Source organism: Apium graveolens, chromosome 5, assembly GCF_009905375.1.
Source record: "Apium graveolens cultivar Ventura chromosome 5, ASM990537v1, whole genome shotgun sequence".
Classification (NCBI taxonomy): Eukaryota; Viridiplantae; Streptophyta; class Magnoliopsida; order Apiales; family Apiaceae; genus Apium; species Apium graveolens.
In genome coordinates, this window is record NC_133651.1 from 211,671,684 (window position 1) to 211,743,772 (window position 72,089).

General features: G+C 35.6%; 1 protein-coding gene and 1 pseudogene across 4 annotated transcripts; both read right to left on the reverse strand.

Moving 5' to 3' along the window:
- Positions 1-9,708: 9,708 nt before the first annotated feature.
- Positions 9,709-14,613, reverse strand: LOC141724775 (O-fucosyltransferase 6-like). 4 transcript variants are annotated; one of them, XR_012576897.1, is made up of 8 exons: positions 14,446-14,605; positions 12,815-12,893; positions 12,485-12,554; positions 12,156-12,252; positions 11,979-12,055; positions 10,574-10,652; positions 10,029-10,455; positions 9,709-9,932 (listed from the first exon to the last, which is right to left on the reverse strand). XR_012576897.1 is itself a non-coding variant. In XM_074527035.1 (7 exons), the coding sequence occupies exons 2-6, from the start codon at positions 12,463-12,465 to the stop codon at positions 10,427-10,429; spliced, it is 264 nt and encodes an 87-aa protein (XP_074383136.1). In that variant the 5' UTR covers positions 12,466-12,554; positions 12,815-14,613; the 3' UTR covers positions 9,709-9,932; positions 10,029-10,426. The 4 variants fall into 4 exon arrangements, 3 of the variants coding, with proteins under 3 accessions (XP_074383136.1, XP_074383135.1, XP_074383137.1); XM_074527035.1 differs by having other exon boundaries at positions 10,595-10,652; positions 12,463-12,554; positions 12,815-14,613; XM_074527034.1 differs by having other exon boundaries at positions 10,595-10,652; positions 12,815-14,609.
- A 1,350-nt stretch (positions 14,614-15,963) lies between these two features.
- Positions 15,964-47,693, reverse strand: LOC141660652 (zinc protease PQQL-like; annotated as a pseudogene).
- Between the last annotated feature and the right edge of the window lie 24,396 nt (positions 47,694-72,089).

A 72,089-nucleotide genomic window follows, 5' to 3' on the forward strand; every position in this document is an offset into this window, starting at 1 on the left:
AAATAATTAATAATTTCATAAATTATTATAAAATCATCTAACATTCCAAAAATTACCAGAAAAATACCTTAATTATCTATATTTTATTCTGGACATATTAAAATTAACATACTCACATTTTATTACATACAAACATCCAAATATTATTATCAAACACCAGATAATTCACCAAAAATTCATATAATATTCACATAATAATCATATATTGATATAAATAATTATACGATATTTCCCAAATGTTACAGGACATGTGGAACACGTTGTGTACTTGTTGCAAATTAGGAGGCAAGGCGAGCTCGTAAGCTAGAGGTACTATCCTCCTCAAAATTTCAAAGGGTCCTATAAATCTGGGACTCAGCTTCCCTTTCTTTCCAAATCTCATCACTCCTTTCCACGGAGATACCTTCAATAACACAAAATCTCCTACTTCATATTCTATATCCTTTCTGGTCTGGTCGGCGTACTTCTTTTGTCTGTCCTGGGCTGCTACCAGTCTCTTCCTGATGAGTCCTACCATTTCTTTGGTCTGCTGGACTAACTCTGGTCCTAATATCTTGTGTTCTCCAACTTCATCCTAACACAGGGGAGAGCGACATCTTCTCCCGTAAAGAGCTTCATACGGGGGCATTTCTATGCTAGCGTGATAGCTATTGTTGTAAGAAAATTCGATCAGGGGTACGTGATCATCCCAATTTCCTTTGAAATCGACGGCACACACTCGCAACATATCTTCTAGGGTCTGTATAGTCCTTTCGCTTTGTCCATCAGTCCGGGGGTGGTAAGCAATACTCATGTTTAGTCTGGTGCCTACACATTCCTGGAAGCTTCTCCAAAATCGAGAATTAAACCTCGGGTCTCTATCTGACACTATGGCTACAGGAACGCCGTGTCTTACTACAATTTCCTTCAAGTAAATATCTACCAACTTGTCTACGGTGTACCTTTCGTTGCCCGTCACAAAATCCATGGCTATGTGTTCCCATTTCTATTCCGGAATTTCTAGGGGTCGTAACAGTCCACTAGGTCGCTGGTGTTCCGCCTTCACTCTCTGGCTTGTCAAGGACTTGCTGACCCACTCTGCTACTTCTCTCTTCATGTTAGGCCACCAATAATATTCCTTAAGGTCACGGTACATTTTCGTACTTCCTGGGTGGATTGAATATCTAGAGTTGTGCCCTTCATGCAACAGCTCGTCCTTTAATTCTTGCACATTCGGAATCCAAATCCGGGATGCATACCTCATGATCCCTTTCTCATCCTTCTCGCATCTCACTTCTTCACCGGTCAATATCCCTTTTTCCTCACTCATCTTCTTTTCCTGACATACTCGTATCTTTTCAGTCAGTTCTGGTACTAGCTTAATCTCAAATAATCCTTCCGTTCCCTTACCGGTTACTCTCATGTCAATTTCCATCTTCTCAAATTCCTTAATTAATTCCTCCGATGTCATTATCATCTTGAGTCTTTCCTTCCTACTAAGGGCGTCGGCCACCACATTGGCTTTACCCGGGTGGTACAAAATTTCACAGTCGTAGTCTTTTATCAACTCTAACCATCTCCTCTGTCTCATGTTCAGTTCCTTCTGAGTAAAAATATATTTGAGGCTTTTATGGTCAGTGTAGATCTCGCATTTCTCACCGTATAGGTAGTGTCTCCAAATTTTTAGGGCAAATACTATGGATGCTAATTCTAGATCATGCGTAGGGTATCCGCTCTCATATTCCTTCAATTGCCGAGAGACATACGCTATAACTTTGCCGTGCTGCATTAGTACACATCCTAATCCTTTAAGCGATGCATCGCTGTATATCACAAACTCTCCCTTTCTATCGGGAAGAGCGAGCACTGGTGCTGACACCAGCCTCCTTTTCAGTTCTTGGAAACTCTCCTCACATTTTTCTGTCCATACGAACTTTTCTGCCTTCCGGGTAAGTCTAGTCAGTGGACCGGCTATCTTAGCAAAGTCTTGCACGAATCTTCGGTAATATCTTGCTAAACCCACGAAACTCCTAACCTCTGTTGGGGTAGTTGGTCTTTCCCAATTGGATACCGCCTCTATCTTGGCAGGGTTAACTAAAACTCCTTTGCTACTCACCACATGTCCTAAAAACTGAACTTCTCTCAACCAAAATTCGTACTTCGAGAACTTGGCATACAATTTCTCATTCCTCAAGATTTCTAAGACTATCCTCAATTGTTCAGCATGTTCTTGCTCTGTCTTTGAGTAGATCAGAATATCATCGATAAAAACTATCACGCATATATCCAGGTACTTTTTGAACACTCTGTTCATCAAATTCATAAAGGCTGCGGGTGCATTGGTTAACCCAAACGACATGACTAAGAACTCATAGTGTCCATACCTAGTGCGAAAAGCAGTCTTCGGTATATCTTCCGGTTTGATTTTCAACTGGTGATATCCTGTTCTTAAATCTATTTTGGAAAAATGTACAGCTCATTTGAGTTGGTCGAATAGATCATCAATTCTGGGAAGAGGGTACCTATTCTTAATAGTCAGTTTATTTAGCTCTCGATAGTCTATACATAATCTCATGCTGCCGTCCTTTTTCTTGACGAATAGTACTGGCGCTCCCCATGGCGACACACTGGGCCTTATTATTCCATTATCTAATATTTCTTGCAGTTGAGAAGCTAGTTCTTTCATCTCAACTGGGGCTAATCTATATGAGGCCTTGGATACTGGTGCCGTCCCTGGCGCTAACTCTATAGCGAACTCTATTTCTCGGTCAGGTGGTAATCCTGGTAAGTTTTCTGGAAATATATCCTCGAATTCGTTTACTATGGGTATGTCCTGTATATTGGGGACCTCCTTCTTGGTATCTATCACATAAGCCAAATAGGCCTCGTTACCTTTCCTTAACAATCTCTTTGCTTGAAGCATGGTCAGAAATTTTTGGTTATGTCGTTGACCTTTAAACACTACTTCTCTTTCATTCTGCACTCTTATCTTAACTTTCTTCTGTTCACAATCTATTTGCACTCCGTTACTGGATAACCAATCCATTCCTAAGATCACATCAAATTCTCCTAATACGAATGGTATTAGATCGACCTCGAAGATCTTCCCTTCTAATTTCAGCTTGCACTTAGGGTATACTTGATTTACAGGGATTATTTCTTTGTTTGCTATTTCCACTCATAATACCTCACATAAGGGTATAGCATTAAGTTTTAACTTTCTAGCAAAATCTTGAGATATAAAAGACTTGGTTGCTCCAGAATCAAATAGGACATTTGCATGTTCGAAATTTAACAAAAGGGTACCTGCTATCACGTCAGTGTTTCAGACAGCATCCTGAATAGTCATGTTGAAGGTCCTAGCGGCTGGAGGTCGGTTGGATGCAGCCTTGCTCATTCCTGAGGATGGGGGCTTCAACATTGGGAAATCCCTCTTCATGTGTCCTGCCTTTCCACATTGGAAACACGTTACTTTGGGCCAGGTGCAGTTGTTGGCAAGGTGCCCGATTTGGTCACACAGGTAACATCTCAGAGGGGCTCTTGTCTGGGTACACACTCCAAGGTGCCTCTTCTTACAGGTTTGACACTCTGGTATTGGGGCACGTGGTTGGCTATGGAATGTTGCCCTAGATTGTTCGCCGCCCTGGCCAACGCTCTCACTCGGGGCCTTTCTGAATTCGGGGCCTCGTGCAGGTTGGGACACCGCTCCCCTGTCGAACCTGCTTGGAAGGCTCCTGCTCCCGGTTCCTATTCCTTGGCTTCCTATCTTCCTCTTCCTATTCTCCTTTTCTTTCACAATCTGCTCACTGCCAGCTTCAACAATCGAGGCTTTCTATACTAAGGTGGCATAGTCTGTCAGCTCCAACACTGCTACTCGGTTCTGTATCCATTGTTTCAGACCTAGCTGAAACCTTCGCGCTTTCTTTTCTTCGGTATTCACAAACTCAGGCACAAATCTAGACAACTCAGTAAATTTGGCCTTATATTCTCCCACAGTCATCTTATCATATTTCAACTCTAGAAACCTAATCTCCATCTGGGTTTCCATGAACCTAGGAAAGTACTTGCCTAAGAACAATCGGGTAAATCTATCCCATAGGATCACAACATCAGATTCTAGGTTTCGTTTGGACTCCCACCAATAGTTAGCTTCTCCTTTCAGCATGTAAGAAGCGAAAATGGTCTTATATTGTTCCTCAACACCTAGTATCTCGAAGGATTTTTCTATTTCTTTGAGCCAGGCCCGTGCTTCAACGGGGTCGGCAGATCCTAGAAACTCTGGGGGTTTGAGGGATTTGAAGGTTCTAAAGGCAGTAGCTGCAGTCTGTTGGGCAGCATGGGGCTGTGGTGGAATAGGCTGTTGATTCAGATTTTCTCTTAGCAGTTCCATAAATTCATTCATGGGGTTCCCTCCCTGTTGGGTATCCTCAGCCTCTTCTTCTATATATTCTTCCTCATCATATTCATTATAGTCTAGGTCTTCTTCACTTTCCTCATTTACTACTGGGTCACCTCGTTGTTGGTTAACAGACTCTGCGGGTTGTGCCCTGGTTCCTTTCTACGGGGTGGCATTATTCTGATAAAGAAAATTGGTCACATGATTATAACAGTTGGGTTATTTTATTTATATATAAGCATGTCATTCATTATTTAACAGGTTTTATAAAGTGCAGTAATATAGACATCATTTCTTAATAACTGCTTAGATATATATATTCATAAGATCTCCCATCTATATCTTGGGGATGAAACAACTAGCCGAGCTCATACATGCCTGATTACAATCTATCACTACTAGTTCTAAATATTGAAATGAAAATACATAAGCTGTGTACCCTGAAAGGCTAGGAACGCTATTTACTACTAGCAATCCTATCAAAATTGGTGACAAGTCACTCAGCCTTCTTCATGGTCTACATTTAGTCACTAATCTCTCAGTCACTATCACTGGGAGTGAGGTTACGCACCCTCCTCATCGCTCCTGCAATCATCATCTCTGCATCCACTACCGGGATGTATCCTCCCACTGACGTCATCCTCATCTGAACCCTGGTACGGAGCTCGATCCCATCGATCTCTCTGCGGGCTATGGCTGGGGAAGCAGCTCTGAAATCTCTTGGGTATCCTAGTCGGGTGGCTCTCTCAGCTGTCAGTGCCTGGCGTAACTCAGCAATGCGAGCAGATGCCGCAGTGATCTCAGCGTTAAGCTGACCCACTATCCAGTCGTGTACGGCTACATGCATGGTCGCCGGTGGTGGTAGAGGTGAATCTGGGTCGCTAGAGGATATGTCATGGACCTCATGGAACTGTGCGCGTATCGCCTCGTCATCATCATCATCATCAGTATATGACATAGGGATCTAGATCCCTGGGGGTGGTGTAGGAGAGCGAATAGCCTGGTGTGGGTACATCTCTACATCTCTCCATACTACGCCATTAGCTTCGGGGACAGGATGCTCAGTCTCCTCCTCTAGGACATCCTCAGTAGGGTCATCGTCTGAATCATCAATGGGTGGGCTCTCTGGCTCGGGAATAGGGTCACACTCAGGAATCATGACATCATCAACAGGTTCAACCTCCCTCCTAGGCTCCACTGGTACCTGACACAATAGGCAAGGTATTACTAACTTAGAGTTGGAATTCCCTTGAGGGTAAAATAGTCAAGACTACCCGTGTAGCCTGACGACGAACTCGACTTGAGCTCTAATTGATTATTTTATTATTCTTAGGTCTACGCATTTTATATCCTATCATTTCCAAGATTTGATAACCTAAGGCTCTGATACCATTTCTGTGGTGCCCCAAAACCCGGGGTCAGGAGTATCGGAAGCCATGTCATCTAAACTCACACAACTCACACTACAATATGTAAATACTCACGCTTCACGACTCCACACTTAACACACACACACTTACAGATTATTGTCTTGGAACGAACCATCATTACTAGAGAAATTTTATTACAACCCAAATATAATTAGTCTTACCGGGGAGTGACCTTTAGGTAAGGTTAGTCCGCCGGCCAAATATACATTTCTTATTTCTTATCTTACATAAACCATACTTATAAATAAGCCGAACTATAAACAACTGAAAACTAATCCAGCTTATTCTGACTACCTGAGGTACAACACCAAACAATTTACAGAACAGCTGGCCATTTCCTACCCGTTTCCTGGCTGTGGTTCTCATGGCAGGCATCTTGATTCACTGTTGTGTTGTGTCAATTTAAGAAAACAAGTGTGAGCTATAATGCCCAGCTTAATAATGTACAGTATAAAAATGAATGTATGATAACATCATATATTATATATATGTTTTATTCGAAAATAGTTTGTCCTTGGTGTCACGCACCTTCTTACGAAAACAATTCTTTAAGGGGTTTTTATAACCTGCGAATACCTTAGTAGTAATCCCAGCACCAAGGCTTGGGTTACGGTATTGCATCTCAATTCCAATTGGAAGAATTTGGACATTCACTGGAGCCACCGCATACGATGATCAGTTGTACTACGGAAATAGTAACCTTTTCTACTAGTAAAAGGACGAAACCGTCATCTCTCGGGTATCACCCTTGCCGCATTCGGGCTACGTGTCCCATTTTCGGGTATGCACATACTTCACAAGTTCCTGAGTACACTGAGTACCTTCGCTCGCGGTACCTTTGGTAGCCCATCTAGCACACATAGTACCAGAGTCAGCCCCTCCCTTGTCCTTTAAAAGAATTCTATCAATCTTGAGAACTCGAACCACATCGAAGTTCCCCAAGCGTTTTGCTTGTTGATAGAAATAGTTTATCTCTTTAAGATATAAGTGTATATATATGTATATACGTACTTCCGAGAATTTCGGAGGAAGTACTAAGGATGTGAGTTGACCATTGTCAACAGATAATTAATAAGGGGAAAAGTTTCTTCTCGAAACTATATTCAATATAATAATAAGTCGGGATAATATTCACCGACTATCTGAAATTATTTGAATAATACTTCTAAATCAGAAAGTATGTTTTATATCAGGATCTATGCTCTTTAAATCAATAACAATCCTTTAATAGATAATAATTAATTAAATAATAGTCTATAATTAATTAAATGATAATTGATATTAATCATACCTCGAATGAGTTTACTCTCTAAAAGATTTATTTAAATAATATTCCTCAACTAGTTTGTGTTTACATAATTAATAATCTATAATGATTAATCGGGTTTGAATAAATAAACGTTGAAGTATACTACTCCTATAATAAGGGAATACGTATATAATATTTATTATCCAAATCAATAAAATATAGTTGAGGGAATATGCTCGTTGGGAAATTGTTTTAAAAGTTCGAGGTATTTTAATGTTTCGCAAATGGACGATGAGTCCCTTTAAAACGTACTATTATGGACTTATACCCGTCCTATAATATCTCCGGAATAATTTCCGGGTTTTATCTTAAATCCCGACCGACCCTCGGTCTTATATAATATGTCACGTTTAAAGCGAAATAACATTTCATGATATATACTTATCGTACAACATCGCTACATAATACGAAAATTCAACAACTACGTATCATGGCAAACATGATATTTAAGCGATGATAGTAAAACAATCCTTTCACAACACAACAGTAAAAATGGAGTTGGGTTTGTAAACTTTCCTGGGTATCTCGAGGTGGAGGATGCTCTAGGTTCCGCTCGGAAATCTATAACCATAAACATATTTCATTTCGTTAGGTTCCGTCCTAATTTATGGTAACTCGCACTCATGTGCTACTCATTATACCCCTCTCAACTCATACTACCCTTAACATTTCTTTTAAGTCATAACCACTTTATGGTCACTTCATTTTCCTAAGTATCTTGAGTTCATTCTCATTATCGTTGTCGGCTCCGCTTAAAGATTCTTACGGTTTCTACTCGCGCGGTCTCGGCTCCGATATTTTTATTAAAATGAGAAATCATTATTTGTATTTGAAATTTTTATGACAGTTAGTAAACTCAATATGTTACTCTTTGTAAAAATTTCATGATTTATGAAAACTTTTAAGTCTATCCTTTATATTGGGAATCACTTTTGCTAAAACGACCATAACTTTTGATCCGTAAATCGGAATCAAGTGATTCAAGCGCCTAAACGATCCTTATAACATTGTATATCCTAAACGAAGGTTATTTTCCAAGAATCTACAGTTTACAACTTCGGGACTTTCTGCAGAAACTTAAAGTTACGGTTTGTTGGTTTTAACGAAGTTACGTTTACGATCGGGGTTTCGTTTACGCCTTAACTATCAACACAACCACCAACAATCATCATATCATCATCAACACACAAACTCCTCTCAAGAACATCATGTTCTTGAGGCAACAACAACCAACCTTAAATCTACTTAACTTAATCATCAAGATTTCATCAATAACACTTAGTAAGCTAGGTTTACTAACACCTACCAAATGGATCTTAAAAATGAACCTTAAATAAAGTTAGGCAAAAGATTTTTACCTTTCTTGAAAGCTTGAGATGTGTTCTTGAGGATGGTGGAGGCTTGGAAGTGCTTGGTATGATTTTTAGAACCTAAAACCACCATTGAAATCAAGAAACCAAAGAGAGGTTACTATTCACACTATTCACTAGTGAGTTTCTTGAATTTATTCCACCCATCAAACCTTGATAAAAAGAGATGAAAGGTTTTTATTACCTTAGTTTAGTTGCTAGGAGGCTTGGAAATTAATTGGGTGATTTTACAAGAACTAGAGCTTGGAGTTTTGAATTTCTATTTCCCTTTTTTTCTTCAAATTGCCTGAATGGAAGCTTTGTGGGGGGGGTATTTATACTACTTGGTTGCTTCTCTTGGATGATTTCTAGGTTGCTTCTTGGAAGGTGACTTGATATCTTTGCAACTTGATTTTATTCTTCCTAGGATAGCATTCTAGGTTTATTCTTTGTTGCCAAATCCATGAACATATCTTTGTAGCTTGCTAGCATACAAGCTAAACTACAAGGTTAGCTCTTTAGCACACTATTTGCTAGCTAGCTTGGTCATCCTATGGTTAGCTCACTATTTGATGAAGTAACCATGGTTACTTCCTTACCATGATTTAGTTAGTGCGTTACGTTTAATTAATCGTTTACGCATTCGCTCGGTTACTTAAACGTTCTCCGTAATACTTACTCGTAAGTGGTTCGTAATGAAATTCCTTTCGTATTTATTCCTTATATTTTTATTTATCCTGCTTGAATATAAATCTGTAGGATTTTAGTCTTGTAATTATATTGTGATTCCCGTAATCCTCGATAAGTCATAATTACGGTCGTTTTTCAAAGTTCGTTTTCTTCGAAAACTAATAGCGTTTACATACATTCATTTGGTACGTATAGTCCACTACTACATATTTGGACTTACATAGCATTTCTTTTTGCACCAGTGCTATGCAAGTACATGTGTCTTATATAGCACTTCTTATTATGCTATGCAACCACCGGAACTTAAATACCATTTTTAAAAATGCTATGTAAGGAAGTGATACATAAGTGCTAACACTTCAATAACACTTGTATAAGTACTATGCAAGCATTATCTTTATTTTACTACTTCAACAGCTGTTTACTGGATAAAGAAATTAATTTTTTTTCTGATTTCATTTTCATCAACAATAATTTCATAATTTAATAAAAAATAATATTTTTTTATAAAGATTCAATATGAAAGATAAATGCTCAAATAAAAAATGAAAGTACTAGCCTGAAAGCAATTTAGAAATTACTGCAACATAGCTGATAATAAATCATTCCTTACATTGCATCCTTGTGCATACTAGTCTAAAATTTCTCATAATTATGAAAGAATGGAAAAGAATAAAATTATTGCTCTGCTGGCAACATCATGTCTATAAAGTTATCTATCATGAGAGTACACCAGGCGCCCTTCAACAACACTGCATTTTTAACCCATCATCTTTATCCTACAAAATAACAATTGTTCACATCATTACAGATGAATCAATTGACTCACAGAAGTTACTAAATAAAGTATATATACATATGATATATCTATGTACCTTTATTAAGGGGGTTGCGCGTGTGTGCTTTAAAGCCTTGCAGAGGTGAAGTGCAGTAGCAAAGCCAGCCCAATCGGAGCCAACAACAAATTTTGGCTTCTTCGTTGATCATATTAGCCATATTACCATTATTGTTGGTAACAAATACATTGCTTTCATCACATACTATATTATCCAGTACAGCCATGCGAAAAGAAAACCGCGAAAATGGTTCTAACCCTTCTTTGCTGGCTATGGTTTCCTTCGAATGAAAATTTGGAAAGAGTACCTTCAGGGGAGCCAATGTCTCTTCTCCTCGATATAATTCGCCTAAAGCCACATACAAATGAACATCTTTACTGTAACTCAGTGCTGTCAACATTAGACCTACTTCTTCAGGAGTAAGTGGGCATTTCCCTTTACTTCTTGACATATCTGGGTCGCTCATCTGTAAATCAAAGAAGAGATTATTATCCGATTATCATGAACCATTTAGCCTACTTAAAATAGACTTGTGGGAAACCTTAAGAGTTTTAGGTTATACTAATCAAACAAAATCTGGAAACCTTATGTGCAGTGTTTTCCACCTTCTACGTAATTTGCCCAATTCATTTTTCTCCTTTTCTCCTCCACCATAGTAGCAACCTGAGAATGCAAGCATATCAGGTTCAAACTTGATACACGAAACATACTATTGCATGAATATATCAAAATGATCAATGTAGTTGTGTTTCCATCCACAAAAGTCATTCCAATTTACTCTTTGATTTAGTCAGTCAAACTAATTTATTAAGAATCTGAAGTCTTTTCTTTACAGTTTGCCTATTAAGTTAATATTAGCAACAACTCCTCTAGAGAAGTAACATCAGCTACGATGACATGTGATAATCTTATCATTAAAATCCAGCTCAAAAACATATATAAACATGAACAATGAAATGCCAGCATCAATGCACAATCCAGATCAAGGCACAACCATCATTAACTTGTACCAATAGTGCACGGTTCGTGTTAGTCCATTACAGGGCCACCCAAATTTCTGGACAGGTTACTTAGGTTCTAGCAAAGTCTAAAACAGTATATAAAGTCCAATACACCCTTTACCATTCTATTCAAACACATATACAAATGCACATTTTAGCCATGGATCAAGTTTCAATTATTTATTTATCTGCAGATCATGCATTTATGTGACAATCTTATCGTTAAAATCCAGCTCAAAAACATATATAAACATGAACAATGAAATGCCAGCATAAATACATCATACAAATTTTACAATGCACAATCCAGATCAAGGCACAACCATCATTAACTTGTACCAATAGTGCACGGTTCTTGTTAGTACATTACAGGGCCACCCAAATTTCTGGACAGGTTACTTAGGTTCTAGCAAAGTCTAAAACAGTATATAAAGTCCAATACACCCTTTACCATTCTATTTAAACACATATACAAATGCACATTTTAGCCATGGATCAAGTTTCAATTATTTATTTATCTGCAGATCATGCATTTATGTGTTCAGATTAGCTAGAATAGGCAACGACCAACATTCTGAAGTACATGTAGAACCTCTATAATTAAGATAGTTAAGTGGAACTTAAAATTTATTATACAGATCAGAAATTTGATAGATACTTGGAAGAGGGAAGATTGTCAATAAATTAAACGTCAGAAAGGGTGTGTTTGACTATATGATCAACCCTAGGAAGCTGGGATTCATGTGTCAAATACTCGGACACTCCAATCCACGTACTAAGTACAGAGATACTTGCACAATCATGAATCAAATAATTTTTTCAAATGTCCTCGAAATTGGTCTGAAGTAGCTATTACACAGAACCGAAGTATTGACATTAATTATCCTAAAGCAAATTGTTTTAAAGTACCTAAGATAGATTAAAGATGCAAGAAGGAGCACAATCTACATGACACATTATTGCATCAATTTAAATGATGAAGCTTTACCCCAGTTCTTTGTTGGTTTAAACCACCACTGGTTGCAATGCACAAGTACCGATTCTCCTGTGTGATTTCTTCAGCTTCTGTTAATTGAATAGCAGAAACAACTTAAACTTAATTAACAATCACGAAATCGAAAATGTATGTGTTAGGTGTATGTATGTGTGGCGAGTATAAACTTACTTGCAAAGTCATTGCTGGCCTTGCAGCATCCATAAAAGTATTTGGACCACGATCTCGAAATATCACCTTTATCAGTTATTGCATTGCCAACATAATCCTTAAAAACATTAATAAAAAAAGATACAATCAAACCTCATTTCACGACATTTGAAATTTATAGAGTGAAAGGACTACAAAAAAATAATTGTATCAAAATATATCCTCAGTAACAATAACTTGGCACAGGGTCTCATTCATAACTTACACTTATTAGTAAGAATTCCTAAATTGGTATTTTAATTAGTTTGGATGACAGAAACGTACACACCATTCTGATAAAGGATGTTTACCATTCCATGTCCTTGTCAGTGCTCCTTGAATTCACTATTCGGAATAACATTGACATGCTTCATTTCTTACCTGCAATCACAGGCATAACAGATGTGCAGTGATTAAATATCACTAACAAAAATCCCTCAGATTTATAAATTTTAATAACAATATATGCATCATTAACCCCTGACTTTCTTTTTTTTCTAAATATATACATTCTCTAAATATAATATAGCCTTTGTTTGTTCCAACTGAAATATAAAAATATAAAAAAATCAGGCATTTCCCTCAATTCTAAGTTCGTATAAAAACTAAGTTATATCTAACAAAGAAGAAATATTTATTACACTGGATGGAAATCTAAGCTCCTTGCAGAATAATGATGACCATTAGCACTATTAGGCTTCACCGTAGATGCCAGCGCTACTATAAAGATAAATGAAATGATGTCATGGAATAATAAAAGAGAGAAAATGCTATCAAGGTGAAATATGAAAATGTAAAACTTAGGTATGACACTGTAGTAAACTTAAATGAACATGAAAATGTACAAGCCTTTGTCAAAGCGACAAATATATCTCAATTGGTATATATAGACTATAGCATGTATTACTATGATTTTCAGAATTATAAAAACATACCTTTACCAATATCGGTTGTCCATGCTTTAAACTACTACTACTGTGTACTTACATCGTGTTTAGAGCTTTCGAGAGTATCTTGTTCTCTGATAGAGACTACAAGGCTACCAAAATCGCACCAGCTTTCAACTTCCCAGTATTTAAGCTACAAATATAAACTAGACTATACTTTGAAATTCAAAAAAAAATGATCTTTGAGATTTCTTAGTGGGGTTCCCAAACTGGAAAGAATTATGGTAAACACATATTATACTTATATAAATGATGAGTACAACTTGCTATTTTTGTGACAGGACTGGAAAATCAGAGAAGATCTTCACTTAAATTATAGGTAAATTTTAGAGGGTGTTTTTTTATCAGAAGGTCCTCCCCTCTTCAAGTATTACTCAACCACACCTTTGCCACCCTCTTGGGGCGTCAAATTTCCAAAATCTTAAAATACAAGACTTCTGATCATTTCTTTGCAGAAACGATTACCCTCTCTTGTGCTTTTTTTAAAACTCTAAAGAAGATAGAGAAAGGACCGACACCAATAACATCTATAGATTATCAATCAAACTCAATATTAACCAAATAAATTTACTAAAATTTTGAAACTTATATTCTGATTTTTCCAAAGAAGATAAGAAAAACTAAGGTGACTGACCACATTGATCAAGACCGGACCAAATTTAGAATATCTCTCAATTGCAAACTCTTACAAAGTAAATAAGTCGTTATGGTAAATATAAATTATACTTATGTGTGAAACCTCTATTTTTCAATCATATCTTTTCACATCTAGAAATATTGATGTGAATAGCATAACTAATTCCAAGTATCATGGAATCCAGGAAGACACAGTGACTATAATCAGAAAAATGGTCAGGATTAGCTCTCTGTTATGGGATAAGATCAATTCTATAAATATAAGGATGTGCATATTATCGCAACTGAGATAATATAGTTATGCCAGGTATATAAGTTGGGTTGCTCATATCAGCATCAAGCACCTTCATTTGGTCTAATTATGAAAAACTAAATTAAACACAAAAGATAAACCTCTAACTAAGTATGCCTGATTGAGTACTAAAACAGGGAAAACAAGTGTAGAATAACCCCTAATTAAAACCTCTAAAATTAAAAATCCATCAAGTTAAAAAAAACCTAATCAAAAACCATAAATTAGAAAACCCATAATTTGAATACTCACGAATTGATATGAATGTGATACGAAGGCAGGATACTCACAAATCGTATAAAATTAACATGATGGTCAGTATTGGCTCTATGAAATTCGTTTGATTAATTTGTTCGAATCAAAGGCAGAGCTATTGATAAAGACCCAGACACCATACCTCAGAGAAGATCCAGAAAAAACTTTCCGATGGAGGTTCAAAGTGCTTGCTCATTTGCCCAGACTGGTTCTATAAATTGCCTCGATCAGTGCGGTGACGGACGGATGCATTTTGTCGCAGAAATAAATTACTCCTATGATAACTTACAATATGTTTACTTAAATAGCTCTTCTATAACCGTTAACTAGGTATTTAAAAATAAAATTAATTTACTTAGAATACACTATCATATATAACACTTGCCCAAACGCTATACAACTTAAAACTTACATAGCACTTGCCAAATAAACGCTATGTTATTATTAATTTTTAATTTATATATATTTTTAATTTTACTTGGTATGACCTTGCATAGCATTTTTTTGAAAAATGTTATGTAAGTTGCTTTCTTGCATAGCACATAAAAAAAGAGTTATTCAAGTAGTGTATACTAAGTTCAAATTTGTAGTAGTGGTCGTAATATCAATTCCGAAACTCATTTTCTCATGCCCTATATAGTGTGGGCTCAAAAGTTTTTCCCGTCTGTCAGTGTTACTATTCATTAAACGTTTTACAAGATCTCAAAAATTCGAGTTATTACACATTCGATTTGCGCATCGTGATTTTACAACCAATCCATCCCTAATATAACTTCGAACTCCCCTAACTTAAAAGGTATTAAGTCAGCCGAAAAGTCGACTCCTAACTTAAAAGGTATTAAGTCAGCCGAAAAGTGTCGACCTTCTATAACCAACTCGCAATTGGGACAAATTCTATTGGCAATAACTCTTTTTTGATTTGCTACTTCTATAATCAAATTGGGTTCAAGAGGGTACGCAATGCACTTTAATCTATCAATAACACTTTCAGCAATAAAAGATCTAGTAGCTCCAGAATCGATTAACACTTTGACTTCTACTAAGTTTATAAAAAGTGTACTTGCTACCACGTCCATATTCTGCACTGCATCTTTCATAGTCATGTTGAATGTTCTTGCCCTTGGCTGAGCTGATGTGCTGCTAAGGGTGGTGGTCCAGCAATCCTAAGCATACTTTCCTTCTGAAAAGGCTCCTTACAGTTCCTTTCCATATGACCCACCTTTCCATACTTGAAACATATCATCTATGGTTTTCATGTACCGCTTGGGCATTCCGTTGAGTAGTGTCCTATCTGATTGCACTTAAAAAAGGTCACATTCAGCTAATTGCACCTCCCCGGATGTCGCTTTCCATAATTCTTGCACTCCTGAATCTCGGGTCTATTGTCCTTTACTGGTTATCCCATCTTCTGGAAACGATTCTTATGATTTCCGTTCCCGGGCTTAAACTTCTGAAACTTCTGGTTCTGATTTCCGGCATTCTTCCCAAACTTAGAACTTTCGTGGTCATGTTCACATTCCTCAAACTTCCTCTTCTTTCCTTCACTTTCCCTCTTAGTTGCTTCTCTTTCTCCTTCTATAATCATCGATTTCTGAACTAACGCGACATAATTCCTTATTTCAAGAAGAGCCACCTGACTTCAAATCCCTGGTTTCAATCCTTACTGGAATCTTTTGGCTTTCTTTGCTTCGGTATTCACATACTCGGGCGCAAATCTTGCCACTTCCGAAAACTTCACTTCATATTCTGCCACTGTCATGTCTTCTTGTCTAAGATTCAGAAACCTCATTTCCAACTGGTCTTGCATATAACTTGGAAAATACTTCCCTAAAAACATCTCTGTAAACTTCTCCCAGGTTATAAATTTTCCTTCAAGCAACACCTTAAAGGATTCCCACCAATAACTAGCCTCATCCTTAAGATAATAACTCGCGTACTGCGCCTTCTTGTCATTCTTAACTTCTGCTAACTCAAAATCCTTCTCTATTTCTCTCAACCAAGACTGAGCTTTAATCGGATCTGGAATCCTACAAACTCTGTGGGATGTACAGACTGAAATTGCTTGAAATTACCAACTTTAGGGGCTGAGGGCTGTTGTAAAAGTTTAAAGAGTCGGTTCATCATATGAGTATCTTGGTTTTGTTCTTAATTTTGGGTTTGAGTTTCTTCTTCTTGGCAATTTGGTGAAGTGGCCATTTCTTACAAACCTGATTGAGGAATTATTTAGCAATACGATAGCATGACATACATATCAATAGAAACTTTTTAGAAATAGCTTTGCGGGTTTTAAGTTTTACCCAATTGTGCATGCAATCCTATTACTACATAATTCGCTCATCAGTTAGGGTTCTCAAATGATATAATGTATGTTTTCACAGGATGTTAAGTACGGTTGCTTGGAAACATGGTATGCAGAATAGTTTATGATAATTCCAAGGTCCACAATATAAAACAAGATGCATGATTTATTTAACGATTCAAGGGACATAGATAAAAGGTTCAAGTACAACAAGTGCTGATATAAGGTATAATAAAACAGGGTTAAACAGAGGAAAAACTGGAAAATATCCCCCTATCTACCCCTAACTTCTACCTAACTGCTACTACTGCAATCAACACTAGTTCTGAAATACAATACAACATGAAAAGAAAAGGGATCCCGGCATCTGACCAAGTATCCCAAAGCTTACCAGCGCTGAAAAGAAACCATAACAACCACGGGCTCCACCAAATGTCCCGTCTGAAGTCACAACCTCACTAACTATCAAAAATCTCCCTTAATACTGTCAGAATCCATCGAATGATCTTATGCACCCTCCGGGCCTCAGCATCAGCATCACTGGAAGATGGTCCCTCATCCAATCTCCTCCAGAAAACCTGCTCCACAATCTGAATACGAACTCTCCACTCATCCTCTAGTACCGACGTCTGCTTCCTAGACTCACAAGCTAGTCTATCCACCAAAGCTCCCAACTCAGGAATACGGGAGTAAACAAAATCTCGATCCTGGGCCAACTTGCCACCAACACTAACAGGCACAAGCACAGGCATAACATACTCTCGCTTATGGGCTGGGGTCTCTGGATCTGGTCTCAGGGGATGAACATGTATAGGAGCCTCACTCCTCTCAGATGGGTCCTCCTCAGGGTCTGAACTAACATACAAGGTCTCCACTGAAGGGGGTGGAATAGAGTCCACTGGGGAACCAGGAAAACTATGCTTAGAGTCTGAATCGCTATCACTACTAAGGTCCTGAGATAAAATAAAAACAACATCCAAGATATAGCATTAGGTTTAAATGAGACTTCAAATGACTCCACACCATAACTCTAATTGCTACCTTGACCTAATCACTTTACTTAGACTGTCAGGAATATGTTATGCATTTGATAATAACCTAAACAAAACAGTAACTAGATTTTAGTTAAATGATTTTGTAGCTTTCAACGGATGATCATTTCAACATCCATTGAAAGAGTAGCTTATGTAATAATAAGATTAGTAGCACATTTCTGCATACTTAAATGACTTAGTGAACTAGATGTTGTAGAATGTTTAAGTCATGTTGACTACTAGATTGATATGTAAGATAGGATGATTAATTGTAAATATTAGATTCCTTGTAATCTTGTATAAATGAAATAGAGTTAACTGCCAAGAAGACAGTCTCAATAGATGATTCACAAAGCTTCAGCGGATGATCAACTTAAGTCTCGACGGATGATCAAATAGAGTTTCAACGGATGGTCAATCTGAGTTTCAACGGATGATCAATCTGATTTTCAACGGATGATCAAATTCAAAAGAATAGTTGATAGTGACTTGACAGTCACATGCATTGATTGTATGCAAATGGAGTGTGGTAGCCTAATTCAAATTTTAGAGAACAAAGAAGCATTTCCATTTCCATGCTAAACTGAAGATATTCAAAGATGCTGGAAAGAGAAGTGTAGAAACATGAAATTAGACTAGAAATAGTTTATCTTATTTACTTTTCTTTTTATCATGTAACTTGGTGATATATAAACCAAGAGTAGCAAGTTTAATAACATCCAAGTAAGTAAGCAATTACCAGAGGAATAGATAAGGCAAAATCTGTAAAGAATTTCTCTGTTCTTATTGTTCAACTTGTAAGCAGCTGTGTACACTTTGTAACACATAGTTCTCTACTTAATATATATCTCTAGTGCAAAATTTCAATCTACTAGAAAGTTTTTAAATACTTGTATTTAAATACTTTATGTTTCGATTTTTATTTGACTTTCATTTCGCACTATTGCAAAATCAAACATAGTTATTTATTTGTAGAATAACTGTTCTTGAAATCTAAAAGGAAGCCAGAATTCCATTCAACCCCCCTTCTCTGTAATTCTTGTTTAGATTGTTTGGGAATAACATTTGGTATCAGAGCAAGCTCTTGAAGAACAAAGAGTTTAAAGATCACAACAACTAACAAGATGAGCAGAAAAGATGTTGGAGTAAAGATTTCATTTCTGGACAAAGACAATTATTGCCATTGGAAGGTAAAGATGCACCTGCATCTCCCATCTCAAGATGAAGCATATGTGGACTACATTGAGAAAGGTTCACATGTCCCTATGAGAGCTGCTACAGGAAATGAAGCATCTATCCCAAAGCCTAGAGCAGAATGGTCTGATCCTGATAATAAACAAGTTCATAACGATAAAAACGCCATGAACATTTTGTTTAATGGTGTTGATGGTGACATGTTTGACAACATCATAAACTGCAAAACTGCTAAGGATATCTGGGACACAATTCAAGTTATATGTGATGGAACTGAGCAGGTAAGGGAGAATAAATGCAACTCTTGATTCAGCAATATGAGCATTTTCATAGTGAAGAAAGTGAGTCATTGACTGACATTTTCAGTAGATTTCAAAAACTACTGAATGCTCTAAAACTGCATGGAAGGGTCTATTAAACAAAAGACTCAAACCTCAAATTCCTTAGATCTCTGCCAAAGGAATGGAAGCCTATGATAGTATCATTGCGAAATTCTCAAGATTATAAGGAGTTCACCTTGGATAGACTGTATGGGATTCTAAAGACCTATGATCTTGAAATAGTGCAAGATGAGAAGCTGGAGAAAGGAAGAAAGAAGGGAGGATCAATTGCATTAGTTGTTGAGCAAGAAAAGGAGAAGGAGATAAAGGTTGAAGCTGTTGAATCTGCACCAAACCATAGAGTTTGTGAAGGCAAGGGAAAAAGGGCTAGTAGCTGAACATGAAGACAATCTTAGTCAAGATGTCATGGATGACATAGATGAGTATCTTTCTTTTCTATCCAGGAGATTTGTCAAGCTCAAATTCAAGAAGAATTTTGGAGCTGCCAAGTGAAACAGAAACATGGTTGATAAGTTTAAATTCAAATGTTTCAAGTGTGGCTTGACAAGTCATTTTGCTAGTGAATGCGAAAAGTCTGATTCTGGTAAAAAGGAGTTTAAGTCTGTTGATTACAAACAAAAATACTTTGAGTTGCTCAAACAAAATGAAAGGGCTTTCATCATACAAGAAAATGATTGGGCTGTAGATGGATTAGATGAGGATGAAGATACAAGCTATGTCAATCTAGAACTTATGGACGAATCAGATGAAACAGAGGTCAGTTCATCAAGAAATCAGGTAATTACCACTAACCTTGCACATTTATCTAAAGTTGGGTGTAATGATGCCATAAATGACATGTCTACTGAATTATATCATCTGCGTGTTACACTCAAGTCTCTCACTAAAGAAAACACCAAACTTAAAGAGAACAATTTATTTTTAAGTGAAAGAAATACTGTGTTAGAAACTCAATTTGTTGAGTTTGAAAAATTGAAGATAGAATGCAAGATTGCTAAAGATGAACTAACTGAATCCTTAAAGAAAGAGGAGATTTTAAGAAAGCAGCTTGAATGAGAACATGAAGTAATCGAGGCATGGAAATCATCTAGAGATGTTCATGGTCAGATTACTAAAGTCCAAGGTATAGAATCTTTCTATGATGAAGCCTGAAAAAAGAGCAAGGAGAAACTAGATTCCAATTTAGTAAGAGGACTTTCAACGGATGTTGATTTGATGGATGATGAATGTTATCCGTCGAAAGACCAAAAGGATTATCCATCGAAAGACAAGGAATCACATCCGTTGAGTGAAAGAGAGCTAGTTAGCAAAGCAAAACTAGCTAAACTAAATGAGAAATATGGATCAGTTTCTAAGAACTTTGTTTCAGGAGAAACAAGTCAAGTGAACAAAAACAAGAGAGTCAATATAGGACATCTGTCTATCAAGCAATTGAGTGAAAGACAGGAGAAAATTGAAGTGAGAACATAATCTAAAAGGAAAAACAATAGGAACGGGAAAGTAGAAATTAACAAACATAACAACTACACACCTGATAAATATGCACCATGAAAAACCTGTGTTAAGTGTGGTAGTGTTAATCATTTGTCTATTAATTGCAACTTGCTATGCCTGCTCCCATGTCTGCACCTCCTTCATTCCCCAGTATGCCTACCATGACTGTGAATGTTATGCCTGCACATAATTTGAATGCACAGTTTGCTAATATGCCATTTGCTCAAAATCCTTACTATACTGCATTTAGTATGTCACGAATGCCATTTAGATGCCATATTGGAATAACATGTTTGCACATAATATGCCTTTCTATGTTAATCAGTCTGTGCATGATAATTCTGCAATGATGAATGGTTTTAAGGGTTCTACTCAATTGGCTAAGGATGAATCTCAAATGCTTAAGTCAAATAAGGACAAGCCTAAGAAATCTAAGAAAAAGGCTAACAAAACAAGACCCAAGGAAACTTGGGTACCAAAATCAACTTGATTTGATTTTTTTGTGTGCAGGGAAACAGAAAGAATCTTTGGTATTTGGATAGTGGGTGCTCAAGGCACATGACTGGAGATTCTACCCTGTTCACTGAGTTCAAATAGAGAGCTGGCCCAAGTATTACTTTTGGAGATGACAGCAAGGGTTTTACTATGGGATATGGCTTGATTTCAAAAGACAATGCCATTATTGAGGAAGTTTCCCTGATGGATGGACTCAAGCATAATTTGTTGAGTATCAGCGAACTTTATGACAAGGGCAACTCAGTAACTTTCAATTTTGAAGCCTGTGTTGTGACCAACAAGAGAAACAATAAAGTGGTTCTCACTGGAGTGAGAAAAGGAAATGTGTACTTAGCAGATTTAAACTCATCAAATGCAGAATCTGTCATTTGTCTATTTAGCAAGGCAAGTCAAGATGAAAGTTGGCTATGGCACAAGAAACTGTCCCACCTTAACTTCAAGACTATGAATGAGCTAGTCAGGGAAGATTTGGTAAGAGGTATTCCTCAAGTGGAATTCTCAAAGGATGGACTGTCTGATGCATGTTAGAAAGGAAAGCAGATCAAGGCATCATTCAGAAAGAAGATTGATTCAATAATTGAAGAACCTTTGCAACTACTGTACATGAACTTATTTGGACCAGTCAATGTATTGTCCATCTCAAGGAAAATATATTGTCTAGTAATTGTGGATGATTTCTCAAAGTTCTCTTGGACATATGTTCTAAAATCCAAAGATGAAGCTAGTGAAATCATCATCAATCACAGAAGACAAGTCAACAATCATCCTAACTTCAAAGTAAGAAGAATCGGGAGTGACAATGGAACCGAGTTCAAAAATTCAGTGATTAGGTCATTCTGTGAAGAGAAAGGGATCATGCATGAATTTTCAACAACAAGAACTCCACAACAAAATGGAGTGGTGGAGAGAAAGAACAGATCTATTATTGAAGTTGCAAGAACAATGCTTGAAGAATCAAAGTTACCAACATACTTTTGGATAGAGGCTGTAAATACTCCATACTAATCATAAGGGACCTTGGATAATTACCTTGTAATTTAACAAAGCTTGGATCTTGATTTTTGGAAATTTTCTTCTTGAAAAATGAAGAAGGCCGAGAGCTTCTTCTTCTTGGGAGGGTTTTACTTTGCTAAATGAGTTTGTGTGGAAAATGGAAGTGAATGGGATATTTGGGTGATAAATGGGTTGATTAAAGTGAGTGAAGTGTGACTAAGTATGACATCACCTTGGTGACTTCATCATTTACCACTTGTCATCACTTGGTGGTGGAAGCATCTTTTTATGCTAATCCTTGCTTAAATGCTTGATTATTATCCTTAATCCTTACACTAATCTCTCTTGCATTATTTGTCGTTTAATTGTTTTACGACTCGTTTATCGCTCGTTCTTGTTAATCGTTTGAGGGATCATATTCGGGATCTTATTACTTGGGTTCCTTTAACCTTTCTCATTATATTATATTCCTTTTATGATCCTCTCTTATAATCCTTGAATTTAAATCATTTTAATCATGTTACCTTATACTCAATTCTTTCGGTATCAGGTGGATTTTCGGGAAAAATGAAAGTGTTCGAATTTGGATTCTGATGATCTTTACATACACTTATATACCATATGGAGTACTAATAAGATCTTAGAATATCAATAAAAGAACTCCTACATAGTGTGGCATGAAAAGTTTTCTTAATCAGCATAATCAGCAAAATCACTATTCATAAGGGTTACAAAAAGTCCAATTTTTTTTTGGGGTTATTACAGTCTCCCCTCCTTAAAAAGATTCTGTCCCGCAATCAGATAGAAAACAAATGGGTGTACTTTTCTAGCATTGCGCTCTCTAGTTCCCAAGTTGACTCCTCCACATTATGATTCTGCCGTAGCACTCTGACTAGCTTGATCACTTTGTTCCGAAGCACCTGCTCCTTTTTATCCATAATCTTCACGGGCTTCTCCACGTAAGTCAGGTGTGGTTGCATGTCCACCTGCTCGTATTCCACTATGTGCTTGGCATCCTGATGATACCTCCTTAGCATTGACATATGGAACACATTATGAACTTGTTGTAGGTACGGGGGTAAGGCTAGCTCGTAAGCTAACTTCCCAATCCCTCTTAGTATCTCAAAAGGTCCAATGTATCTTGGGCTTAGTTTTCCTTTCTTACCAAACCTCATTAATCCTTTCCAAGGGGATACCTTTAGCAGTACTAAGTCCCCTACTTCATACTCCTTGTCCTTTCGGGCTAGGTCTGCATACTTCTTTTGTCGCTCTTCGGCTGCTACAAGCCGTCCTATGATGAGATCCACTATGTCTTTGGTCCTTTGGACCACTTCGGGTCCGAACATATTTCGCTCTCCCACTTCATCCCAGTATAAGGGAGATCGACACCTTCTTCCGTACAGGGCCTCGTAAGGCGGCATTCCGATGCTGGCATGAAAGCTATTATTATAAGAAAACTCGATCAATGGCAAGTGATCATCCCAACTTCCTTTAAAGTCTATTGCACAAACTCTCAATATATCCTCTAGTGTCTGGATGGTCCTTTCACTTTGCCCGTCCGTTTGGGGATGGTAAGTGGTACTCATGTTTAATTTGGTTCCCGCACATTCTTGAAAGCTTCTCCAAAATCTGGAGTTGAATCTGGGGTCTCGGTCTGAGACAATGGATGCTGAGACTCCATGTCGCGTCACTATTTCCTTAAGGTAAATGTCCACCAATCTATCGACTGTGTATCTCTCATTAATAGGAATGAAGTGAGCTAACTTTGTCAGTCGGTCTATAATTACCCATATGGCATCATGATTGGCTTTCGTCCTTGGTAAGCATACAACAAAATCCATAGCTATCTGTTCCCATTTCCATTCGGGAATCTCCAGGGGTCGCAAAAGTCCACTGGGTCTCTGGTGCTCTACCTTTACTCTTTGGCAAGTCAAACATTTGCTTACCCATTCTGCTACGTTCCTCTTCAGGTTGGGCCACCAGTAATAGTCCTTCAAATCCCTATACATCTTGGTGCTCCCTGGGTGAATGGAATACCTTGAACTATGGCTTTCATCCAAAATCTCGTCTTTAAGCTCTTGAACATTCGGAACCCAAATCCTGTAGGAATACCTCATTACCCCCTTATCATCTCTCTCAGTATGGATCTCTTCTCCATTCATTGACTCTCTGCCTTCATTCATTACTTTTTCTTGGCACAATCTAATCTTTTCCAATACATCTGGCTGCATCGAGATCTCAAACAGCTTTTCAGTTCCAGTTCCGGTTACCTTTACTTCTATCTCCATTTTCTCGAAATCCCTTATCAATTCCTTCGAAGTCATTATCATTTTGAGTCTTTCCTTCCTACTAAGGGCGTCAGCCACCACATTGGCTTTCCCTGGATGATAGAGAATCTCATAATCATAGTCCTTGATTAGTTCTAACCATCTTCTCTGACGCATGTTGAGCTCTTTTTGCATGTATATATACTTGAGGCTCTTATGGTCTGTGAAAATCTTGCACTTCTCTCCATACAAGTAGTGCCTCCAAATTTTTAAGGCAAATACTATTGCCGCGAGCTCAAGGTCATGAGTAGGATATCTAATCTCTTATTCCTTCAGTTGTCTCGACGTATATGCAATCAACTTACCTTGCTGCATAAGCACACACCCTAATCCTTTGTGCGATGCGTCACTATATATCACAAAATCTCCTTCTCCGTCTGGCAATGCCAACACCGGGGTCGTTACCAACCATTTTTTCAATTCTTGAAAACTGTTCTCGTATTTTTCTGTCCACTCAAACTTCTCTGTCTTACGAGTAAGTCGTGTTAAAAGGGCTGTGATCTTCGCAAAGTCCTGTACAAATCTACGATAGTAGCCGGCCAATCCTATGACACTCCTTACCTCAGTGGGTGTGGTTGGCCTTTCCCATTTTGAGACCGCCTCTATCTTGGAGGGGTCGACCAATACTCTTTCCTTATTGATCACATGTCCTAAAAACTGTATTTCATTCCGGCAGAATTCACACTTCGAGAATTTGGCAAATAACTGTTCTTCTCTGAGTATTTCTAGAGCTATCCTCAAATGTTCTGCATGTTCTACCTCGGTCCTTGAGTAGATTAAAATATCATCAATAAAAACTATCACACACTTGTCCAAGTACTTCTTGAATACTCTGTTCATTAAATCCACGAAAGCCGCTGGGGCGTTGGTTAATCCAAAGGACATTACCAAGAACTCATAGTTCCCATACCTGGTTCGGAACACATTCTTTGGAATATCTTTGGGTTTAATCTTTAATTGATGATACCCAGTTCTCAGATCAATCTTGGAAAAGTAGACAACATCCTTTAGCTGGTCGAATACATCGTCTATTCTGGGTAATGGGTACCTGTTCTTTATGGTTAGCTTGTTCAACTCTCGGTAGTCGATGCACAACCTCATGCTCCCATCTTTCTTCTTAAAAAATAATACTGGTGCTCCCCACGGAGACACACTGGGTCTTATCATACCCTTATCCAAAAGTTCTTGTAATTGGGTAGCCAGTTCCTTCATTTCTAATGGGGCTAACCGGTATGGTGTCTTTGAAACTGGCGCCGTCCCTGGGGCCAACTCAATAGCAGATTTAATCACTCTATCGGGTGGTAGTCCTGGAAGGTCTTGTGGGAATACATCTTCAAATTCGTTGACTACCGGAATATCTTGCAAGTTGGGCGCCTCCTTCTGCGTGTCCACCACATAGGCTAGGAAAGCCTCATTTCCTTTTTGTAGCATCTTATTGGCCTGGGCCATGGTCAAAAATTTTTGCGTCTGCCTCTTCCCTCTAAATATGACTCCTTTCTTCCCTGGGATATTCAACTTAACTTTCTTCCCCTTACAGCAGTCCATTCCCAAAATTACATCAAATTCCCCTAATTTGAAATGAATTAGATCAACACTAAAAGATTGTTCCCCTATGCCAAACTTACAGGCGGGGTGGATCTGGTTAACAGGGATAATTTCATGGTTGGCTATTTCCACTCGTAAGGGTTCTAACAAGGGCTCAGCCTTAAGTCTTAATTTAAGCGCAAAGTCCTTCGATATAAAAGATTTAGTTGCTCCCGAATTAAATAAAACATTTGCACTGACTGAATTTAGAGAAAGGGTACATGATATCACATCTGAGTCTTTCATAGCATCTTGAACTGTCATGTTGAAAGTCCTCGCAGTAGGTGGCCTATTGGAGGCAGCCCTGCTTGCTCCTGAAGCTGCTGGTTTGTTCATTGGGCATTCCCTCTTCCAATGACCCGGGCGTCCACACTGATGACAAGTGGTGGTTGGGCGGGTAATGGGGGTTGGCGAAGTACACTTGTCCGAATAGTGACCTTCTCGACCACACTTGAAGCAGCTTACCGGCTTTCCTTTATACTCCCCCGAATGCATCCTTCCACAAGTGTTACAAGCTGGTAATGGGGGTCGAGACTGGCTGAAATAGGACATTCCTGACTTCTGGCCGCTCTGGCTCACATTCACACTCACTGGCCGCTTAAACCCAGTACTCCTTCCCGGTAGGGACACTGCTCCTCGATTAAATCTAGTTGGGAAGTTCCCTCCTGCGGAAACTCCGCCCATGCTCATACTTTTCCTCTTTATTCCTTTCTTCTCTATTTCCTTCTGCATCTGCTCACTTTCGGCTTCTGTAATTGTTGCCTTTTGCACCAGAGTGGCATAATCTGTAAGCTCAAGGATTGCCACCCTATTCTGAATCCACGGTTTCAGTCCCTGCTGAAACCTCCTAGCTTTCTTTTCCTCGGTGCTTACAAACTCCGGCACAAACCTTGATAACTCAGTAAATTTTGCTTCATACTCTGCCACAGATAAGTTATTCTACTTCAGCTCCAAGAACTTGAGCTCCATCTGGTTCTCCATAAAACTCAAAATATTTCCCCAAAAACAACTGACTGAACCTCTCCCAGGTTATGACAACATTTGTCTCCATGTTTTTCTTGGCCTCCCACTAGTAGTTGGCCTCTCCTTTTAGAAGGTAGGTAGTAAATACAGTCTTCTGTGCCTCATCGGTACTCAGAATCTCAAAGGATTTCTCCATTTCCTTTAGCCATGCCCTTGCCTCATCTGGGTCGGCTGATCCGTGGAACTCAAGGGGCTTAAGGGACTTGAAATCCCTGAAAGAGTTTTCCACAACATTGTTATTTCCTTGAGGGGGTGGGTTGGGTTGACGTTCCAAGTTCTGCCTTAGTAGTTGCATGAACTGTCCCATGGGATCCATGCCTGGGTTTGGTACTTGTTGCTCAACCTCAGTTTCTCCTTCTTCAGCCTCTATCTCAAATCCTTCAACATCAAATGTTTCCTCCTCCTCTTCATACTGGGAGTCATCATGTTCAACATAATCCTCATCTTCCTCTTCACTGTGTTCTTGGTTCCTACCATCCTGGTTATGGCTTCCCTGGTCCTCAAATCCAGGGTTCGCCTTAGTTCCAATCCTTCTTGGTGGCATGATACTGATAAATTTTGGAAAATTCAATGTTAGGTCACAATCATACATAAGATTGTGCCTTGCACAGTTTCTATAATGGGGAGAACGTATCTCGCAATTCTATTATATTATTACAGTTCTAATAAGAAGTGCAGTAATAATAACAATAAAAACAATGATCTCGTCACTAAGGAACTGAACTGAAAGGAAACAAATATATACATAATGCGAGAAATACATAGTTCGATCTGGTCAAAAGTACAACAGTGCTACAGTCATCTGCCCAAAAGTGAAATACATGAGTTTATCTGTCTAGTCAGAGAAAGGGATACTATATACAAGTCAACTATCCCGGAAAATTGGCTCTTACTATGGCCTCGACTAACTAGATAACTAGACTACCACATCACTGGTCCTGAATCAATCACCAGAGCGGGTAAACTCCCACACTCTCTCCATCGCATGACGGAAAATGTAATCAGCCTGCCTCCTGGATATCCTGCCATGTATGTCTCCCTAAAGTGATCGGATTCTCGTACGGCCCATAAGCTCTATCCCAGTCAGCTCTCTCCTCAGAGATCGGGGTATGGTACCTCTAGCCTCATGAGCTCGTGCACGCCTACCAGCTCTCTCTACATCTAACTCTCTCCTGACCTCATCCAGCCGGGCCTCAGCAACAGCCACTCGAGTCCTTAGAACATCCTGAACATAGTCGTGAGCTAACAAAGACTGCCTATGGGCAGGGTCAAGAGGTGGTGAATCCGGAGCCGCTGGGGGTGCCTGCTCGGTCTGCCTAGGCTCGGGGGTATGGGTCTCAGAGCTGTCATCATAGGGGCTCCAAGATAGTGATGGAGGGGTAGGAGCTCTGACCATGGGGAGTGAGGGTAGAGGGTACCAGTATACTCCACTATAGCTTCGACATGCTCCTCAGCTACTAGGACCTCATCCGGGTCCTCCTCATCTGAAATCGCAATAACCTCTGTCTCTGACTCCTCTGAGGGGTCCTCCTCATCCATCTCCTCCTCCTCAGGCTCCTCCTGATCCTCGGCATCTAGAAGTGTCTCATCATGCTCACGCTCGAACATCTCAGGGTCCTCTATCTCATGCGCTTACACATTAAACGAGCTAAGTTACTATCATGATACTTATAAGGGTTCCCGTAAGGGTTTTAACTGTCAGCGCTACTTTACGTAGTCCGACCACGAACTTGGCAAGAGTTCTTATTATCTTTGTGAGTTTATTATGATATCGTCGCATCATCTCTGAGGTTTATAACGCTTATCTCTGATACCATTTCTGTAACACCCCCAGATCCGGGGTCGGGGATCCGGGTCGTCACGGTCTTTCTTTCCATAAAATCTATTAACTTAATTATAAATAAATAACCTCATACTGTCACCCCACACTAACACACACCACAACACGTTATAGTCTCAAAGATGAATTTGAAATAAGTACAATGAAGGGTTTTTTAGCACATAAACACTGCGAAAACGTAAATTTAAATCTTAAAAAAAAACCGAAACCCTTCGCAGGATCCATGCAAAAAATAATATTTAATTCGTAGTTCAGTATGTTTACCTTAAGAAGCTTTACGTTAATGGAAAGATGGAGGTCTTTAATGGCGATCTAAAAATGATGAACGAAGATCCTTAACAGCTGCTCCTCAAGTGTGAAGCACTCCACCGGTATCCACCAAGAAAATGATGTAATGAAGGAGGAGGAGATGGAGAGAATTAGGGTTTTGTAAATCTTTTTGGTTGAGGCAAAAATAGGGTCTATAATAGTATATTTATAAGCAAAATTTTCAGCTAAAATTTTTTCCCATAAAATATTATTATTATTAACCCTTTATTATTCTCACTAATAATTAAAACACCTTTTAATTATTAATCCTTTTTCTAAATTCTTTAGAAATAATTCTCTCACTTGATTTAATTTCAAAAAATTAAATTCTTAATTAATAATATTAAGAACCTTTTCTTAATTAATTTATAATCAATTAAGTCTCATTTAATCAATTATTAAATTTGCCAATTAATTATTTATTTCATAAATAAATAATTATCAGCCATTATTAATTAATTCCTCCACCATTAAATCATTCTCTTTTATGGTGTGACCCTGTAGGTTCAATATTAAGCTGGTAGTAGAAATAAATAATAATAAAACTATTTTATCATTATTTATATAAATTCTCTAATTCATTAAATATGATTAATTAATTAATCATATTTATTCTACATCGTGAGGGATACTTCTCAGCATATCGCGACTATCCGGATAATACGAATTCACTGCTTAGAATACCAAGAACCTATTCAGTGAGTAGTTACCGTATAATCAATTCCTTCTATCCTGCAATGTCACGATTAAATACAAGGCATGGAACTTGTGTCAAGCCTATCTTATTTAATCACTTGCTTTCCCATTCACTATGCTTAGTTCTATTTAATGTAAATTAGAAACTCCTTTCTAATTTCATTCACTCTGGCGAGAGATTCCTGAACTAGCATAAGTGGATCAACATTGAACATTCTCTTCCTTCACTGGAAGGGGTAGATCCTTTATTGATCATACACTATCTTCGTGTACAAATTCATATACCCAGTAGAGCCCTTATAATTGTCCCTTGAGACTAAGAACTAAAGCAAAACATAGTTCAGTGTACACAAGATGACTATGATGACCTCAAGTCTAAGGATACTTGTACAACTATCACTATGTGGACAACTGCTGACACGTGGGTGAACTCCATCAGTTGTTCAGCTGTGTGAGTCATGTCCAGTGAACTTATTCTATAATAAGCACCTACATACTAGCTATAGTGTCACCACACTAATGTCTATGAGAACAGACATCCTTCATAATGAAGCAAGCATAGTATATACCGATCTTTGCGGATTATTAATTACCAGTTATTAATCCTACGACCAGGAACTATTTAAGTTTAGAGTTATCATCTTTTAGGTCTCATTATTATGATCTCATCATAATCCATAAAAAAGCTTTACTCTAAATTGTGGTATATCTTATTTAAATATTTAAATAGATAGAGCCCGCAATAAAAACAAAACAAGTCTTTTATTAATATCAATGAAATCAAAACAGATTACATAAAAGTTATTCCTAAATCCTCATACATGATTGGACTTAGGACATATCTCTTTCAATCTCCCACTTGTACTAAAGCCAATCACTCTGGTATCTAATACCCATCTTGTCTTTATGACGATCAAAGTGACTCTGAGAAAGTGGCTTTGTGAGTGGATCTGCTACGTTGTTATGTGTGTCAACTCTCTCAATGTTGACATCTCCTCTTTCAACAATCTCCCTAATCAGATGAAAGCGCCGCAAGACATGTTTGAAATTTCTATGAGACCTAGGTTCCTTGGCTTGTGCTTTTGCTGCGTTGTTATCATAATACAACACAATAGGCTCTTCAACGCTAGGAACAACTCCCAACTCAGAAACAAATTTCCTCATCCAAACGGCTTCTTTTGCAGCCTCACTTGCAGCTATATATTCTGCTTCCGCTGTGGAGTCAGCCGTTGTAGACCGTTTGGAACTCTTCTAACTAATCGCACTTTCTAGATGTATGTATCCTGGGTAAGACCTATCATTCTTCTAGATCTATCTCTATAGATCTTCATACCGAGAATGTAGGATGCTTCTCCCAAGTCCTTCATGGTGAAGTTCTTTGATAGCCATACTTTGATTGATTGTAGCATCGGTATATCATTTCCTATAAGAAGTATGTCATCCACATACAATACAAGAAATATTACCGCGCTCCCACTACCCTTCTTGTAGACATATGGTTCATCTATGTTTTTGATAAAACCAAACTCTTTGATTGTCTCATCAAAACGGATGTTCCATCTACGAGAAGCTTGCCTTAAACCATATATGGTTCACAGCAGCTTACACACTAGGTGTTCATTTCCCTTGGAAAGAAAAACCTCTGGCTGTGTCATATACACTTCCTCCTCAAGTTCCCCATTGAGGAAGGCCGTTTTCACGTCCATTTTCCAGATCTCATAGTCGTAGTAAGCAGCAATCGCAAGCAAAATCCGAATTGATTTTAATAGGGCTATAGGCGAAAAAGTTTCATCAAAGTCAATCCGTTGCCTTTGTTTGAATCCTTTTGCCACAAGCCTGGCCTTATAGGTCTCCACCTGGCCATCTGCTCCAATCTTTCTTTTGTATACCCACTTGCACCCAATAGGCTTAACACCTTCAAGCGCCTCAACCAGAGTCCATACTTGGTTGGTATATATAGATCCCATTTCGGATTTCATGGCACTATGCCATTTTTCTGAGTCAACACTACTCATAGCCTCATTATAGGTCACAGGGTTGTCATCATCAATGATTGACAACTCATTGTTATTCTCAATGACAAGGCCATAATACCTCTTAGGTTGGCGAGACAGTCTCCCTGTCCTACGAATGGGTTGTTCCACAGAAGGTTGTTCAGTCTGAACAGGTGTTTCCACTTGATCCGTAGTAGTTTGTGCTTCTTTAAATTCATCAAGTTCAATTTTGCTCCCACTATTTCCTTCAAGGATAAACTCCTTTTCCAAGAAGGTAGCATGTCTGGAGACAAACACCCGATGATCGGTGTAAAAGTAATACCCCAAAGTCTCTTTAGGATATCCCACAAAATTACATTTTACGGATCGAGATTCCAGCTTATCTTGGTCAACTTTCTTGACATAAGCTGGACATCCCCAAATCTTAACGTGTTTAAGACTCGGTTTCCTTTCTTTCCATATCTCATATGGTGTTTGAAGAACAGATTTGGAAGGCACCTTATTCAGTAAATATGCTGAGGTTTCCAATGCATAACCCCATAGGAATACTGGAAGATTCGCACAGTTCATCATGGACCGAACCATGTCTAACAAAGTTCAATTTCTCCTTTCATCTGGAGGAGTCCACTGGGAGACTATATCATTTTCTTTCAGATAATCTAGAAACTCTTCATTCAAGTATTCACCACCTCGATCTGATCGAAGAGTTATAATACTGTGTTTGGTTTGTTTCTCCACTTCATGTTTATATTCTTTGAACTTTTCAAAGGCTTCAGACTTGTGTTTCATCAAATACACATATCCGAATCTAGATCTATCATCTATGAAAGTAATGAAGTACGAAAATCCACCCATGGCTTGCGTAGACATTGGTCCACATACATCTGTGTGTACCAATCCTAGCAAATCTGCAGCCCTCTCTCCATGTCCACTAAATGGAGATTTGGTCATTTTACCCAATAGACAAGACTCGCATGTAGGATATAATTCAAAATCAAAGGGGTCAAGTAACCCTTCCTTATGCAATGTCCACAGTCTATTTTGACTAATATGACCTAGCTTACAGTGCCATAAATAGGTCAGATTTTCATCATCTCGTTTTCTTTTATTAGTTTGTTCAATCTGAAGTAAATCATGCTCTACGTCACATACATACAGACCATTATTTAAAATGCCACGTCCAAAAAGAACATTATCTCTAAGGATAGAACATTCATTATTCTTAATAATAAATGAAAAACCATCCACATCCAACATAGAAATAGAAACAATATTCCTCACAATAGAGGGAACGTAATAACAATTATTCAAAATAATAGTCTTGCCCGTAGGCATATGTAAACTAAATGATCCTACAAATATGGCCACAACCCTTGCTCCATTGCCCATACGTAGAATCACCTCATCTTTTTCAAGAGTCCTACTTCCCTTTAGTCCTTGTAACGAATTGCAAATATGAGAACCACATGCGGTATCTAATACCCAAGTAGAAATTTGACCTAGTGACATATTAACTTCGATCATGAACATGCCTGAATCAGAAGCGGTAGTCTCACTACCCTTCTTCTTCAATTCTGCTAGATAAACCTTGCAGATCCTCTTCCAGTGCCCCAACTTGTTACTGTGAAAACAAACAGCTAAATTAGGACCAGTCAACTTGTGAGCATCTAGTATGCTCCGAAGTGATAGTGCAGAAGACATGATGAATATAGTAAATCTGTAAATGATAAACACATAACAACACTTAGCAAATATTCAATTTCATTTCAAAACACTATATGAATCGGGTCTTTATTCATAAGTGTCTCCCATTAGTTTATCTAATTTTTTTCAACCCCTAAGTGAAAATTAAGCATTCATAATGTTAGTGGGAATAGGGATCCTACATTCCATCACACAACCTCGGCTGTGGCACGAAACGTCATGTGATGTTCAATAGGCAGACAACTCTTGTCAATTACATCTTATGTTATTCCCTAATATAAGTTTAGCCTCTTGAATAATTGAGTCACGGCTGTGGCACGATAAACTCAATATTCTAAGTCAAGTCTAACCCAACATTTCGTACAATTGAATCAGACTCCAACGGCCCACGGCTATAGCACGTACCGACCTTTAGAAAGCTTCCAGTCCGATTTCTGGTTGCTACTTGATATTATTTAATTTTAGAGGGATTATATTACGTTACAATCATAATCATATTATAAAGAGATTCTTCCTTTTAAATTAAATAATTCAAATCAATAATCGATAATCAGATGATTCCCAGATCGGGTGGAGCATTGTCAAGAGGCGTCACTTAATAACCCTTTCTTACAGATAGAAATCTATTGTTGACAGAATCATCCTTTCTCTCAATATTGAAAATTCATATTCAATTACGTGTTTCATAAACACAAGAATCTCATGATCGTATTCATAATATTTATTATTAAGGCAATAAACGATTCATATTCTAGATTTTCTAGAGCACACCTTATATTGATTTAAGTTCTCCTAAATCTATCATCGCATGGTAAACATAGGCATATATCTCATATATAAAATTAAATAAACAAGTAAATGTAAAGTGCAATAAAGTTAATGTGTTTGGTTATGGCCCCATCCTATGTGATCTTTATCAAGCTCATGATAAAGATCAAGGTCAATCTAATATGGTGATGGAAATAAATACAACTACTTATTACATAAGTCTTCTTCTTTGTTTAGACTTCTTGTATGCCTCGTCTTCTTCTTTGTATCACCTCCATTGGATAGCCTTCTTTAGTCTTCAATTACATTACATGATTGAAAGTAAAACTAATCTAATGAACTTACAAGAATAACTCGAGTTACATTCGAGATTTATGATTACAAAGATTGAAGACAAGCAAGTCATATTTAAAACCAAAACCAAAACCATTACACTAAGGTCGAAAGGCCATAACCATCCACCATGCTCATACAACACATAAAAGTATGTTAAAACACATAATATGATCTACATATCATATTATCCATGATCTTCTCATAAAAAGAAAATATGACAAAAATCAGAAAAATCAGAATCAAATCAGAAAAACAAGAATCACTGTTTACGGGCAGTAAACGACGTCAAACGCCTTACAGACGAGTCGTTGATAGCTTTAGCTATTAGTTTTGTTCAGACGCTCGTTTACCTATGCAATAGGGTATTCGTTTGCGTAAATCGGACACCAGACCCAGATTTCTGCAAATCTGCAGTAGCCAATTCAGAATCCGTATCTAATATGATTCTCATAATTAGAACAAACATAAATCATGTATATATTAGTATATATACAGATTACATAATGATCTTATGATTATACAACTCACATGAATATCATATATTCAAAACCATACATATATAAGCATATTATATCAACATCAAATCATGGCGAATCACGTACATGCTCATATATCGAAAATAGTTAAACACATAAACGAATTAAAAACTTTTCGCAAGTAGCTCTGATGCCATTGAAGGGTTTTTTAGCACATAAACGCAGCGAAAACGTAAATTTAAATCTTAAAAAAAAACCGAAACCCTCCGCAGGATCCATGCGAAAAATAATATTTAATTCGTAGTTCAGTATGTTTACCTTAAGAAGCTTTACGTTAATGGAAAGATGGAGGTCTTTAATGGCGATCCAAAAATGATGAACGGAGATCCTTAACAGCTGCTCCTCAAGTGTGAAGCACTCCACCGGTATCCACCAAGAAAACGATGTAATGAAGGAGGAGGAGATGGAGAGAATTAGGGTTTTGTAAATCTTTTTGGTTGAGGCAAAAATAGGGTCTATAATAGTATATTTATAGGCAAAATTTTTAGCTAAAAATTTTCCCGTAAAATATTATTATTATTAACCCTTTATTATTCTCACTAATAATTAAAACACCTTTTAATTATTAACCCTTTTTCTAAACTCTTTAGAAATAATTCTCTCACTTGATTTAATTTCAAAAAATTAAATTCTTAATTAATAATATTAAGAACCTTTTCTTAATTAATTTATAATCAATTAAATCTCATTTAATCAATTATTAAATTTGCCAATTAATTATTTATTTCATAAATAAATAATTATCAGCCATTATTAATTAATTCCTCCACCATTAAATCATTCTCTTTTATGGTGTGACCCTGTAGGTTCAATATTAAGTCGGTAGTAGAAATAAATAATAATAAAACTATTTTATCATTATTTATATAAATTCTCTAATTCATTAAATATGATTAATTAATTAATCATATTTATTTTACATCGTGAGGGATACTTCTCAGCATATCGCGACTATCCGGATAATACGAATTCACTGCTTAGAATACCAAGAACCTATTCAGTGAGTAGTTACCGTACAATCAATTTCTTCTACCCTGCAATGTCACGATTAAATACAAGGCATGGAACTTGTGTCAAGCCTATCTTATTTAATCACTTGCTTTCCCATTCACTATGCTTAGTTCTATTTAATGTAAATTAGAAACTCCTTTCTAATTTCATTCACTCTGGCCAAAGATTCCTGAACTAGCATAAGTGGATCAGCATTGAACATTCTCTTCCTTCACTGGAAGGGGTAGATCCTTTATTGATCATACACTATCTTCGTGTACAAATTCATATACCCAGTAGAGCCCTTATAATTGTCCCTTGAGACTAAGAACTAAACCAAAGCATAGTTCAGTGTACATAAGATGACTATGATGACCTCAAGTCTAAGGATACTTGTACAACTATCACTATGTGAACAACTGCTGACACGTTAGTGAACTCCATCAGTTGTTCAGCTGTGTGAGTCATGTTCAGTGAACTTATTCTATAATAAGCACCTACATACTAGCTATAGTGTCACCACACAAATGTCTATGAGAACAGACATCCTTCATAATGAAGCAAACATAGTATGTACCGATCTTTGCGGATTATTAATTACCAGTTAGTAATCCTATGACCAGGAACTATTTAAGTTTAGAGTTATCATCTTTTAGGTCTCATTATTATGATCTCATCACAATCCATAAAAAGCTTTACTCTAAATTGTGGTATATCTTATTTAAACATTTAAATAGATAGAGCCCGCAATAAAAACAAAATAAGTCTTTTATTAATATCAATGAAATCAAAACAGATTACATAAAAGTTATTCCTAAATCCTCATACATGATTGGACTTAGGACATATCTCTTTCATACAAGTCTTTGAATCCACAAATTAAAAGTTATTACAACCCAAAATGATTACTTAATAAGTTTACAGTTAATTGCCATTATCTGCCACAAGTTATAATTATACATAATTGATTCCCAAAAGTAGAATGCCTGATCTATAGATACATCTACCTCTGCAGCTATAGCAGCTATGATATCAATGGGAAGACGCGGGACGCTTCCCACGCTCTTGCGCTGGGTCTGCTTGAGTCTGGCCATCCTTCCTAACTGTTGTTGTGTGTTGAAGAAATGAAAAAAGAGTGAGCATTATAGCTCGCAAGATAATATATAGTGTAATCAAAACAGCAACCTCGTTGCGAACATAAAATACACCACAGAGCCGGATCCCTCAGATTTTTAAGCGATTATTTAAATCCCCTTCGAAAGGAAGATCTTAAATTTGAAAACGAGTTTTGGGATCCGCTCTAACTTTTAATATCATTTTGAAGAGTCAAAAACATTTTAAAGAATATTTAGAGTAATGATGATTTAATAAAATAAATCAATCCCGATATATTAGGAAATATCTGAATATAATTATTTAAATAATATTCCCATAAGGATAATATTTATAAAAATATTTGAAGTAGAAGTTTTAAAACTCATACCTGAAATGAATAATAAATAACAAAAGATATACTTATACGAAAGTACGATCTTTATTTGAATAATCGAAATAAGTTTGATTATTATTCAAAACTATTGAATATACCTTATTCGATTACTAGTTATAGAAAACTATATATATAATATATATATATATATATATATATATATATATTATACTCGGGAACATCGACTCTCGGTTTAGAAAAATGTTCACCTTCGGGTCCCCTATACTAAGGGTATACACAACTACTGCTTATCTCTAGCATAGGTATTATGCAACTTATAAGCATTTAAATTGATAATAGAATATCAAGATTATAAAACAGGCATGCATATAAATATCATATCACATGCTCCAATATATCGCAAGATTTTCTAATAATAACCATGCACCTATCTCAAGATAATGCATCAATATATTACATCACAACAATAGTATAACGGGTAGAAAACTTGCCTGAGCGAATGGGGGTGGTAAAAGGCCTGGGGTGAGTCTGGTAACCTATAAACAACATATAAGTTGGAATTAAACTACGGTCGCTTAAGAAACTAGTCTTTAACCAATTAGACCATAATGTTCGCTTTTGCGCTTAACGATTCACATAAGTCGCTCGAGTACCCTCGGCTCCACCATTTTTAATAAATTAACCGTTATGAATTTTAAGGCGACTCTTCCGCGAATACTCTACCAGATGACCTATTAACCTTAAATAATTGTTTCATACTCCAAGTAGTAATTTAAGGACATTAACCAAGGTTTCAAAGTAAGGCGAGGGGAAATGGTTCGTTCGCGAAACACCGTTACTTAAAATGGTCGTTTTTCCTAAACCGTACATCAGATTTAAGCGAACCACATATCAAAACGAAGCTTACGACATAATCTAGCTAAAAATGTCAAGGTCACAGATGTCCCGAACACTAAGAACAAGCAGTTGTATGGAATTGGGCATTACGACCGCTATGTTTATGCGATTACCAAGTTTTAAACCACTCCAAACAACCACAATCCAACTCACAATCAACAATACAACCAAACCTCATCCAAACCTTACTACATAAGTCCCAACATCTCAAGATTTTCCAATTCATTCAACCCTAAACATGAACTACTAACTATACTTAAGTTTCATTAACTATAAACAAGATTCCAACATCCAAATCACTACAAATCCAATCCAAACTCTAAACACACAAGCATCATACTTCTCATTTACTATAAAAATCAAAACCAAACCTAATACTCAAAGTAAATTTAGGGTTTGGAGGTGTTATACCTTCCTTGGAGTGATTAGAGTAGCTAGGAAGCCTTAAGAAGCCTTGAGATAGCTTAGGACTGCTCGGATCTTAAAGGAAAATCAAAGAAGACAAAGTTAGTAACTTGAAAACACTATTCATCATCTTCTTCCTTGATTTATTGGAAGAGATTCATAAAGAATTGTAGGCTTAAACTTCTAGGATAGCCATAACTAATCATAAGGGACCTTGGATAATTACCTTGTAATTTAACAAAGCTTGGATCTTATTTTTGGAAATTTTCTTCTTGAAAAATGAAGAAGGCCGAGTGCTTCTTCTTCTTGGGAGGGTTTTACTTTGCTAAATGAGTTTGTGGTAAAAAATGGAAGTGAATGGGATATATTTGGGTGATAAATGGGTTGATTAAAGTGAGTGGAGTGTGACTAAGCATGACATCACCTTGATAACTTCATCATTTGCCACTTGTCATCACTTGGTGGTGGAAGCATCTTTTTATGCTAATACTTGCTTAAATGATTGATTATCATCCTTAATCTTTGCACTAATCTCTCTTGCATTACTTGTCGTATAATTGTTTTACGACTCGTTTATCGCTCGTTCTTGCTAATCGTTTGAGGGATCATATCCGGGATCTTATTACTTCGGTTCCCTTAACCTTTCTCATTATATTATATTCCTTTTATGATCCTCTCTTATAATCCTTCAATTTAAATCCTTTAATCATGTTACCTTATACTCAATTCTTTTGGTATCTGGCTAATTTTCGGGAAAAATCAAAGTGTTCGAATTTGGATTCTGACAATCTTTCATACACTTATATACCATATGGAGTACTAATAAGATATTAGAATATCAATAAAAGAACTCCTACATAGTGTGACATGAAAAGTTTTCTTAATCAGCATGATCAACAAAATCACTATTCACAAGGGTTACAAAAAGTCCAATTTTTTTTGGGGTTATTACATAATCTACCTCAACAGAGAAAATGGACCAGAGATCACCTATTTGAACTGATTATTGGTGATGTATCTTTAAGACTGCAAACAAGGAAAGCAACTCAAGAGGAATGTTTATATAGCAGCTTTCTATATCAGGAAGAACCTAAAAAGGTAGAAGAAGCCCTGTTGGATCCTAATTGGGTTTTAGCTATGCAGGAGGAGCTAAACCAATTTGAAAGGAATAAAGTGTGGAAGCTGGTACCCAAGCCTAAATGAAAGAATCCTATTGACACCAAATGGGTATTCAGAGACAAGATGGATGAAAATGGCATAATAGTCAGTAATAAAGCTAGATTGGTTGCTAAGGGCTATTATCAACAATAAGGAATTGATTTCGATGAAACTTTTGCTCCTGTTGCAAGACTTGAAGCCATCAGAATTTTCCTAGCCTATGCAGCCCATGCCAATTTCAAGGTCTATCAAATGGATGTCAAAAGTGCTTTTCTGAATGAAGATTTGGAGGAGGAAGTTTATGTCAGTCAGCCTCCAGGTTTTGAAGACCCAAATTTTATAGATTATGTCTACTATCTTTTGAAAGCACTTTATGGTTTGAAGCAAGCACCTAGAGCCTGGTATGATACTTTGTCAAAGTTTTTCTTAGAAAATCACTTCACAAGAGGTATTGTTGATAAAACCTTATTCTTTAGAAATGTTAATGGCTCTAGCATACTTGTTCAAATTTATGTAGATGATATCATATTTGTCTCTACAAATGAAAAACTTTGTAAAAAGTTAGCCAAATTGATGCAAAGTAAATATGAAATGAGAATGATGGGAGAGCTAACTTACGTTCTTGGTTTACAATTTAAGCAAGTTAGTGATGGAATATTCATTAGTCAAACTAAATATATTTATGAATTTTTGAAGAAGTTTGACCTAATGGATTGCACATCTGCAAAAACTCTCAAAAACTCTCATGACTACTGCAACAAAACTTGAATTAAACACTACTGAAAAGTATGTGGATATTTCAAGCTATAGAGGCATGGTTGTCTCACTTTTATATTTAACAGCTAATAGGCCAGATATAATGTTTGCTACATGAATCTGTGCTAGATTTCAAGGTTATCCTAGAGAATCTCATTTAATAGCTATTAAGAGAATTTTCAGATATCTCAAAGGAACAATAAAACTTGGCATTTGGTATCCTAGAGATTCTCATTTTGATCTAACTGGTTATTCAGATGCAGACTATACAGGTTGTAAAATTGATAGAAAAGTACAACAGGAACATGTCAATTTCTAGGAAACAAGCTAGTATCTTGGTTGAGTAAAAAGCAAAAGTCAGTTTCTACTTTTATAGCTGAAGCTGGATTTATTGCTGCTGGTAGTTGCTGTGCACAGATCTTATGGATGAAAAATCAACTGTTGGACTATGGTCTATAGGTGAATAAGATTCCTATTTAGTGCCATTGCCATCACTGAGAATCCAGTACAATATTCAAGAACCAAGCATATAGACATCAAGTACCATTTCATTAAAGAGCATGTTAGGAATGGTACTGTGGAACTTCATTTTGTTCCAAGTGAAAAATAACTTGCAGACATCTTCACCAAGCCACTTGATGAATCCACCTTCACTAGGTTGGTAAGTGAGTTAGGTATGCTTAATTACTCTTAATCTATCTTGATGTCTAAGCATATTGAAATGCAGCCAGAGTAAAAGTTGATATTTCTTGTCTAAAATAAAATTTTGGCTAAGTCAGAATTTGTATCTCGATGGATGTTCATTATCCGTTGAATATGAATATCCGTTGAATTATATCATCCGTCGAAGTATCAATTATTACTCTGGGTACTTTTACCATTATCCGTCGAATTGCACTCAATCTTAGCCGTTGATTTTGAGTATTATTCGTTGAATTTACTTATAGCCTGTATGTATATTTCAACAGATAATCTTAGAATTTTGACAGTTTTCTTAATTTTTAAACGGCTATCTTGGGCAAATTTGATTGGTACTTTATTTTACTTTTTTAATTTTTGACAGTTTATCTCTGAGTAAGTATAAAAGCTAATTTTATTTCTACTCTTTTGTTTTATCATTCTCAAAGCAATTTCTCTAACTATCTTCTTCTCCGAAGCAAATACTCTCTTTCTGCAACTAATTTCAATCACAGAAATGGCACCCATAGTCAAAATTATGTCCTCAACTGGGTTCGTTTATGGAAAAAACAACTTTGTGGCTCTGGTGAACAAGCAAATTCCGGCATCTGATGATTATCACAAGATGATGGACTTCATACTGAATTGCAAATTGAGTTATGCCATGCCTGAGTCCCCAACCATCTATTGTGAAGTTATCGAGGAAATTTGGACTACAGATGTGTTCAACTCGAAGGACAAAACTATTACTTTCACTCTAAAAGGTAATGAACACTGTGTTAAATGTGATGCAATTGAAAAGTGCTTTAAATTTCCTGAAAATAACACACTTGCTCCGCACACATACACTAATGTCAGTAACATGCAAGTTTCTACGGGCTATGCTCTTGATGCCACTAAGTTAGGTGATGTTAGGAGACTGGGTCTTAGAAAAGAATGGAGTTTTCTGTGTGATTCATTCATTAAAGTGTTTTCTACAAAATTAGCAGTTTTGATGATGTATCTTACTCACTTGTTCACATGCTTTATATGCTTCCTAGTGACAAGTACTTCAATTTTAGCACTTCTGTTATGTATGAGATAGGGAGTAAATTAGGGGATATTAAAAAGAGGTTTAAGAATATTTGTTATGCTAGATTTTTCATAATGCTAGCTAATTTTGTTTCTGAGAATCTCTCAATTGAGAACCCAAAAAACAAGTTAGCTTGTTGGGTCCAAGAGAGGAGAATTATTGCTGATTTGAACAGGGCAAATTTTAGGACGAAAACACGCGCTAATATTCACGCAAGTATACACGATCGCAAATAATATAGAATTATTTCTAGTTTGTTCCCACAGAGACTGCTTTAGGTTAATTTTGATTAATGCACTTATACAACAATGGTATGGTTATTATTCAATGATAATATGAATAACAATTCACTACAAGAAAAAAGTCCATAGACATCGGTTTTTGGCCGATGTCTATGTTGTTTGGCAACCGATGTTGATGTCAGTGATATCTATTCTAGACATCGGCCATAACCCGATGTCTTTACTTACTTAGACATCGTTTCTGGCAAAAAAAATGATGTCTATGCACTGTTTTTTTACAAAAAATGTTAGAAATAAATAATTTAATAAATAAATTACACCTATTGCAACAGATTAAACATATTACGAGCTATGTTTTTTTCCACATAGACATCGAGTATTTTCATTTAGGTGATGTAAAATCAGATATTAAACATCGATTTCTTTAATGAAAGGTGATGTCTATATCGACACATAGACATCAGTTTTATCCCAAACAAAGTGTTATCTATGTTTAATTTAGACTTTAACATGTCAGTCTTTGACATCAATTATTCATCTAAAAGCGATGTACATTAACTTTTTTGACATCAGTTTTTCTTCTTTAAAAGTGATGTATATATTGTCACATAAACATCAGTTTTATCTCAAATAAAGTGATGCCTATTTTCAATTTATACTTGAACATGGCAGTCTTTGACATCAGTATTTTTATCTAAAAGCATGTACATTAACTTTTTTTTTACATCAGTTTTTGTTCTTTAGGAGTGATGTACAATTGGTTTTGTAACTAAGATATATCAAATATACGGAACTTGCACTCAAGTAAACTAAAGAAATAATAGATTTGAATACATGCTTAAATACATAGTCTGGTCCTTTATCATCATCAAAATAAACTGCATCTTACATTGAAAAGATACTAGTTTGTTTTCTGCTATGCCCATCAATTCATCATCTATATATTTTGGTGAAGCATCTACATTCTCACGAAGACTGGATCCAAGTTCCCGCTGTGTTTTAGAGTTTTGTCCACCAGTTGACTTCTGCAACACGTCTAAATAGATGCATGTTCCAGCTAATTATTGGCAAAAAAGATTTAAAGGTGGCCTGTAAAATAGTGAAGTACGATACTCAAGGTTTTTATGGAGTATACCCAAAGTCAAAGAAGGGACAGAGAAAACATATATCAGTGTGCGGAAGTTCTTTATAGTTTATACCTCTCAGCAGAAATGTGGTGCATTCGCGATCTGAGATTAGTATATGAATTATAAGATGCATCAAACTCTAAGATAGAGAACAATATATCCATGACGCTGATCTTTTGTGCGGTCTTTAGCATGGCCCAGTATTTCTTCTGCAAATTTAAGAGCTGATTTAAAAAACTGTACTCTCAGTTTTTCTTTCAATGCTATACTTTCCCCAAGATGAAACTATTAAAACTAGTGCTCTCTCATTGTTCTAGCTTATTAGAGTATAAATATGTAGATAAGAGTAAGTACCTGTAGTTACAGACTCTTCATTTTGTATATTGACCTCCATGGAATCCACAACATCAGAGAGCTAAGAAATAAGATGGTATTAGAAAGTACACAAGAAGCTTTGATGCAGGACAAAAAACAAAGGCAATAAAATAAGAAGGATAGCTAGTAAAATTATTGTGCAACTAATTCTAGAAATATTGTTTGGGTGAATTCATATCAGAGAAAATTTAGACCATACCACCTATTACTCAGCTACAACGAAAAGAACATATATGATGCGACCAAACACAATAAAAATTAAAGTTAAGAATTTACCTTTCTCACAGAGAGAAGCAACTATTAAGCACCGCATATCTATTGAACTTCGTTCATTTACATCCTGCCCATTTTTTATAATTTGGAGAGAGTAGATATATGACATCAAATTGAAAGGATAATATAGGAGAGCTGGGAAACAATTTAATTATTTAAAGTTTGCAACTGGTAAAATATTATCACATCAGTAGTGCGGTGCATAGGACTACTTCATGAGCTGATATATTTATCCAAGTCGAATTGGCCAAAATGTGTAGAATTAGTTTTTCACACTAAACTAGAGTGAAATTATAGGGAATAATTGTGGATATATAGAAGAAAACACTAAACATCAATATATACTCACGGGGAATATAGTTTTGTGCAACTGCGCTTCATACTCGACAGCAATGACAGGCATCATGAAGAAAATGCTGGAAAAGAAAAGGTTGAGTAGGAAGGTCAAACTTGACAACAACAAAGAAAACATTAGACAAAGGCAGAGAAGTAATATACTTGCAAATACTCATCTCGCAAGCTGGTTGACTGCATCTGATCCCGCTCCAAATAGGCAGATTCGATTTCTGACAATAAGAACGCCCGAGCAATAGCTATTTCACGCTCAGAAAACCCATGTAGCCGAACCCTTGCAACCTAAAAGATAAGAAATCAGTAGAAGAAATATAAGAAAGACTTAACAATTTTATAAAAATGCACACCTCAGTAAGCATTGATTCCAAGGCCTCTATATTTCCTTTCTCTTTGCAAGACGAAGTCATTATATAGGCCTTACTTGGTCGAACAAGGACATCAGCGGAAGCTGAGCATGAAAAATATGGAAGATCCTTCTTGCGAGATATCTTAAAGAATCTTTGGTTCAAAGCATGAAAGAACATGCACTCTACAAGTAATTCCCTGTAATCCCTTACAGTCCTCAGCTCCACCACAGGCATCTTACAGCTTACCATCACTGCAGACTATTCAAGGCCAATTAAAGATATGAACTGTCTGACTTATTGCATGGAAAGGATCATCCAACATGAAAATACATGGTTAAAAAGAAGTGTAGTTAAAAAAGATGCACAACAAACTAACCCCGACAGCTTCAGATTCTAACAAACATGAATATCGTGGCACTTCGTGTGATGGAACCAGAAAGTGTGGTATATGAGGAGGATCAGATGCTGAAATTTTATTCCCGAAATACATCTTTATAAGCTCAACAACAATCTGTTATATCGATTATGACGAGAGAGGGAAGAGAGAATTAGATAATTAAAAAATAAAACTCAGCATTATTAGTCGCCGTATTTCAAAGGAATATACTGTATTATTAAGCTTGCTGACATGATTGGATTTGACACAATTCATTCCAAATACACACACAGATTCTTTCCAGGTTTAATTTGACCAACTGGAGATTTTTTTCACTCTGGTGAGAACATATATATTAAATACACGTCTGTTATGAAATATCAAAGTATGCGATAAATAGCCAGATTTGAAATATAGACCTGTGTATCAGCGAAATCTCCAATTGCTACAACAACCATATTTTTTAGATGATACCATTTCCTGTAGAACTGTTTCACAGTCCCAGGAGACACAGTTCGGATCACCTTTTCCAGTCCAATGGGTAAACGCTTAGCATACTGCAACCATTGATGAGCATATATGATGTATTCATATAGATATAGATGTATTGTTCCCAAAATCATGCTCACAATAAATTACAACTATACCCTAATTCAAACAGGAAACACCAAACTCATATTAAAAGTACTACGATAAAAAGAATTGATCACCTTACTTTCAATTCTTAGGCTAATAGTGAGTATGCCAATGCAAAAGCACAGACAAGGTTCGTTCATAAATAAAAAGGAGCACAGAACGAACTTGTACAATACAATGAGGATCACATACATATAAGCTTAAACCGACATACTAAAAAATCAGGATTACTGAGCACGTCGATCAGGACCTGTTTTCTAATTAAGCTAAGAGAATGTTCGACAAGTGCTAGATAATAGCTAAAAATATTTGGAATTACAAGTGCCAACAACTAGACCTTTGAACCTTCCATCATGAGCGCCCAATGTGCCTCCTGCATCCTTCCATTAGCATTTGTAGTACCTCTATACTCTTCCAGAACTTCTCCTATTTCTTTCTCCAAATCATCTGATGATACCCGAATCTGTACTAGGCATAAGGTTGAACCTATAAAGATATATGATAAAATCTCAAATTATATAAAAAAACCAAAACGTCACTATTACCTCTGAACTGAATTCAACCAGTATAGATATAGCCTGAGGTAAAACTTCAGGCTTATCAACCGGAACAAACAGTTCATAAACAGTTTCATCGGAAGATGTCACTGCATTTTGACAAGCCCCAAATTCTGCACCATCACTTTCAAGAAACTTTATAATATCATGATTCGTGTACTTGTTAGTCGCACTGAAAGCAAGATGCTCAACAATGTGCGCAACTCCGCGCTCTTCCTCCTCTTCCAACACCGATCTGCCATATAAACTTGTCCAATTATAAAAACAACCCAAATAAACTGTGTATGCAGGAACTATAACAAACAAGTAAACACTTTTCACTGCAACTCCCTTGATTATACCCAAGATTTCATCTACAATCAAAGCACCTTAAATATAAACCAATGATTACCTTAAATAATAGTTGTATCATATAGAAAAACAAAATTAAAAAATTAATAAATGAAAGATAAATCCAAGTAAACGAAAATAACATGCTAATTATTACCCAAACCATATTCCTTATAACCAACAAAGAGTATTAAAATTAAAAAACCCCAATTTAAAAAATTAGGGTTTCGATTTTAAAAATCCCCAATTTAAGAAATTAGGGTTTTGATTTTAAAAAACTTAACTGTTAAAGCAGAGAAGACCATAATAGTATTCATGTAAAGGAGACACCAAGAGATTGTTAGCAGACCGGTGAAGGTGATTGTGATGGTGAACCCATCGGACCTGGTGGAGATGGTGGTTACTAAAACAGCAGAGCTTTGTGAGAGACGAGAGAGAGATTTGTGAGAGATTTACTTTTTTTGTTTTTAGTTTCTCTGGACAGGGGGAATAATTGGCAATCAAATGAGGGAAAGTTTTGTAAAATTTCACTAAGGGGGGAAACAAATTGAAGTGGCCCGCGCTGATTTATTTTAGAGAACTTTAGACATCGGTTGTTAAATAATCGATGCCTTCAAATAACAAAGACATCTGAAAAACACGGGGTGATGTTATTACCTCTTTTAACATCAGTGGCATCCGCAACCGATGTCTAATGTGTGATGTCTATTCAACTTTTTCTTGTAGTGATTTGAGGTTGTTTATAACTACGGTTAACTAAGAGATTATACTAAAGAACATTAACTAAGAGATTAAAAGGAGTGATTAACTATATGATACAAACATGGGATTCTAACTTCATTAGTACTTCATTCAATAGCCTTTTTGTTCTTAACCTTAGCATGCAAAGGTGATGACATTAATCAGATAACACGAAACTAGTGAACGCCAACTTTCGTTATACGAATACTGTAACATCCGAGACATAGCGTATAATTATCTTTATCAATAAATGATTATTATGTGAATATAATGTGATTTTTCGGTGAATTATCTGATGATTGATAATAATATTTGGATGTTTATATATAATAAAATGTGAGTATATTAATTTTAATATGTCCAGAATAAAATATAGATAATTAAGGTATTTTCTGGTAATTTTGGAGTGTTTATGATTTTATAATGATTTATGAATTTATTAATTATATTCTGAATAATTACAAAAATGTTTTAGAAAGCCGGGAATTATCCAACTTTAACTGTTTTTACGTTTTTACAACCCGAAACTCTTCCGAAAACTCCTTCATAACCTAATCTGGTAATTCCCGACATTTTCCGTATTTTGACTTTTTCAATCCGGGTTACGGTTTAACCGTACGCGTCCCGGCGTATAATTTTCGATACGATAATCATTTCGATATATCAACAAATCCCGTATTCTCGAAAGACGGGATATTATTACATTATATTCATATAAAATGTTTTATAAGAAGTCAGGTTTGGATAATTATCCAATACGGGTATCAAATCAGATCGTTTTTGCAGTTCCTTAGGGGCTAAGTAACTAATTAATCGATCCAATACGATCCAATACGATCCAACATGAACCAATATTCCATAAATATAAATAGCCCTGTATTATTCCATTTTATTTGTAAAATCATAATTAAACAGTAGAAACCGATAAAATACAGAGAAACCCCTAAAAACATTGCGTTCTTGATAATCAAACTCACAAATGAAGGCGTTATCGAACTCCGATTTGGGCGTATAAGTAGTCGAATCGAAGCTCTCGAAAAGTACTTTCTGATTCAATCAACCAATTTAGTGCAGAAATCAAGGTGATTTTCTTACTTATTTATTTTAATTCAAATTATTTGATAATTAAAATATGAATTTTTGTTCTTGATGTTATTTGTGTGATTTGATGCTAGAATCATGTAGATCTTTTCTTCCTGGTCATTTTGGTATATAGGAAATTGAGTTTAATTTTCGAATTTCAGAAATTAGGGTTTATAGGTTTGAATGTTCTTAATTGATTTTAGGGGTTTTTGATTCTAGGGTTATTGATTGATTTTGATAATTGGAATAGTTTCCTGAGATGATTTACAACCAATTCGTATATTTAAACGAACCAAACGATTTCGGGAAGTACTAACCCGAGTTCTTCATATTTTTCGGTTTTTTAATTTGATTTATAGAAGTGTTTATCAATTGGTTAATGCTATCAATTGATGGGTTATTGTACATAAAACAAGCTTCGTTTTGCTATTTATTTCGTTAATTTTGGTTGAATGTTGCCCATAATCGGACTTTGGCCGGAAAAGCTTGGTTCTTCACCGGGTTCCATGGTTATTTCGCCGGATGTGGTCACAGATTAGTCGTTTGTGGTAAATACTGGCATAAATGAACTGCTGGAACGAATTGAAATATGATTGATATAGAAACCAAGCCGAACGACTCAGTTTCTGGCAACAATCAAAGCCGCTGGAGAAGTTTCCGACGATTGGACTTCTTCGCCGGTATCTGGGTTCGTGATGAACCATTTCAGATCCTCGCGACCCGCTGTTCAATTCGAATTCCGACCCGCCCTTGATCTGTGTTTCCCTAATTTCCTTTCCTGAAAACTGTTTGTGCAGTTTTATTTTAAAAATAATTCAAAATTCTTATTTTTAATTCCAAAATTCATTTTTAAATTCAAAATTTATTTAATTAATTATTTTAAATAATTAACTAAATTATTTTAATTCCAGAAAAAATATTTTCTATATTATTTTCAAAAAAATCAAAATTTGATTTAATTAATTATAATTATTTTAATTATTTATTTATGGATTTAATTAATTGATTAATTCATGTAATTAATTAATTTTATCTATAAATAATTAACTAAATTGTAATTATTTAGAATTAAGCCAAATAATGATTTTAAAAATCCTTTTGAGCATTTAAAATTTATATATAGGTATTTAAAATTTAATTAATAGTATTATTAATTGAATTATTCTTATTGTATTCGTAGTAAATAGACCGTTCGTCCGTTTAATACGAAACGAACTTGTCTAGACTCAGAAAAATATTATGAATCTATTAAAAATACTTTCGAGACATAAAATCTTTTGTTTCGAAAGCTCGCTTGATTTTGTAAACGTTTCTGAGTCACATAATTATTAAAAATTCATATTTCGACTCAATTTCAATTTTAAACACACCTAGTCGACTGTTTTGACGAACTGAGTTATATGTTATATGAAATATGTGATACATGCCTTATGTGTTTATGTGTTATGTAAATTGTGATTCCACGTGTCTATTAAACTTTATATGATTGAAGATGATCCTTATATGTTATTATCAGGTGGATAAACGATAAGGATAAATGTATAGACTAGACAATAATATATTGTTAGTTAATTGAATGGTATCTTTTATGATAGATATACATAGTGCGAGGCATTCAAGGCCAGACATAGATTGTAAATGTAAAGCCTGATTACGTGTAGTAATGAGACGAGTGGATTCATAATAGATATAAACCTGAAATGGTGAATGACAAGAAAGGTCAAGTAGCCTATCAATGGAAATACAGATACATCTGGACTGTGTGATATGGTAGATTGTTAAAGATCAGAGGGTTATCAATTGAGGCAAGTATTCCTGAACTTTCTTCTAAAATACTGCAAATATTTCTTCATTCCTATTCTAAGTTCAGAGTAGTTAAATTTTTTATATTTCACTACAATTACTCTTATTTATGCAAGTACCATGTTGATCTTGTTCCCTGATTATTGATTGATCTTATTATATAAGACATGTATGTACCTTAAAAAGACTAAGACAATTTGACCCTAAGTAAGTTATATTGTTATCTTAATTTGTATTTTGTACTTGTAACATTTAAAGTCTGTAAAAATGCACAGGAGCAGACTTGAGTCTTTTTCCTGAAATAGTATCAATCCTGAGGATTATATCTGGAAGAAGATCAAGGTGATCATGCCTCAGAAGAATTTTAAAGAAGCTTGGAGTTGAATAAATCTGTTTGGTTAAAAATACTCTAAGTCAAGATCTCTACAAGTCACAGATTTAGTGTTATAGAGAAGTCATTCGAGAACTCTAAATGACTTATCGAGAAGTCAGAAAAGCTACCAGAGAACTCAGAGAGATATCGACAAGTCAAGAAGACATGAAGGTTGGAGATATCGACAAGTCATTTCTTCACTAAAGAACTCAGAGTTATCGTCTTCACTAGAGAACTCAGAGTTATCGATAAGTTTACATTCATTAGAGAACTCTGAGTTATCGATAAGTCAAAGTTCACTAGAGAACTCAGAGATATCGATAAGTCAAAATTCACTAGAGAACTCTAAGTTGTCGACAAGTCAAAGTGAAGACATGATGCTGAGAGATCTCGACAAGCCAAAGTTTCATTCGAGAACTCAGAGATCTCTATAAGTCAAATTCACTAGAGCATTAGAGATCTCAATAAGTCATTATACTTATCGAGATGTCAAGACCTCTATATGCCTAATTGGAGATCTCAAGTAAAATTCTTAAAGTAAAAAATCACATACCAGTTCAATATTCAAGATAATAAATCAACAAACAATCCAACCAGCTAGATTGACAAGTCTACAAAAAGTAGCTTGAAGAATGTGCAAGATCAATGGTGAAGACTAATTGACAGAGGAAGATCAAGATAATCATACGATGCTAAAGATATGCTAAGCCAGAAATGGTAGAGTTACTTTTCTAAAAATAGAAATGATAATTGACAGTTTAGAAAAGCTAATAGCATGTCTTATTATACACTGTGTAAACCAGCAGTTAACTGAATTACAAAGTTAACACTGGTCATTCAGTCAGTTGTAACAATTTAGATAAAAATATTGTAATTCTCTCAAGAAGAAGCTAAGCTCTTTATCAACAAAGAGCCTAGAAATTTTGTAGCAAAACATTCTTAATTTTAATATAAAATTAAGTGAGTTTTGAAGATTTGTGTTCTCTATTTTCTGCAAGCTTAATTTCTGCATGAACACATTTTACTTTAAGATTTAATATAATTTGTTCAACCATAAACATTCAAGAAAAGCTTAAAAACATCTAAAACACATTCACCCCCCTCTGTGTTTTATTCATTTCCTAACAGATCTCTTGAGTAAATACTTATTATTTCGGGTTATTTGCGAACCCTGAATCAGGATGTTTTGAAATCAAAGTAATTTGGCATCAAAATACTCTACGGACTGGATGGTTACGATATGGGCTAGGAATGAGCTGGACCCTAAGGGCCAGAGATGGCTGGACCCTTAATTATTAGGACATAGTGCCTGAGTACCCTATATGTTGGTGGGTCTATGCAGTTGAGTATAGATCCGCGCTATATCCTGACTATTAAGCAGGTTATAATGCATATGTTGGTTCTAATGTCCAGTCTAATTTATTGTTGATCGCCATTAAAGACATTCCTTCTTGAATAGTTTATGATTACAAAATCAAACAAAGATTTTATTCAAAGAGATGAATCAGTGAAATGGTCATTGTTCTTTTCCAAAGAAATGTAATTTATGATTAAAGGCCAATAAGGGCCGATATTTTATTCGCTCAACTGTTTTATATAAATAAAAGTGTTTTAATATCCTTTAAAGATTGTTTCCAGAAGTTTCTTTGATCTTATACCTCGAAACCATTTATGATACTTGCTGGGCATTTTTGGCTCACTCTTGCTTTGTGAATTCTTATTTCTTTTAGTATCAAATGAGGACAAGAGTGATTAACTCTTAATAGACAGCAAAAGTGGAGAGTTTCCAGCTGAAGGAATTTCGAGGTGTCGGAGTGACAATACGAGGAATTTAGTAAAGAGGTAATGAAATTATATTTAGATATTGTAATTTTAGAAGGTTAGATTCTTGTTTTATATCATAACCTGTACACGATCCGAAATAATGAGGGGTTATCTGTATATATATATATTTTAATATACAGGTTTATATTATTTAAAATTGTTTAGTGACACCCAATCCTGACCCCAAATTTGGGGGATGTTACAGTTGGTATCAGAGTCATAGGTTATTGGTCCCTGAAATAAGAATAGGTGGAAGTAAGATAGGATTGACAGGTCATATAAGATAAGGAAGACCCTAAGTATACTCATTTTGAGTTTGAGTTAAGTGTGAATTAAGATTAACGGATCCGATATGAATAAGTAAGATAGGATATTATTAAGATAAGTGGAAGGCGAGTATATTGACAGCTCGATGGAGAATGGGTAAATTACCCTACTTTTATATGGTTTTAAAGAAAAAGCAGAATGATTCGCGTGAGAACTTCGTATAAGAAAAAAGATAGACGAGTTTCAGTACGATCCAACATAGAATTATGTAGTATGATAAGCTTCAAACTAGAGGAATGAGTTGATTGAAGCTGACGAAGAGCCAATGTCGCGAGTTTGAAAGCACCACTGTGACAAAAAGCTTCTTATCATTTTTCGGGCGCCGCGCAAGGAATAATATCTACCTTATTAGATATACTGAAGATTAAAAATAAGATACACTTTTATTTACAGATAGAATATTGAATTGCGTTAATTGGTTATATATATGACATTAGGGACGACGATAAGAACATCAAAGATAACATTAGATGTCCTATTGGAGTTAGAAACATGAATAAGATATTATGCAACGGTAAATGAAGTTTTCATTGAATAATGAATGAGAAATTAACCTGAGGAGGAATAGAAGATATATCAAGATGAATGGACCCTCATGTGTTCGTTTCTTAAATTAGGTACCTGATTAGCAGATTATAAAAGTAACAAACAACTCATATAGTAAGGACGACCATATGTTCGATTTTTAAAATTCTAAAACAAGTTTTCGAAAAAGGTTTTCTTAACAGAATTTCTAAAAGATCTTTACACGAAATGATTTTTGAAATTATGGTGGTCAAATTACTACTTAAGTTCTTGCTGTTATAAGTATGAGATTACCCGAAAGAATACTTGATCGAACTCAGTATTGTTAGTTTAGAGGGCCAAGTAGACCCACTAATACGGAGAAGTTTAAAAATTTTCTCGAAAGAAGAGTGCAAACCTTATTTAATAGTATCAACAATTGAATCAACATGCGAAAACATTATTTATTCAATCTATAAAATGATTAAAGTTTAAAATGGGTTCGTTAACCCAAAAGAAGCTCAAGGGTGATTGAAGAAAAATGGAGGAAACTTTCAGACGATTGAAGAAGAATAATATTTTTATCGATGGAGTCGAGGCATTGCAGGATCAATGATTATGCTACTTTGAAGGGTTTTTAGCACATAAATGCAACGAAAACGTAAATTTAAATCTTAAAAAAAAACCGAAACCCTCTGCAGGATCCATGCAAATAATAATATTTAATTCGTAGTTCAGTATGTTTACCTTAAGAAGCTTTACGTTAATGGAAAGATGGAGGTCTTTAATAGCGATCCAAAAACGATGAACGGAAATCCCTAGCAGCTGCTCCTCAAGTGTGAAGCACTCCACCGGTATCCACCAAGAGTACAATGTGATGGAGGAGGAAGAGGTTGAGAGAATTAGTTGCCTCCCTCTTGTTCTACTTTAGAATTAGGGTTAATTATTTGGGTTGAGGAAAATAGGGTTTATAATAGTATATTTATAGACAAAATTTTCAGCTGAAAATTTTCCATAAAATATTATTATTATTAACCCTTTAATTGATTATTCTTATTAACCAATTAACTAATAATTAAAATACCTTGTAATCATTAATCCCTTTTCTAAACACTTTAGAAAAATAATTCTCTCACTTGATTTAATTTCCGAAATTAAATTCTTAATTAATAATTTTAAGAATTAATTAAGTCTCATTTAATCAATTATTAAATCTGCTAATTAATTATTTATTTCACAAATAAATAATTACCAGCCATTATTAATTAATTCCTCCACCATTAAATCATTCTCTTTTATGGTGTGACCCTGTAGGTTCAATATTAAGCCGCTAGTAGAAATAAATAATAATAAAACTATTTTATCATTATTTATATAAATTCTCTAATTCATTAAATATGATTAATTAATAAATTAATCATATTTATTCTACATTGTGAGGGATACTTCTCAGCATATTGCGACTATCCGGATAATACGAATTCACTGCTTAGAATACCAAGAACCTATTCAGTGAGTAGTTACCGTACAATCAATTCCTTCTACCCTGCAATGTCACGATTAAATACAAGGCATGGAACTTGTGTCAAGCCTATCTTATTTAATCATTTGCTTTCCCATTCACTATGCTTAGTTCTATTTAATGTAAATTAGAAACTCCTTTCTAATTTCATTCACTCTGGCCAGATATTCCTGAACTAGCATAAGTGGATCAACATTGAGCATTCTCTTCCTTCACTGGAAGGGGTAGATCCTTTATTGATCATACACTATCTTCGTGTACAAATTCCTATACCCAGTAGAGCCCTTATAATTGTCCCTGGAGACTAAGAACTAAACCAAATCATAGTTCAGTGTACACAAGATGACTATGATGACCTCAAGTCTAAGGATACTTGTACAACTATCACTATGTGAACAACTGCTGATACGTGAGTGAACTCCATCAGTTGTTCAGCTGTGTGAGTCATGTTCAGTGAACTTATTCTATAATAAGCACCTACATACTAGCTATGGTGTCACCACCCAAATGTCTATGAGAACAGACATCCTTCATAATGAAGCAAGCATAGTATGTACCGATCTTTGCGGATTACTAATTACTAGTTAGTAATCCTGCGACCAGGAAATATTTCAGTTTAGAGTTATCATCTTTTAGGTCTCATTATTATGATCTCATCATAATCCATAAAAAGCTTTACTCTAAACTATGGTATATCTTATTTAAACACTTAAATAGATAAAGCCCGCAATAAAACCAAAACAAGTCTTTTATTAATATCAATGAAATCAAAACAGATTACATAAAATTTATTCCTAAATCATCATACATGATTGGACTTAGGACACATCTCTTTCAACTCGGCATAGAAAAATTAGAAATTATGATCATAAATTCCGTAAGAACGCGATTGTGGTCGAATTACTAAAGTATCAACCATGGAAGCATGACGCTAAAAATACAAAACCTACATGGTAGGGATGAAGCAAGAAGTTAGGACGGCAAATTCAACGAGATGACAATTATGCTCGGATTGTTAAAAAGTTAAAGGCATTTCCAGAAGATATTCTGAATCTATCATCTGATGTGGATCTGGAATCTGTCACTCGAACGAGTTCTGAAAATATGCATAAGCGAAATGTAGATGGCGACCAACGGTGACATTATTTTCCATGACTGCGTATACTCTTCTTAATTCTTGAATACGTGTGAGTTTCTCTTAGTGATAAATATATGAGACAAGACGGAAAGAAAATATATTGTATCCCTTTCAAATTATATCTCTTCTCAGAATATTTCTTTTTGAACGAGACAAGGAGTGTTATGATGTGACGCTTTGTCGAAATGATAAAGAGTCTGGTGGGATGCCACATAATCATGTGTTGTATTCCATATAGTATGAAAGACTGGTCATCTTGAGTACAAATATGGTTGTCTCATTCATATCTAAATCATCATTCATTATTTCCTCTTCAATTATGACTTACTAATTTATGGATCCTTCCAATTGTTTTCTTGTATAATAAATATATACAAAAGGTTTCCAATCAGAATCATATACACATATTCTATTCTTGGGTAAGGTCTATTCTTTGAGTGATTTAAAAGAAGTGAAACGACTTCGTGGAGTAGATAGAGTTACATGCTGAGTATGAATAATTACAAGCCAATAAATGATGGACATATTTGTGCAAAAGAAGAATCACTATGCCAATAATGTGGTTGTTGTGATGACATCAAACAGAAGCAGAAATCCGTATATATGATACGTTTCAAGTATGAGATTTTGGTGTGAATTGGAGTAGTTAACAAACCGTATAAGGTAAATTAACCATAGAAATGAGAAAGTAAAGTTGTGTACACCAGACGAGCAAACGATTGACGGCACAACATAAATAGATGAAGGAATTCTCAATAATGACCAAGACAGGCGATTAATACGTAAGAAGGTGAAGCACACCTCAATCTTGTGAGAAATACTTGTCATAAAGGTTGAGAGTCGAAGAAATTTTAATTATAAATTAATTTTGAATGTGTTCTCAAGAAATTGTTAGGCTACCCAATTTGAGTGAATAAGTTATGGTAAATTTGACGCTCATGACTAAACCAGCGACGAAGGTTCCGTATAGGAAAATATAAATAGAGATAAAGAACCGGTGATCCAACTGTGTCAAATCTTTTAAGAAGTAACGTTTTAAAACCAAGTGAGTTTTCATAGAATATAATAGTATGGATGGAGACCATGTATTGGTTGTCATAAATTAGACAAGTTAACTAATGATAAGAAGCATATATTTTCAAAGGTAGAGGATTTGTTTGATCGGTGGAAAGATGGAATATAGGTTCTTAAAAGTATCCATATACAAGTGTGAGCTGTGGGAAATAAGATTAAAAAATTTCTTTAGAACGGATTATGAACAGGTATAAGTGATATGAATTGTTAATTAGAGAGCTTAATGATGAACTAGAAAAATCTCGGAATAAAGTTTTGAGAAACAACAAAATAATTTTATATTCGTTACTGGAGTTCCGAGATATTTTGAAGGAATAAATGAAAGGTATGGTAATGTCCCTAGTTTGATAAAAAGATGTATGCTATGTTAGTTAGTATTATATGTAGGTATCAGTATGATATGTTCTGAAGTATGATGACACGATGAGTTTGGTTGATGGTGGTGGATTGATATGGTTGTAGGCTGTTTGGCTAATTGTTGGTGTCAGATTGAATCCAACTGGTAGTCAAGGATATAGAGGAGATGCTGCCCAAATTTTAGAAATACCCTACTTTTAAAAGTAAAACTCTACTTCCGTGTGTTATTAATGTTCCTGTTGATAATCCAAATGATTACAATCTCGGTTCTTGAAAGAAGTGGCTGTAGCCAAACTGACTTTATATAATTGGTCTCTGATTTCATTTAGCTAGTTATCACTTGGTTCGATTGATCAATTATAAAAAAGTTAATTGGTTAATTTTACCAACTTATGGTCAATTAGATGAAAATCGATTCCAAATAGATTAAGTCAAATTCTGATGTGATTTTCAGATCCGAAGTCAAAGTAATGAGAAATTTGGAGGAAGTAAGGACACTAGTAGAATTCAGAAGTTTAGCAAAATTAGCGCGATGTTACTGCAAGTGTGTGAGGCTTTAATTGGATAAATATGCCTTTGTAATAGATAAGGAAATTAAAACGTTATTTGTACATGCGAGTGAGAAAAATGTTTTCAAGAACTCAAGGGTCAAGATAAGAACCAAGAGAAGGAAGGAAGAGAATGGAGAAGAGAGGTTGAATAAAGATGAAATTAGAAACTACACCAATATGGATGTTGTTAGACGATTAAAGAAATTTTATCATCTACAATAAAGTTTTATTAAAGGATTTGGAAGTATATCAATATAGAAAAACAAGGTGACAAGAATTATTCCAAAATACCGGAGAACTCGCGAATACAAGTATTTGATGTATTTTTTTAGCTGACAATGTTGGCATATGAACTAAAGAAGAAGATATTTTGATTATGCAGGAGAGACGATGTATAACGGGCATAAACCTCAATAATTTGAAACATATCTTCAATGTGAAGAAGCCAAAGATGTGACAATGAATAGTTGGAGTGGATTAAAAATGAAAGTTGTGTGATTGGTGATTGTGTAAATAAGGTTAAGAAAGTAGTTGTCAATGGGTTTTGATAGTTCGGTCAACAAGAATTCAAATATTTATAGAAATCTTTCATTCCAGTATTAGCCACAGAATGGTTTATCTAACGATAATCAAATCAGTATAATTAAAGAGAAGGGATCACTTATGTTAAGAAGAGACAATGAGTCATGAGAATGGAGAACTTGCCTAGAAAAGAAAGTGGAATCAAAAGGATGATAAAGAAATTTTATAAGATCGTCCAGGATATAAATAAGTTATGAACGTCAGGGTGTCAGAGCAAATGTAAGGAATGAAGTGAAATGTCTATATTTGGAAATAGGAAATTCATTCTGAGACTCCGATTAGATATGGAAATTTAAACGAAGATATTGATTGACATGGCATAAGAATGGAAATAGAAGGACATGTAAGTAAATGTCATATTTATTGAAGAATTAAAGCCAGCATCAGAAGGTGAACCTATTACTGTAACCTTTTCAAAAATGAGTATAGCTCATTAAGGAGCAATATAGAGAATCACTTGAAAACCACAGATGAAGCAAGCTTTATTTAAATTATTAAGGATAGGTTAACTAAACCCAACCATTCTTTTGTTAACGAATACTTTACCTAGGGAATATGTTGATATCGCTACAAGGAGATTGCGGTGCGCTTTCAGATTCAAGTATGGGTTAGAATTGATCGATATTATTAATCTTTCCGGACAGAAGTAAAGTGAAGAATTTGATGAAACATTTGTAAATTGAGATAGGGAATACATCCCAGGAATATGATTAAGTACCGAGGGCTAAAAGAAATATCTAGTGACCAGATATGAAGAGAAATGGGGGAAAGTGTTAATTGAATCATTATTGATAGGTTATCCCAAACCTAGTCATTCTCTTTTATTAATGAATGGCTTGTCCAGTAAATGGGTTAGTTGCTGCGTGAAGAAATGGTGGTACGTCATCAGATCCAGGAAATTGATTGTAAATGACCGACACTATTTGATTGGAGATTTGACAGAAATATTTAGAATACGGTGAATTATGTCAAACCAGAATAGTATATACCACTCCTAGATGAACGAGCATTAAATAAAGCAGAACTAAAAGAGAGGAATTTGACTAAACATTATTAACTCAGGGGATTCAAGTTATTCCAAGAATATGATAAGTTTATGCGTCAATCATATCCAGACGAGAATTTCTTGCTAATTCTTAATTCGGGAATAAATTCAAAAATGTTAGGAATTGAATACGCCACGGTTTCAGTATATCATTCGCAGATGGACAAGAAGATTAAAGGAATGATTAAAGAGCCTCGAATGCGATCGGAAACGATTACCAACTAGGTTAATTGAACAAAGAGACATTTGGGAAAGAGGTTGAACAACCAGTAACTATTGGAAACGTTCATGAGCATGAATTACTAGAATTAGAAAGAAAACAGAATTAATATACGTTACGTTGGTCCCTTTGAGACAGTAAAATAGGTAGGATAAGTAGAAGTGAGTTGGCTTCACCGCCATCCGTATAGCAGGTTCATAGGGTGTTTATACGTGTATATTCAGGAAGAGTAATCTAGCTCCATTATACATATATAAGAAGCCCGGTTTGGATAATTATCCAATAGGGGTATCAAATCGGATCGTTTTTGCAGTTACTTAGCGGCTATGTAACTAATTTATCGATCCAATACGATCCAACATGAACCAATATTCCATAAGTATAAATAGACCTTTTATTATTTCATTTTGTTCGTATAATCATAATTAATCAGTAGAAACCGATAAAATACAGAGAAAACCCTAAAAACACCGCATTTTTGATAATCAAACTCACAAATGAAGGCGTTATCGAACTCCGATTTGGGCGTGTAAGTAGTCGAATCGAAGCTCTCGAAAAGTACTTTATGAATCAATCAACCATTTTAGTGCAGAAATCAAGGTGATTTTCTTATCTATTTATTTTAATTCAAATTATTTGACAATTAAAATATGAATTTGTGTTCTTGATGTTGTTTGTGTGATTTGATGCTAAAATCATGTAGATCTTTTCTTCCTGGTCATTTTGGTATATTATATGTTGAATTTGGAGTTCAATAACATATAAAAAATTGAGTTTGATTTTCGAATTTCAGAAATTAGGGTTTATAGCTTTGAATGTTCTTAATTGATTTTAGGGGTTTTTGATTCCAGGGTTATTGATTGATTTTGATAATTGGAATAGTTTCCTGAGATGATTTACAACCGATTCGTATATTTAAACGAACCAAACGATTCCCGGAAGTACTAACCCGAGTTTTTCATATTTTTCGGATATTTAATTTGATTTATAGAAGTGTTTATCAATTGGTTAATTGTTAGATATATTTGAGATGTCATGTCTAATATGTTTCATGTTTAGTTTTCAGATCTTAACAAACAGGAAATATCAGTACTTACTGGAAGTCAGAACTTAAGGATATCAGGACTTACATTATCAGAAGATAAATATCAGAAGATGGATATCAGAACTTAAGTACAAGAGGACTAACAGTTAAGGAAGGAAGCTGATTTACAGGAAAGAAGATCGAGACTAATACAAAGAGAAGATATGCATGGAAAGATTTAGAGGACTTACTGAATTGTATAAGATATCTGATTGATATATTTTAGGTGACATAATTATATTCCATATCAATTAGAAGTTATCTTATAACTGTGTACTATATAAACACAGACAGAGATTTATACTATATATGTTATCATTATCGAGAAGATCATACATTGTAACCTAGAAGCTCTCGTGATATTTGTTCATCATTGAGAGAGAACAGTTCTATTGTAACGGAGTTTATTATATCAAATAAATCTGTTTACTGTTACTTGTGTTCGAAATCGATTTGATTGTATTCTACACTGTATTTAACCCCCTTCTATAGTGTTGTGTGACCTAACAATTGGTATCAGAGCTTATCTGTTAACATACATACAGTAAAGATCCAAACAATCATGTCTGAAGAAGCAGAAAATCCAACCAAGCCCCCCAAAACTGAAGAAACTAAAAACACTCAAATCCACAGTCGATATGAGACTATTAGGGTTCCCATACTGAGACCTTCTGAGTACCCCATATGGAAAGTGAAGATGGCTATGTTTCTAGAAGCTACAGATCCAAAATACCTTGACAGAATTAATGAAGGACCGCATAAGCCAACCAAACTCTCTATTGTAGTTGCAGATCAGCCAGCAAAGACCGTACCAAAGGAGAAAAGTGAGTATACTGCTGAAGATATCTCATCCATTTCTAAGGATGCAAAGGTAAGGCATTTGATGCATAGTGCCATTGATAATGTCATGTCAAACAGGGTTATTCATTACAAGACTGCAAAGGAGATATGGGATGCTTTGGAGACAAGATGCCAGGGAACTGATGCAATCAAGAAGAACAGGAGGACTATACTCACTCAAGAGTATGAGCACTTTGACTCAAAAGGTGATGAGTCATTAACTAACTCATATGACAGTTTTTTTTAAACTCTTGAATGATCTGTCACTGGTGGACAAGGAATATGATCTTGAAGATTCAAATCTAAAATTCCTTTTAGCCCTTCCTGAAAGTTGGGATTTGAATTCTACTACAATAAGAAATAACTATGCTCTTGATGAAACTACTCTTGATGAAATTTATGGTATGCTCAAGACTTATGAACTTGAGATGGATCAAAGAAGCAAGAGATATGGGAGAAAGTCAAGGATAGTTGCTCTTAAGGCTGAGTAGGAATTCCCCAAAGTGGCTATCTCAAAGAAAAGCAAAGGAAAAGCTCTCATCACAAAGTCTGATTCAGAATCATCAAGTTCTGATGATGATGATTCAGAAACTGAAAGTTTACCTAAAATAGATGTTGATGAAGAGATGATGAAATTGTGTGCTCTTATGGTGAAGGGTATTACAAAGATAGACTACAGGAAGTTCAGAAGGGGAAAAAAGTTTTTCAAGAAAGGTGGAAGTACAGATAAGAAAGGTTTCAGAAAATCTGAAGGTAAAGGTGCAAAGTCTGGCAGAGGAGATAACTCAAATGTCAAATGCTACAACTATGGTGAAAGAGGCCACATATCTCCTGACTACAAGAAAGGAAAAAGTGACAAAAGCAAGGCACTTGTCACAAAGAAGAAAAGCTGGATAGACACTTCAGATTCTGAAGATGAGGTGAACTATGCCTTGATGGCAAATGCTGATGGCAGCCCTGAAACTGCTGAATTGAAGGTACCTCAAACAACTTATGCCTTTCATACTAATAATATTACTGAGTTGAGATCACATCTTAAAACCATGTTTATTAGCTACAGAGATCAAACTTTAACATGTGAAAGATTAAATTCTGAAAATCTTGATTATAAGAAAAGGAATGATTATTTAGAAAAAGAGTTAGTTATGTTCCATCAAACTCAGAAAGAGAGAGATGATGCTTTTTATGTTAGAGATGAATTGCTAAAATTGAATGAATCTCTCAAAACTAAGTTAGAAAAAGAAAAAGAGATTATCAGGACTTGGACTAAATCTGGCAGAACAACTCAGAATTTATTAAGTAGTGGAAACTAGGAAGAGGGCTTAGGTTATGGAGATGATAAAAGTGAAAAAGGAACTGAACAAATTGAGCCAATTATTGTTAAACAATCTGCTAAGCCAAAGGTAAATCCTGTTAAGTTTGTAGCTAAAACTGTAAAGTCTGATTCTGAAAAGATGAAAGAGTATGTGACAGAAGTTAAGGAGAAGTCAACTTCTGACAAATTAGAACAGGACAAACCAGCTGAAGTTAACATAGGTTTAATGACAAAGAAGCAGCTTAAGCATAAGCTGAAAGAAATAAGGAATGTCAACAAGGTAAAGGCAACTAGGAAAAATAGGAATGGAAAGGAAGGTGTGAATAAAAGCAATAATTATATGCCTGTTCCTAATGCTCCTAGAAAGAAATGTTATAACTGTGGAAACTCTAACCATCTTGCTTCTTTTTGCAGGAAGAATAAGAATATAAACTCTTTACCTCCTAAGTCAGGAGTTAAGAGTCAGTCTGTTAGGTTTAAGCCACAAAATCCTTATTTTCATTGTGGTAGTTTATGGCATTCCATTTATACTTGTAAGGAATATCATAGTTTGTACTATGATTATTATCAAATAAAACCTTCTTTAAAAAAAGTTGCTTTAATTCTTCTAGTGTAAAGTCTGATGCAAAGTCTGATATAAGTTCTGATAAACAGCATGTTAGCATAAACTCTGATATTAAATTCGCTACTAATGCTAACAAACTTGAAAAGGCCAAAGGATCCAAGCAAGTCCGGGTCCTTAAAACTAACCATTAGTGGTCTTTGTGATTGCAGGGCAACAGGAAAAACATCCTAGTACTGGATAGTGGATGTTCAGGATATATGACTGGAAATAAAGCCCTGCTCTAAAACTTTATGGAGAAAACTAGACCAGGAGTTTCTTATGGAGATGGCAACATGGGAAAAACTCTGGAATATGGCAGTATTAATCTTGGGAATGTCATCATTAAAACAGTAGCTCTTGTCTCAGGACTTAAACATAATCTGCTGAGTGTTAGTCAAATCTGTGACAGAGGTTATCATGTGGATTTCTTTGAAGAACAGTGTGAAGTTGTAAGCAATTCTACAGGCAAAGTGGTTCTGAAAGGTTACAGGCATGGTAACATTTATGAAGCCATACTTTCAACAAGTTCTGATGGTTCTGCAATATGTCTGTTGAGTAGAGCATCAATTGAAGAAAGCTGGAATTGGCACAAAAGACTCTCTCATTTGAATTTCAACAACATAAATGAGCTTGTAAAGAAAGATCTTGTGAGAGGATTGCCAAAATCAGTATTTGCTCCTGATGGCCTTTGTGACTCATGTCAAATGGCAAAACAAAGAAAATCTTCCTTCAAGAGCAAGACTGAGTCATCAATTCTTGAGCCTTATCACCTACTGCATGTTGATCTATTTGGTCTAGTCAATGTCATATCTATTGAAAAGAAGAAATATGCTATGGTTATAGTGGATGAGTTCACAAGGTACACTTGGGTGTACTTCTTGCACAAGAAGAATGAAACTGCATTTACTCTAACTGATCATGTCAGACAGCTGGATAAGTTGGTCAAAGATTATGTTAAAATTATAAGAAGTGATAATGGCACTGAGTTCAAGAATTCAATCATGGAAGAGTTCTGTAAAGAGCATGGAATCAAACAGGAATTTTCTGCATCTGGAACTCTAGAGTAAAATGGAGTTGTAGAAAGAAAGAACGGGACTTTCATTGAAGCTGCACGAACTATGCTTGATGAAGCAAAGCTGCCAACCTACTTTTGGGCTGAAGCTGTGCAAACTGCTTGTTTTACACAGAATGTGACACTCATAAACAAGCAAGGAAAAACACCATATGAGATGGTGAAGAAAAAGAAGCCAAATTTGAAATACTTTCATGTATTTGGTTGCAAGTGTTTTGTTCTTAAGACTCATCCTGAGCAGCTGTCAAAATTTTATCTAAAAGCTGATAAAGGAATCTTTGTTGGATATCCACTTTCCACAAAAGCCTTCAGAGTCTACAATTTAAGAACAAGGGTTGTCATGGAATCTATCAGTGTATCTTTTGATGATAAGAAGATTACTGGACTTGAAGATTTCAATGATCATGATCAGCTGAAATTTGAAAATGAAGACTTAAATTTTGATTCTATAAATTCTGATGACTTAAACTCTGATCCTGTAAGTACTGATGTCATTGAATCTGTGGTAACAACTCCAAAGGAAAATGCACCTGTCAAGGGGGAGCAAGCTGAAGATCCTACTACATCTCAAGACTCTAAAGAAGCATCAGAACCTGACACTGGCTCTTCAAGTACTGATTCATCTAGTTCTGATGAGTTAAATTCTGACAATTCTGGAAGCTCTGATACTTCAAATCCTGAAGGATCCAAGTCAAATTCTGAAGTCTCAGACAGCTTAACTACAGGGGGAGCATCAGAAAATACTGATGGAGACAACATGGATCATGGGGGAGGATCCAGTTCTAGAAGTCAACTTCAATCTGCAAGGAAGTGGACCAAGTCACATACACCTGACTTAATTATTGGAGATCCTGAAATAGGTGTCAAAACTAGAACTGCAACATCAAATGAATGTCCCTATCATTCTTTTCTATCTCAGACTGAACCAAAGAAAGTGGAAGAAGCTCTTCAAGATGCTGATTGGGTGCAAGCAATGCAGGAAAAGTTAAATGAATTTGAAAGAAATAAAGTTTGGACCCTAGTGCCAAGACCAACGAACAGATCAGTTGTTGGCATAAAATGGGTGTTCAGAAACAAAACTTACAGTGATGGCATAATTATAAGGAATAAAGCAAGGCTGGTTGCTAAAGGCTACTTTCAACAGGAGGGTATTGATTATGATGAAACATTTGCACCAGTTGCTAGATTAGAAGCCATAAGGATCTTTTTGGCTTATGCTGCTCACAAAAAGTTTAAAGTCTTTCAAATGGATGTGAAAAGTGTTTTTCTTAATGGAGAATTGGAAGAAGAGGTCTATGTTGAACAACCTCCAGGCTTTGTAGATTTAAAATTTCCAAATCATGTCTATAGGCTTAATAAAACACTTTATGGTCTTAAGCAAGCTCCAAGAGCATGGTATGAGACTTTAGCTTAATTCTTTCTGGAAAGTGGATTTCACAGAGGTACAATTGATAAAACACTGTTCTACCTCAACCATGGAAAGGACTTACTTTTGGTACAAATATATGTTGATGATATCATATTTGGTTCTACAAATGCCAAACTCTATGAGAGGTTTGCAAAGCTAATGCAGTCAAGATATCAAATGAGCATGATGGGAGAACTCAGCTATTTTCTGGGACTTCAAGTCAAGAAAAATGAAGAAGGTACTTTTATCTGTCAATCCAAGTATACCAGAAATTTACTGAAGAAGTTTGGAATGCAAGATAGTTCAACAACATCCACTCCCATGGTCACTGCAACCAGTTAGATAAATATATTGGCTCATCAGTAGATATTACTAACTACAGAGGTATGATTGGCTCTTTACTCTATCTAACTGCAAGTAGACCTGATATCATGTATGCTACCTGTCTTTGTGCAAGATTTTAGGCTGATCCAAAAGAACCTCATTTAATAGCTGTGAAGAGATTTTTTAAGTACCTTAAGGGTATAGCTGATCTGGGATTGTGGTATCCTAGAGAATCAGATTTTAAGCTAATAGGTTACCCAGATGCAGATTTTGCAGGATGCAAAATAGACAGGAAAAACACTAGTGGAAGCTGCCAATTTCTTGGAGGCAGATTGGTTTCTTGGTTTAGCAAGAAGCAGAAGGAAATTTCCACATCAACTGCAGAAGCAGTATATATTGCTGCAGGAAGCTGTTGTGCACAGATTCTTTGGATGAAGAATCAGTTACTGGAATATGGGTTAGAATTTTATAAAATCCCTATTTACTGTGATAATCAAAGTGCTATTGCTATGACAGGTAATCCAGTTCAACACTCAATGACAAAGCACATCAGTATTAGGCACCATTTCATAAGGGAACATGTGATGGAAGGTACAATGGAATTGCATTGTGTTCCAACAGATCAACAACTAGCAGATATCTTCACAAAAGCACTATATGAAGCCACTTTTACAATACTGGTAAATGAACTTGGAATGGTTTCAGGTTCTTTCTCTAAATCTAATTAGTTTTTGTTCTCATGCATCAGACTTTATGATCAGTGTTTACAGATTGTCTTATCTTCATGAAATATGTTCCTTAATTGAAATTATTTAAATGCTGATTGTTATCTGATGTGGATCTTTAAACTCTGATAGTGTTTTGAATATTCTGTGACTATTCAATCCAATGAGGATAACTATGCTAGATGATGACCTAGTAGTCTTTAACATACTAGAAATCCCATGTTTGAATTAGTTGTTTATGTGGAAACTCAATAACACAAGCAAATTCTAATTTTGAGCTTAGTCAAGTTTACTTTGTGTATCTTATTACTAAGTCACAAACTAGATTCTTGATTCTTATCTTTAGATTCTGATGTCAGTAAATCTTAAGGATGAACTAAATGCTGATAAGCCTCACTTATCAAAGAAAAGAAAAGAGAAGAAAAGAAAAGTCAGGTACTCCTTTGAGATCTAGAGTAAATATGTGGACGGGAAGACCCAAGTGCATTGTTGGTATTAAGTAATATGCATTAGAAAAGCAAATAAATTTTCTTGGTGACTTTTCACATTCTCTGATTACTGGAGAAATACTCTGACAACAGCATAAATTCTGATAAGCAGTCGTGACTCACTTACACTAAGAAGCCACTATAAAAAGGAATTTCAAAAGATGCATAAAATGAGCACAAACAGTTGAGGTGGAATCTTGCATAAATTTGTTATATAGTAGACTTCATGATTGATGACAGATTTTAAGCACTTTTCTTAGTTATGCCTTATTTCTATGATGTACTGAAGTTTATCAGACTTTAATCTTTATCTGATATTTTGCTGAATGCACACACTTTCACTCCATATGAATGATGAAAATTACTGTGGTGATTAAATTGTTTTTGACAAACAGTTAAGTGTCATTTGCATAAATTATGAGGAAAAGTTCTGATGAAAGTTCTGATGATTAAAATCTGAAGAATCAAGTCAGTATTTGTATGAAGAATCATAGAAAACGATATTCACTTTTTGAGTTGATAAGCCATATTCTGATGATTGTTAAAATCTGATATAAGTTTAAGTTCTGATATTAAATACTGATGGAATCCTTGATGCTTATGTGGCATTATTCTTTACTTGACTTATTTGTGGTAAAAACTGAAACAGTCATAGTTAAATCAAAATATATTTGGGTAAGATAAAAAAAATAGTCATAATCATTATGGGTTAGTGGTAAACGTGTTTGTCTTGAAAAATTGCATGTGCACAGTAATTATTGTTTATTTCTAGTGCCCATCAACTCTTGTTTTAACTTTTTACTGACTATTATTATTACACATCTAGGGAGACGAGGCATCATTATTTGAACTTTATCCTTTGAACTTCATTATATGACTGTGATTCTTCTAATTGTAACTTGTTAATCTTTACTTCATCTATTTGAACTTTATCCTTTTATGAATGTTTTGATTAAACTTATGGTCAATAATAAATTGTGATGATTTGAGAAACTGTTGAAGCACAGGTTCATGCATCAGAACCTGTGATAATTGAAGTTGAAAACTTTACTTCTCAGACAGAAACAGCAACTCAAAGTTCTGTTACTGTTGAAGCAACTCCTTCATTGGCAAGGAGATTGAAGAAAATGAAGGCTAGGAGGTATTTGGCTAAGACTCCATCAGAAGATACTGAAGAAGCTGAGGAAGGGGATCAGGAATCTCTGATCTCACAAGAACCGATTATTATTGAAGCCCTTCCAGCTCAAGCCAAAGAAAGTGCTACTGATACAGTTGTAACCCCTCATGTCTCACCTTTTAAAGCTACAGATGATGCTAAAGAACAAACTGAAAATTCTGAAATAGATATTCATAATTTGAATATACCAAATGTTCTTTATCTAGAATCTCCATCTATAGAAGCTCAGGAATCTCCAACTCATTTTCCAATTTTAAATGCTGAGATACCATCTACATCAACCACACCGGCTCTGGAGATAAATTCTGATGCTCAGAATTTAAATGAAGCTGTTCCTGAATCTTCAGTTGCTTCACACACTATTGTGTTGTCAGAACATAATGAGTCTTCCTCAAGTTCTGAAGACAGTGTTTCTGATGAGACTCCAGTTCCCATACTAGGCAAGGAAGCATTGGTGAAGAAATTTGTTGAAAAGGAAGCACCTATTCCTTGGGAGGATACTCACAGAGGTGTAGAGTGAACCAAGAAGTGGAATGACACTGATTTCATTCCAAGCTCTAACATTCTGACAGAGCATATTGCTAAAGCTGATGAGTTGCTCACAAATGCTGATTTAAAGACACAACTCAAGATCACTGCTCTATCTACCAAACATCTTTAAGGTCTACATTCTTCTACTCATGAAAAGGTTGATACACTAAAGGAACATACTGATAAGCTAGATCTACAGCTTAAGCTTGACAAGAATAGATATATCAGACCTACTCTTGAGAAAATTGAAGCCATTGAGAAGATTCAAGAGAAGCAACAGGCCCAAATTGCTGAGGTTCTCGCTAATCAAGCTTCTCAGAAAGCTCAAATGGATGAAATATAATCTTCAGTTGAACTTCTTCTTTCTCTCTTACTCCCTGATGATGCCAAAAGGGGGGAGAAGATAGTTAAGTCTAAATGCTCACCTACTCAAATACTGAAAAAAAAGGATGATAAAAGTGATGACCAGGGAAACTCTGATAAGAGTAGAGGTTAAGGAAAAGTAGGTCATGGAAAAGTTCAAGGAAAATCTTCTACACAGAATAAGACAAGTTCTGATAAACAAAGTCTGAAGTCAAGTTCTGATAAACAAAGTCTGATGTCAAGTTCTGATATTCTGATTCAGTCAAGATCTAAAGACTCTCAGAAGTTTTTACAAACTCTGAAGCTAAAGGGGAAGCAGACTACTGTTTATTACAAAAATCCTAAAATCCAGACACTTGATGAGGAGATATCTAGAAGATTATTTCTGAAACAAAATCCAGGAATGGATTTGGAAACTCTCAAGGAGGAAGAAGCTAGATTTGCAGTTGAGAAGACAAATCTTAAGTCTAAAGTTTCTGATGCAAAGAAACCTCCAAGGCCTAAGGAAAAAGGCATTGTGATCAGGGAAAAGTCAAATTCTGAGACTTTAAAGTCCAAGACTAGATCACAATCTGAGATTGATCCTAAGTCAAAAGGAAAAGAAAAGGTTGGTGAATCTTTAAAGATTGAGAAAAAGATAAGTTCTTCCATTCCAGTCTATCAAACTACAATGCATGATGATGATTTGATACAAGATGAAACTGTTCAAATTATGAAGAGAAGAAAGATAATTGAAGAATCTAAAACAACCTCTGACACTGCTCAAGTTCAGAATAAAGAACAACAAGTTACAGAAGAAACAACAAATTGGATCACGTTAATTTGGAAAAGATGACAATTGCTGATAAGAAGAAGCTGTTATGGAAGAAAGCTACTCCAGTTGAACCAAAATCCAATCTTATGATGAATCAACTCGCAATATTTGGGTTGAAATCTAAGCAACCTAGAGATAAATCTGGATTAGGTTCTGATGAAGAGAAGATACAAACAGGAGTAGAAGTTATTCTAAGAGATCCTTTCATGTTGACAGACAAACCATATGAACAAATCAAACAAAAGCACCTTGACAAAGTGTTGTATGCTCAAATTGTAATAGATGCTCATGATAAGGAAAATCTAAAGGGGAAATTGATTTTATTTCTCAATGATGGATTAACTTATAGACTAGCTGATACTGATGTGCTAAAGAAGTCTGTAAGAGAACTTTAACATATTCACTATCTTCTGGAAGTAAAATATGATGTTACAAGAAAATGGTCATAATACATTTTGAAGGTTATAAGAGATCTATTTAGAATCTCTGGTACAAAGACTTCTCATTATATACCAATGATTATTGAAGATGATGGAAGAGAAATTTCTATGCTGAAGAATTCTGCTAAGGTGGAAGTTATTCTGAAAGGAAAATGCTTATATTATAATGAAAACTCTTCACATCCTAGAGTTATCAGACTTGATGGACTTGAAAGAACATCAATTCAAGTTCTCAGAACAGCCATTTATCAAATTGGTGATAGTAAAGATGAAGAACTGATGCAGGTCAAAGCACAGTTAGTTGAATTTCTGAGGAAAGCTGAAGACAAGCTGGTAAGAGATTTTGTTAAGAATCATAACGGATTCAGATTGATCTAGTAAAGTTGGTAAAGCTACAAGGACTGTAAGTTGTAGTTAATAGTCTTATTAAATTCTTATTGCATTTG

Coding starts and splice junctions, on each gene's coding strand:
- LOC141724775 (XM_074527035.1), bottom strand. Junction 10,653..11,978: donor TAAACCAACAAAGAACTGGG/GTAAAGCTTCAT, acceptor TTGCATTCTCAG/GTTGCTACTATGGTGGAGGA. Junction 10,456..10,594: donor TTGGGCAAATTACGTAGAAG/GTGGAAAACACT, acceptor TTTGATTTACAG/ATGAGCGACCCAGATATGTC.